The sequence below is a fragment of the Capsicum annuum genome, chromosome 12, assembly GCF_002878395.1.
Source record: "Capsicum annuum cultivar UCD-10X-F1 chromosome 12, UCD10Xv1.1, whole genome shotgun sequence".
In the NCBI taxonomy this organism is placed as follows: domain Eukaryota; kingdom Viridiplantae; phylum Streptophyta; class Magnoliopsida; order Solanales; family Solanaceae; genus Capsicum; species Capsicum annuum.
In genome coordinates, this window is record NC_061122.1 from 216,209,031 (window position 1) to 216,281,119 (window position 72,089).

General features: G+C 34.8%; 4 protein-coding genes across 5 annotated transcripts; 2 read left to right on the plus strand and 2 right to left on the minus strand.

The window, feature by feature from the left end:
• Positions 1-11,423: 11,423 nt before the first annotated feature.
• On the plus strand, positions 11,424-24,761 carry LOC107850959 (WD40 repeat-containing protein HOS15). The gene is made up of 15 exons (XM_016695820.2): positions 11,424-11,571; positions 11,684-11,766; positions 16,241-16,386; positions 16,480-16,945; positions 17,100-17,194; positions 17,317-17,363; positions 18,557-18,707; positions 18,856-18,919; positions 20,000-20,158; positions 20,276-20,397; positions 20,879-20,953; positions 21,685-21,738; positions 21,870-21,943; positions 23,697-23,771; positions 24,068-24,761. Exons 2-15 carry the CDS (start codon positions 11,703-11,705, stop codon positions 24,285-24,287), a joined length of 1,812 nt encoding a protein of 603 aa, XP_016551306.1. The 5' UTR covers positions 11,424-11,571; positions 11,684-11,702; the 3' UTR covers positions 24,288-24,761.
• Positions 24,762-25,980: 1,219 nt separating this feature from the next.
• LOC107849572 (G2/mitotic-specific cyclin C13-1) lies at positions 25,981-30,976 on the minus strand. Its single transcript, XM_016694129.2, has 7 exons — positions 30,372-30,976; positions 27,275-27,507; positions 27,021-27,173; positions 26,888-26,921; positions 26,645-26,794; positions 26,430-26,564; positions 25,981-26,331 (listed from the first exon to the last, which is right to left on the minus strand). The coding sequence occupies exons 1-7, from the start codon at positions 30,666-30,668 to the stop codon at positions 26,263-26,265; spliced, it is 1,071 nt and encodes a 356-aa protein (XP_016549615.1). The 5' UTR covers positions 30,669-30,976; the 3' UTR covers positions 25,981-26,262.
• Positions 30,977-32,017: 1,041 nt separating this feature from the next.
• Positions 32,018-37,837, plus strand: LOC107850738 (leucine-rich repeat protein 1-like). The gene is given in 10 exon segments (XM_047401126.1): positions 32,018-32,781; positions 32,856-32,918; positions 33,207-33,623; positions 33,850-34,020; positions 34,416-34,462; positions 34,465-34,486; positions 34,751-34,894; positions 34,992-35,063; positions 35,152-35,223; positions 35,917-37,837. Coding segments are annotated over 7 exon segments (417 nt in total). The 5' UTR covers positions 32,018-32,781; positions 32,856-32,918; positions 33,207-33,623; positions 33,850-33,988; the 3' UTR covers positions 35,945-37,837.
• Positions 37,838-50,974: 13,137 nt separating this feature from the next.
• Positions 50,975-54,039, minus strand: LOC107849687 (putative cyclin-A3-1). 2 transcript variants are annotated; one of them, XM_047401127.1, is made up of 6 exons: positions 53,552-54,039; positions 52,400-52,632; positions 52,114-52,300; positions 51,867-52,016; positions 51,651-51,785; positions 50,975-51,346 (listed from the first exon to the last, which is right to left on the minus strand). In XM_047401127.1, the coding sequence occupies exons 1-6, from the start codon at positions 53,849-53,851 to the stop codon at positions 51,278-51,280; spliced, it is 1,074 nt and encodes a 357-aa protein (XP_047257083.1). In that variant the 5' UTR covers positions 53,852-54,039; the 3' UTR covers positions 50,975-51,277. The 2 variants fall into 2 exon arrangements, with proteins under 2 accessions (XP_047257083.1, XP_016549730.1); XM_016694244.2 differs by lacking the exon at positions 50,975-51,346 and adding an exon at positions 51,437-51,557 and having other exon boundaries at positions 53,552-54,030.
• Between the last annotated feature and the right edge of the window lie 18,050 nt (positions 54,040-72,089).

A 72,089-nucleotide genomic window follows, 5' to 3' on the forward strand; every position in this document is an offset into this window, starting at 1 on the left:
CTTTGAACCATAGAAATTTAATGTACACTTAGACAACACATGTCACACAACCGCCGTTTACCATTTATGGTTCTCACGATTTTGTTCGTTTCATCCATGAACATGTCTCGGTCTCATGAGAGCTTAGAGAATAAGCTTTTACTAATATTCTCCTTAAAGCGGCTTCGACTTCACCCTCACATAGGTGATTTCTAAACATTCAATCCTATAGATTAAACTATTTGTTCAAATCTGTCAAATTTAGATAATCATTAAAAAACTTCACATCATAAATCTTATCCTTGTTTACTAAATATTATCTACATCATGAGAATGGATTGGGTATATTAATAATGTTGAACCTGTCAAACACAACTTTGTTTGATATCCTTGAACCTAGCTCTTGGGATCTCCAGCCTGCTACGTAAAGTTACAGCTATGCTGACTTGTCCTAGACCGTAAATCCATTCTCTTGGATATCCTCTCAACTCCTTCTCTAGACAGGCCTTTTGTAAGTGGATTCGACACATTATCCTTTGTATTTACATAGTCAACAGTGATAATTCCACTAGAGAGAAGTTCACAAACGGTATTATGTCTCCGTCTTATGTGACGATATTTACCGCTGTACATCAAGATCCCCGCCCTACCTATTGCCGTTTGGCTATCACAGTGTATACATACTGGTGCCACTGGTTTGGGCCAATAAGGAATATCTTCTAAGAAATTTCGAAGCCATTCTGCTCCTTCATCGTTTTTATCTAATGCGATAAATTTTGATTCCATTATAGAGCGAGCAATACATGTCTGTTTGAATGATTTTAAAGAGACCTCTCCTCCACTGATAGCAAATACATATCCGCTTGTGTATTTTACTTCGTTCGATCTGATGATCCAATTTGCATCACTATATCCTTCAAGTACCGTGGGATATTTATTATAATGCAAAGCATAGTCTTGAGTGTATTTAAGATACTCAAAACTCTTTTCATTGCCATCCAATGAGTTTTATTAGGATTACTAGTGTACCTACTCAACTTACCAATAGCACATGCTATGTCTGGTCGTGTATAATTCATGATATATATTAACCATCCCAACACTCTTGCGTACTCCAACTGTGAGTCACTTTCACCTTCATTATTTTGAAGTGGAAAGCTCACGTCCAATGGAGTCTTGGCAATACCAAATTCCAAATACTTGAATTTGTCAAGTTCCCTTTCAATGTAATGAGACTGTGACAACGCCAACCCTTGGGGAGTTCTATGGATTCTTATTCCTAATATCACATCCGTAACTCTAAGGTCTTTCATATCAAACTTGCTCTCGAGCAGTCGTTTCGTAATATTTATGTCAGAAATATCTCTACTGATGATCAATATGTCATCAACATACAAACAAACAATGACTTAGTGATTTGGAGTGTCTTTAATATAAACATATTTATCACATTCATTTATCTTAAATTCGTTTGCCAACATGGTTTGGTCAAACTTCGCATGCTATTATTTAGATGCTTGTTTTAGTTCATAAAGTGACTTAACAAGTTTACACACCTTATTTTTTTTTCTAGAACCACAAAACCCTCAGGTTGTTCCATGTAAATTTTTTTCTCCAATTCTCCATTTAGGAATGTTGTTTTCACATCCATTTGATGGATTTCAAGATCATATACCTCCGCCAAGGCAATTAACATCCGAATTGACGTTATCCTCGTTACAGGCGAGTATGTATCAAAGTAATCAAGGCCTTCCTTTTGTATAAAGTCTTTTACAACAAATCTTGCCTTGTATTTGTCAATAGTACCATCAGCTTTTATTTTTATTTTGAAGATCCATTTAGAACCTAAAGGTTTATTTCCTGGAGGAAGATAAAAAAACTTCCACGTATGGTTGTTTAAGATTGAATCAATCTCACTATTGACTGCCTCTTTCCAAAAGGATGAGTCTGACGACGACATCGCTTTCTTAAACATTTGAGGCTCATTTTCTAAGAGAAATATTACAAAATCCGATCCAAATGAAGTTGACCTCCTTTGATGTGTACTACGTCTTGGATTCTCATCATTATGTACATCCTTACTTGGTTCATCTCGAGGTCGTTTAGACCCCCCACTAGACTTTTTATGTCTAGTTTTATATGGATAAATGTGTTCAAAGAATTCAACATTATCTGATTCAATTATCGTATTTTTATTGATATCCGGATGTTCGTATTTATAAACCAAAAATCGACATGCTTTACTACTTTTAGCATATCCTATGAACATGTAGTCCACCGTCTTAGGTTCTATCCTTACTCTTTTAGTCATAGGAACTTGGACCTTCGCTAGACACCCCCACACTTTGAAATATTTCAAGTTGGGTTTCTTTCCTTTTCATTTTTCATATATATGGAATTGATTTTGTCTTACTATGGGGAATTCTATTGAGTATTCGGTTAGCTGTAAGGATAGCTTCTCCCCACAAGTTTTGTGCTAAACCTGAACTTATTAGCAAGGCATTCATTATTTCCTTCAAGGTTCGATTTCTTTCCACAATACTAATAGACTGAGGTGAATACGGGGACGTATTTTGATGGACAATTTCATTCTCTACACATATTTGCGCAAAGGGAGATTCATATTCTCCGCCCCATCACTTTTTATCGTTTTGATCTTTTTCTCTAACTGATTTTTAAGTTCTATTTGATATTGTCTAAATGCATCTATTGCTTCATCCTTATCATTTAGAAAATAGACATAACAGTATCTAGTGCAATCGTCAATAAAAATTATAAAATACTTTTTCTCACCACGAGATGTTGTTGACTTCATATCACAAATGTCTGTATGGATTAAGTCTAAGGAATTTGAATTCCTTTCAACGAACTTATACGGATGCTTAGCATACTTTGATTCCACACACATTTGACATTTTGATTTATTGCACTTAAAGTTTGGCAAAACTTTTAAGTTAATCAGTTTTTGCAAGGTTTTGTAGTTGAAATATCCTAAACGATTATTCCACAAATCATTTGACTCTAGCAAGTAAGAAGAAGCCTCAACTTTCTTCATTTCAACAACCATTATATAAATTTTGAAAAGTCCCTCATGAGGGCCTTTCTTACATATATTTCATTCTTGCTTATTACAACTTTCTCTAAAATAAATACACACTAAAACCTATTTTTAATGAGAAGTATTGTCGACACTAAGTTTTTCCTAATAGTAAGAACATGGAGAACATTGTTGAGAGTCAACACCTTGTCAGAAGTCACTTTTGGGAACATCTTTCCACTTTCTTCAACCTTGGTTGTTGTATTATTTCCCATGAAGATCACTTCTTTGGGACCAACGGAATCATAAGTAGAAAAGGCTTCTTTGTCCGCTCAAACATATCTAGTGGCTCCTAAATTAAACCACTATTCATTTGGATATCCAACTAGATTGAGTTCAGTGATCATATCACATAGATTTTCAATCTTTCTAGTTATTTCCTACATGTTTATCTATTGTCGTTTCTTATTCAGAAGACTTCTTCATCTTCTTATTATTTGGAGCGTCATCCTTAACATGATTTGCAATCATCATTGATGATTTTTTCATTCAACTCATTATCCTTGTCTATCTTGGAATGACTCATAAGATCTTTCAAATCAGACAATTGATTTTCAACCATTATTATTATTATTATTATTATTATTATTATTATTATTATTATTATTATTAAGAATATAATAATCTATACTTGTGAACATTTGCATTGCAAGTTTGACCAGTCAAAATGACATCATTTGTTGCCATTCTTTGAAGTTCACACCAAAATATTTTTCTATTTCTCTGTCATTTTCATTGCTAGAGCAATACCTGAACGACTTAATGACGCAACATTAGTAGTCATTGGGACAACACCATTCACAACCAAATTAATTTATTGTTCAGTTTCATTCATCATTTTCTTGTCAATCTTTGACATTTCATTCATCATTTTCTTGTCAATCTTTGACATACTCTTTAGTATTTCAGAATACTAACAATAAAGAATTTAATCTTTAGCCAACTTATTTCTAGTCAGTGATGAACTTTTATTATCTTTAAATCACCAATCTAATGAACTATGAAACATGGTGAAGTTTTTATGATTTCAAATCATAATCAAATTCAAATAGAGTGAAATCCCACAGATTTTAAACTCCAGAAACCAATACAAAGATCTTAATGAATCGGTGAAGTTTTTATATTCTTCGAACCAAATTCTCATACTAATTTCTCAATGAAGTTTTTATATTCTTCTAATCGAGGGAGTAGAAATCAAAAGATTTTAGTCTCCACAAAATTAAACCCAATACATATTAACCAAATACTTGATTTATAAATGGCGATGATTTTTATCTTCACCAAACAAGCACAAAAATAAATATTTTTATACTTTTCTTAATGTTGTTGTTTTTCTCAATATTGATAAAATCTGTATTTTTCAATAATAACTTCAAACACATGTTCAAATTAACATATGAACAATCAAATGAAGTTTTAACTCTGTATTTACAACTTTAAACTCTTAACAATAAGTTCAACCCAACTTATGAACATCAACAAAATGAAGTTCAAACTATTTTTTGGAAAATAGCAAATCCAAATGTTAAGAACTTCAACACAAGTTCAACCAACTTATGAACTATTAAAATGATGTTTCAAGAACTTCAAACACAAGTTCAAAAAGTTGAAGAACTATCAATATAAAGTTCAACTATTTACTGGAAAAACAGTAAATGAAATAGCACAGATTAGTAAGTTATTTCCTTAAGATTGTTGTTTTCAATGTTTTTGGGTACACAAAATCTGTATTTTCACAACAATACTTCAACACAAGATGAAGAACACTTATGAAGATGTCCAACACCTTCAACACAAGATCAAAATAATCTTTCAAAGAAGTGTGTTTTCAGTTTCTTAAAGAAAAATAAATGAAGCAGAAAAAAGCCAAGTCCTCCGAATTAACGGAGTGTCCTTAAGGAAATAATTCCCCTCAAGTACCCGAGGTTACAGAATTTTTCTTCCGGGATAAAATGGCTTCATAATCAGAATGTAGCAGTACCTCAAACTTTCTGATTTTCTTCGAACTCACTCAACGGGAGAATCACACAGAGTTTTTAGAAGCAAGAGAATGTTTTTCTTATGCAGAAATTTTTCATACTAAACCTGTGGAAAAAATGCAAGTTTATATAGCCATAAAGTGCCCCTTCCGAAAGGTGGCAATAGTTCATCCAAAAAAGTGTATCCTTTGGAAAAATCATGTCTGTTCATTCGAAATATTGTGTCTTTTTTCTAAACAGACATAATTATCCGAACAATCACTCCTTTTCCAAAAACAATGTGTCTTTTCCTCAAAGGTTGTGTCCCTTTATTTTTCATTCACACCAATTGAACCCAACATACAGTTCTTAACGTTTGTTGGAGTCGAAATCTTAGGAACTAAGGTTACATGAGTACAATTTATGGCCCTATCCATCTCAGTAGTATTGAAGAAGTGGAGTGCAACATTCACCAGATCAAAATTTAACCCACAAAAGAATAACATTGAGGAAGTCGGGATCAAATTCAAAATCCACCAACTAATTTACAAGATAAATGGCTTATTACGGTATGTATAAGGTCTAGAGTGCATGATTAGATCCCTATTCAATAGGTTTGCAAATTTGAATACAGAATAACCATCATCGTGGTATAAAACTTGAGGTTTTGAGACTCTCCATTGATTTGAGGTATGGAGTATCACGCAATACACAACTAATTAAAGCAGTACTCCGATAATCTCCTTGCTCTTGGATATCCTTCTCCTCAATTTGCATCACAAAAGTATCTTTTTTCAAGGACACTGGGACATAAGTGTGGGGCTTATCCACCTGCAAAGTTCGAGCCCTGGTGGAAGTCTGTTCCTCCTCTTGGGCTTCCTTCTTGACATGCATTTTAGAAACAGGAGTAGGATCAGCTGTAGAGGCTCGAGAAGAAGTCCCAGCCTCAGATAATTGAAGTTCCTCAATCCGCCAAGAAATTCATTTCCTATTTGGATCAGGTTGTATTTCCCGATCTTCCACGAACTCAGAAACACCCACGGTATGGTGGAGAGCTCGAAGTCCGTCATGGATCCATTTCATAGTAAAGGAGTATGGTAGCATGAATAATTTAAAATTTGAAATAATAATCTCAAATTACATATGTAAAGGCTGATTTTAAAATGTACTCTGAGTCACATGTTGCTTACTTGGTTAGAATGTTTAATCAAATAAGCCTAAGAAGCCACACATATATTTTTGTCTTTTCCCATTTCAATTTCCTCAAAATGTGATTCTTATATGTTAAATTGTACCTGAATCTGAATCCAGATTATCGGAATAAGGCATTTTTCTTGGTCAAATAATGTGAGCACAAACAGTACATGAATGAGTGTTATTTTTTAGAAGAATTTATTTAGGAAGTCTAGCAAATATAACCCCCACCCCCACCTACACCCCTTTCTATTTCTTATCATTGTTTAATGAGTTTAATTAGAATTCTACTGGAGTTTCATCATTTGACTTGTAAAGTTATTGCTATGTGATCAAGAAGTTACATATATAAGTCGTGAAAATAGTCTCTTACAATAATGTAGGATAAACCTATGTACAATAGCCTCTTATGATCAAATATTTATCAGAACTGCACGACTACCTTTAATTTTAGTGCAATTTTAGTGCAATGAACTCTCTTTTTAATTAAAAGTATTTGATGTTTATCACTAATTTAATGATGAACACATTCTTAATAGTTACACTAAACTAATATAAAAAAACCCGTGACCTTGATATTTATGCTAAAGTAATCTAAAGAACCCGTGACATATGTCTTCACTCTTCATTGACTATTCTATCACTAAAGTATAATCAATTATATGATTTAGAGTAATTTATGGCTGTTATAAAATAATAAAAAACAAGAAGAAGGGTAGAGAGAATAGAGAGAGTGATTTTAATCTCTTTTCTTGAGGGATAATTTACAATGAAGAAAACCCTTCTATTTATAGGGGAAATTTGTCCCTAATTTCACGACAAATACATTAAATCCTAATAGATATCAACTAGATCTTATTAGATCTTGATAGACATTCACTATAATATAAATACATTTATAACACTCCCCTTGAATATCTAGATAAATAATGTGTCTCGTTAAAATCTTACTAGGAAAAATTCAATAGGAAAAAAAATCTAGTGAAGGAAAAAGAGTACACATTTCTAACAATACGCATATCGACTGCCTCATTAAAAACCTTACAAGGAAAACCCAGTGGGATAAAACCTCGTAAGAGAAAAAAAGTACAACGCGTATTAACTCCCCCTAATGAGAACATCCTAGAACCTTTGCATCCCGAACTTGTGCACCATCTTCTTGAAAGTTGCAATTGGAGGAGACTTGGTGAAAAAATCAGCCACATTTTCACTTGAACGAATATGTTGCACGTTGATAACACCATTCTTTTGTAGCTCATGTATGTAGAAAAACTTTGATGAAGTGTGCTTCGTTCTATCTCCTTTTATGAATCTTCCATTAAGATATGCTATGCATTATGCATTTTCTTCATAAAAATCATAGGAACTTTATCACATTTCAAACCATATTTTTCAGGAATGAGATGTATCGTGGACCTCAACCACACATACTGTCAGTTTGATTCATGAATAGCTATAATCTCGCATGGTTTGATGAGATATCTATGATAGACTACTTTGTATATCTTCAAGATATGGCAGTATCACCATATGTGAACACATTGCATGTTTGAGACCGAGATTTATGTGGGTTAGATGAGTACCCAACATCAGCATAACCAATAAGATCAGGACTGCAATCTTTAGAATAAAATAAGCTCATGTATCTTATCCCATTTCGATCTCTCCTAGTAGGAGTAGAAATATACCTTGCTAACATATTAGTCGAAAAGGCTATAGGCCTTGTAGTATTTGCAAGGTACATGAGTGCATCAATTGCACTAAGATATGGTACTTCATAACCAAGGAGTTCCTCATTCTTTTCTAGAGGTCGGAATGGATCCTTATTCAATTTTTCCATGTTTCTCATTTAAGCAAATATTTTATTGCTTTTGAAATCTCTCCAAGAGTTTCAATGATACTCAAATCATCAAATTATATCTTATGAGGATAATAAAAAGCTTCCCAGAAACTTTATATGTTTCACACATTTTGAATCCTTTAGGGATTTTCATATGGATGTTTGTCAAGTAACAATATCCAACATGTCAAGTGTGACATCTTCAAGTGTCTGGACTGCAAATCAAACAAGTTTTACGCTTACCAAAATGTATTTTTTCAGGCCACTTGATAAATGTTTCTACGTCAGCATGCTTAAATTAACATAGAATTCAGATCCTCATAATCTTTTACAATATTGCGTCAATATTGTATCAAAGATATCGTCGACGATTTCTTATTTTGTATCGGTTCACAATGCAACATAATATTGTTAGATCTCATCACTTCATTATTTTTAGGTACCTAAACCTCTCATAATGTTTCATGAAGTGTCTCTCATAAGGTTTCATGAAGTGTTATATCGTAGGCTCTTCAAGAGCACATTGCATTCTTATCATGATTATTTGCTCCTTATCCTTTTCAAGGATTATTTCATTTGGAACCGATTGGTCTATCATGCGTCACGCATGCATAGACTTTATACTTTAAGGACACAAAATAGGAGCACTTGCAGCTAAATATGGTATGCTTTTGGCATTTGACTTGAATTATCTTTTGAATGAGGATCTGACAATAATTCCTAACATATTTCATAGCTGCTTATAATCTCCCCCTTATGTTAGGAAAACTAACATACATCCTCCATCTTCTTTGAGGAATCCATCTTTGTGCATCATGGTATATTTATTAATCATATACCGCACATCAAAACTATTAGATGGAATAGTTGATTTCTGACCTTGAACCAATTGAGAGGGAAGAAATAATCATAATATATTGATCTAATGCATACAAGTGCTATTGTATGAAATATATCATATTTCATACCAATACATGAAACTTTGTTCTCATTAGTAATGGTTCAGCTATTTATGGAAGGCATTCAATGCTAAGCCATCATCATCAAGATGAATTATCTTGATCACACAATCTGAAAATTATGCTCAATTTATATTCAACAAATAACTTTATGAATGTCAAACGTAGGTTGACCATGAATGTATATGTGATCATCTTATTGATGCATCTTTTCAACATATCACATGATAGGTGAACGGGCTCATATTCACTTTTTATTCTTTTCAGATTTTGAGGGATCCAATCCCAAAATTAGTTGGTCCAACCAACTGATCATGAGAACAAGCAACATTAAAGTTCATGAAGAATTTTCTAATTCTTCAATATATGTTCAATATTCAGTATGCACATCTTTGGTATATCACAATCGTTCATGTCAACTTATGAACTTTTAATCTAGTAAACTCCAAGTTTACCATGATATGCGTTTTTACTTTAGTAAATTATATGAATAAATTTCAGATTTACTACTTCAGAAGTAGATTTCAAAAATCTCAGCTATTCTGCCTCTTTCGAAGGTGAGTTGTCATACCATCACAATCAAGTACACGTTTATATTAATAAACTTCATTAAATATTATCACATTCACCCAGGGAATGGATTTGTGCTTATAATAATCAAAATTTTCATTCGCCAAGAATGAAATATAATTGTGCCTTAAGCCTATCAAATTATGATAGCTTATATATCTTATAACCTCTTTCATCATATTGCTACTTCAAGAGCAAATTGAGGCATACATATGATGTAGAGAATTTTTCTCTAGCATATCTTATAATCATAATAAGCGTGTAAGAATATTATTACTTTGATGATTATTATCATATTGTCTCTCCACACTTATATTCGTGCATCAATCACTTGTCTTCTTTCAACAATAAAACAAGTTGTCAACTTTCAGATTTATGCTACCATATTCACTTCATGGAATAGAGCATATTAATGGAATATGTTTCATGACCTTTTATTAAACACTCATTATTTTGCCTTACCCATCATAATATCATCAATATGGTGTATTGAGATTCAAACTCAACATCTTATCCATACAAAGACGTCTTAGGCATGAATCGATAGGACTTGAACCCAACATATTATCATCTTTTTTTATAATATTATTCTTGAGGAATAAATTTAAAATATAAATGGTTCCAAATCAGTTATTTTTCCTCAAATCCAAGAATAATTATATTAGTAGTAGCAAAAGAAAGATAGCATAAAGAATTACTAACCTTGAAATCCCTCAAATTTATAATCTCATCTTGTTTGGCAAACCTTGAAATGCCTCAAATTTATAATCTCATCTTGTTTGGCAGAGTGTCGTGCTGATAACGTGTTATAAAATAAGCAGAGTGTCGTGCTGATAACGTGTTATAAAACAAGAAAAAATAAAGAAGAAGAGTAGATAGAATAGAGAGAGTGATTCTTATTTCTCTTGAGGAATAATTTACAATGAAGGAAACCCTTCTATTTATAGGAAAATTTGCCCCTAGTTTCACACTAAAAACAAATACATCAAATCCTAATAGATATCAGCTAAATCTTATTAGATAGACATTCACTACAATGTAAATACATTTATAACAATGACTTTATTATCTTAAATTAATACTATTTAATGTAAATATCTTATGCAGATAATTTTTTACAATTTGCTTTGTTTATGAATTTTGAAATCAATAATTTGGCTCGATCCATCTACTAAACAATATAAATAATAGATTCTGTAACAAGTAAATTGAATATTTTTAATAAACTACCAAATTTAAACATATCATTTGAATTCTGGATCTGTTTGTACATTCTGGATAAGATTAAATAAATTTTAATCCTAATACATGGTCAATTTCTTAACCTTTTTAGGATATGTCATTAAGAAATTCAAACTAATCTTATTTTCAATTGAAAACCTCATCTTTTAATAAAGTATTTCAATTAAATACATTCAATTCAAATTTGGAAAAAACTTTTGCATATGTTTTATTTGCCTATTACATAATTAAGTTAACCACATAAGATATGTATCTCTTTGAATTATATACACATCAAACTCAAGTATCACATGTCAGGAAGTTTTACGACTTAGCGAATGCATATATCTAAAGAAAATAACATAATTTATGTAATTAACCTATCTAACTAATAAACAAATAAAAATACTATGTGATTCTCACATTTATTCTAATCTTGGTGGACAAAGTTATCTTATATCTGATGATGTTGGACAAAGTTACCTTGTATATATTGTCGGTGAAAGGTGACAGATACCCTCTGAAATTAGTTGAGCTACACGAAAGCTACAAAGTTACCTTATATTGTTGCTAGTGAAAGATGACAAATTTTCCATGAAATTAGTTGAACAGCAAGAAAGCTGCTCAGACATCATAATTATCTCAAAATAAAATATGCATAATATAAATGGAGGGCAGTTTAGCAATTCAACAGTGAACACTTGATTCAAAAATTCCTTTTGGAACCAAAACATTTGTAATTCTAACATCCCAGTGAGTATCTAAATTCACTCGATCCAATTTCTCCCCTCTCTCTCTAATCTCTCTCTCTCTATATATATATATATCAATCAAAGAGAGTAGCATAATATGTCTATTTACGCAGCCAGCGAATCACAAGAACAATGGTGGCACCTTTATCCTCCGATGAACTCAATTACATGGTTTTCCGATACCTTCATGAATCAGGTTCTTCTATTTTTCTCACTTCCTTTTTTGATAATCGTGGTTTTTGGACAAGCTTTCGCACACCTTTCATGGATACCTGCCATTTTCCACCGACAATTAGTGTTTATATTCGAGCCAGCTTTTGCATAACTCAACTGAATTCACGAAACATCTATCACCTTCCACAACTCACGTTTTTTATCTCTTCTTTTTTGTTTTGATAATCATGGTATTCGGGCCAATTTTTGAACACCTAAACTAAATTTACGGGATACGTGACACCTACCATCAACAACATGGTTTTTTCTTTCTTCCTTTTTTGATAATAGTGGTGTTCGGCCAGCTTCCCCGCACCTGACTAAATACCTGCTACCTCCACCAACAATATTTTTTCTCTCGCTTTTTCTTGATAACTGTGTCAGAGTGAGCTTTTGTACATTTTGACTAAATTAGACTAAATTCACGGAATAAGTGACATTCTCGCCAGCCACATTTTTCCTCTCTCTCTCTTTTCCATGATAAGTGTGTCAGAGCGAATTTTTGTGCACCCCGATTAAATTCACAGAATACGTGACATTCCCACCAGCAACATTTTTTTCTCTCTTTTTAGGGTTCAAATAGCTATAGCTAATCATAATAAATGTTGTTTATAGTTGTTCAACTTGTTTTAATTAAAAGAGTTTTATGTGGTGAATTTATCAGGTCCAGTGGTTTTTTTAAAAAAATCAGTTTCGTTTGAATCGTTTTTGAATGAGTTTAATTGCTTTGATATAATTTACTTGAGTCTAGGGCGTGTAGGGGTAGTATACACTATCCTATAGACCCCCTTGGGTGTGGTGTTGTTGTTATTAGACGAGTTTAATTGCTTTGATATGCTTAGCTGAGTCGAGGGTGTGTTTAGAAAGTAAGGGGTAAGATTTGCGTACATATCACCCTCTATAGAATCCTCTGGGTAGGGTGTTGTTGTTATTATACAAGTTTTATTGTTTTGATATGCGTTACTTGAGCCGAGAGTATGTAGGGGTAAGGTCTGAGTATACACTGCCCTCTACAGACCCCACTGGGTATGTTATTGTTGTTATTAGACGAGTTTTATTGCTTTGATATGCTTTACCTGACAGTGGCGGACCCAGAATTTAAGCATAGTGGGTGCTTAAAAAATTAAAAAGCTAAGAAAAAATAAAAATGACCTCAATGAGGTTCGAACCTGAGTCAACACTTCAAGTTTTCAGTGCACCCAACCAACTTTTTGTTAGAGTGGGGGCTTTTATATGTTTTATACCTATTTTCATATATTTTCTATGTAATTATACCTATTCTGCGTCTAGTTTAGTGGGTGCCGGAGCACCCCAAATTATAACGTAGGTCCGCCCCTATTACTTGAGCCGAGGGTGTGTTTGGAACGTAGGGGAAAGATTTGCGTACACATCACCCTCTCTAGAACCTTTTGGGTATGTGTTATTGTTATTAGACGAGTTTAATTGTTTTGATGTGCTTCAGTTGAGCTGGGGGTGTGTTTAGAACGTAGGGGTAAGATTTGTGTACACATCACCCTCTCTAGAACCTTCTGGGTATGGTGTTGTTGTTATTAGACAAGTTTAATTGTTTGGATATGCTTCACTTGAGCCGAGGGTGTGTTTAGAACGTAGGGATAAGATTTGTGTTTTGATATGCTTTACTTGAGCCGAACGCATGTTTAGAACGTTGGGATAAGATTTGCGTACACATCACCCTCTCTTGAACCTTCTGGGTATGGTGTTGTTGTTGTTAGACAAGTCTAATTATTTTGATATGCTTTACTTGAGCTGAGGGTGTGTTAAGACGTAGGGGTAAGATTTGCATACACATCACCCTCTCTAGAACCTTTTGGGTATGGTGTTGTTGTTATTAGACGAGTTTAGTTGTTTTGATATGCTTTACTTGAGCCGAGGGTGTGTAGGGGTAATTTTTGGCTGAGCACTACCCCCTACTTATGTTGCTCGGACTTGTCAAAAATGTCAACGGGTGGGTGTTGGGTTCGCCAAAAGTAGTGTATTTTTGAAGAATCCGACACGGGTGCGGCATTGAAAGCGAGAGTCTGCGACTTAGCCCTCTACTGATCCCACTGGGCATGTTGTTGTTGTTGTTAGATGAGTTTAATTGCTTTGATATGTTTTACTTAAGTTGAGGGTGTGTAAGGTAAGGTTTGAGTACACACTACCCTCTACAGTACTCGCTGTGTATGTTGTTTTTTTTGTTATTAGACATTTTTAATTGCTTTGATGTGTTTTACTTCAGCTGAGGGTATGTAGAGGTGAGGTTTGGGTATACACTACCCTCTACGGAGCCAACTGGGTATGTTGTTACATGAGTTCAATTGTGTGAAGTAAACATTTTTCTGTAACCATTCTAGTGCATAAAATGTTCTTTGGAGCGAATGGTCTATTGGAAACAACCTTTATACCTCAAAGGTAGGGTTAAGGTCTGCGTGCATACCACCCTCTCTAGACCCCATTGGATGTGTTGTTGTTGTTTGTTAGACGAGTTGAATTCTGGAAAGTAAACATTTTTCTTTATCCATTCTAGTGTATAAGCGTTCTTTCTGAACCGAAGGTCTATTGGAAACAACTTATCTACCTCAAAGGAAGGGGTAAGGTATGTGTGCATACCACCCTCCCTAGACCTCATTGGATATGTTGTTGTTTGTTAGACGAGTTAAATTCTGTAAAGTAAACACTTGTCTATGACCATTCTAGTGCACAAACATTCTTGATGAGACAAGGGTCTATCGGAAAAACCTCTCTAGTCTCTACCTGCACAAGGTAGGGTAAGTTTTGCATACACACAACCCTCCATAGATGCCATTGGATATGTTGTTGCTGTTGTTTGTTAGACGAGTTAAATTTTGCAAAGGAAACATTTTTCTGTAACAATGCTAGTGCGTAATTGTTCTTTCTGAGCCGAGGGTCTATCAGAAACACCCTTTGTAGTCTCCACCTGCACAAGGTAGGGGTAAGGTTAGCATACACGCATGCCCTACTGGGTTTATTCTTGTTGTTATTAGACGAATAAATTCTGTGAAGGAAACATTTTTCTGTAACCATTCTAGTGCATAAAATGTTCTTTCTAAGCCGAGTGTTTACTAGAAACAATCTGTCTACATCAAAAGTGGGAGTAAAGTCTGCGTACAATACCCTTACACTGGATATGTTGTTGTTGTTGTATTCTAGTGCATAAACATTGTCGAGAATAAAATTGACTTCATCCGGTAGTGGTTACTGACTAGGACTGGTTGGGCAATTTGCATCATCAGAAACTGTCCTTTCTTTGCCTCTTTGACAAGGAAGATAGGGCTTTCCTGTATTTTCTTAGTTTTTCTGTTGAAGAAAAGAAATAAAATTGAGAATGAATATTATTCAGATCTACAGCCTTGGCCAAACTGCCACTTAGGTTCAAAAGAACTTCTACAAAAAGTACTTTTGGAGAAACAAATTGTGTTTTGTGTTGTTGCTGCTCAAAAGTACCTTCTTTTTTTTGGCCAAACACCTCAAATGTAAAAGGTGGTCCTTGTTTGTGCTTTTAGTCTCCAAGAAGCCTGGCCAAATAGGCTACTACAAACGTACGGACTCTTATTGTTTCAAAATTTCCAATATTTCGTAAAAATTTCACTGATTACCCCTAGCAGGAATATAACAATCTGAAGGGAACATATTTCAGTGATTAAAAAAGAATGTCTAGTAACAGAGAAATTGCCTAGTTTGGTTGTTTGAATAAGGAATCTAATTGTTAATCATTTATGAATGTGACAGTAAAGGATAAAAAGGACTATTAGTTCCTACAACAACATACCCAGTGTAGTTCCACTAGTGGAGTTCGGAGAGGGTAAGATGGTGTTTACCGGGGGACAAAACTTATGTTGCTAATTTGACTTATATGATTAAAGTGGTGATAGTGGAAGAAAGTATTAATTTTAAATAGCTAGAATGGGCATATCTTGTTACGTTGAAGACACGAATGCTATAGGGCTGTCAGGTGTCCATGTCATGTGCTTTCTGCTTCATTTTCGATTGAACTGCATATTGATTTTCTTTTTTCTGGATGAAATATAATCATCTTTCAGTTTCATGGGCTTCCTAATCTGTAAAAGGATGTTTAGAAGCTCCCATTTTCGTGTTCATTTCAATTATTGGTTTAGTTTTTGCATGCTGTATGGGGCATTAGAACAGTCGTTCCTGATTATTCAGAGAATAAAAAGGAAAGTTATAATAAAAAGATTGAGACAATTATGAAATCCATTCAGCCTCTTTACTTGATTGAACGGCCAAAATTTCAGTTACTTTTAGTGATCTTCCAAGGTGGTCAAGGCACTCTAGTTTATGGTTGGTCCTTTATGATACCAGCTGTTGCTTCAGTTGAATATGTTTGCTAATAGGCTGGTGGCACCCGACATTGATCATGATGGACTAGTACGGTAGTATCTAATCAGTCTACTGGTTTTGCTGATATTTCTTTTCAGGATTTTCACATGCAGCATTTACTTTTGGCTACGAGGCAGAGGTCAATAAGAGCACGATAGATGGAAATCTAGTTCCTCCTGGCGCTCTTGTTAAATTTGTGCAAAAGGGTATTCAGTATCTTGAACTAGAAACAAATTTGAGTAATGTAATGCAAACATTTTGATATTCTGATTTTTTGTGCCTGAAGTTTAGCTGTTTTGATAACTCTGAACTAACCAAAAATAACTAAGGAATGCAGGATGATACCAATATGGATGAAGACTTCCAGTTTCTACAACCTTTTGATCTAATTACGAAGAATGTAGATGAGCTGCAAAAAATAATAAAAGACAAAAAAGAAAAGCTTCAGAAAGATAAACCTACGCAGAATGATAAGGCGAATGCTGACCATGAAAGGGACCACGAACGAGAACCTGCAAGAGAAAGGGAGAAGGAGAAACAACAGAAGGAAAAAGAGCGAGAACCTGCAAGAGAAAGGGAGAAGGAGAAACAACATAAGGAAAAAGAGCGAGAACCTGCAAGAGAAAGGGAGAAAGAGAAACAACAGAAGGGAAAAGAGCTAGAACGGAACAGAGAAAGGAGTGAAAAGAACAAGGAGATAGAAAAGCGCAAAGAAAAAGAAAAGCCACGCGAGGATATTATGGATTCAGAGCCGAGTGGAGGAAAAGAGGCTGCCGAACGTGAGGAAAATAGAAAAGCTGGAGGTAATACATTCCCACTGCGGCTTATTTGCAGCTTATTTGCTACTCGTATGAGCTTTATAGATGCAGGATATTTTGAGCATGCAGCTGATACTTCTACACTTCTCTTTGTTAGTCTTGTGACACTAAGTTTTGCTTTTGTTGATTTGCAAAATAGATTTGGAGCCAATGGATATCTGCACAGTCTCAACCTCTTTGCCGTATGAAATTCCTAGCTGTGATGTAATGGTTTTGGAAGGACATACATCTGAGGTTCGACTACACGTCTATAAAGTTCTAGTCTGCCATGATTTCTCAATAGGTCCTATGACCTATATGTATCGTCTCTTTTTTCTGTCTTCTATAATTTTCTCTTGTTCCTTAACTCATGCCAGGTTTTTGCTTGTGCTTGGAGTCCAGAAGGGTCACTTCTTGCAACTGGGTAAGCATTAGTACCATTTCCTTCTTTTGTTGCTCTCGTATGTGAATCAGCTCATGTTTATATTCATACTTCTGGTTCTAATTCTCCTATAAGTTTACGACTTTGGAAATAATCATCATAAGCACTGGGACTTTGAAATAATCATGGCTTTTGTTTCCATATTTTTGCTTCTTATTCTCTTGCAACATCAATCTGTTCAAGGATAGTTACTTCATTTTAAAAATTCTGTGCAGAACCACTGTTTTCCTCTTTGAAATGCTTTAGACATAGTAATATTTATGCACAGATGTTCCTATGTACTCCATTCTCTTCTTTCTTATGGAATTGTGATATACGAAGGAGATTCTCACTCTAGGAAAGCAGATTAACCTAGGAGAAATATGTTTTTTTGCGATAAAGCAAACATCACACCGCCGAAAAGCAAAATGAACGGAAATGAAAAGTCAACAAGAACTATTCTGTTGAAGTATGGAGACCCATCACCGACAATTTATCAGTTCTTTAATATGGAAAGGATAACTATAACTACTTCTACCAGTCTTGTGGGGGCTACAAAGTCTTAGTTTTTGAAAATATATTATTAAGTATTTCGTGCAAAGATGAAATTGTCATCTTCTTTACAGATTACTGGACTGTGCTATACCAAGCTGGTTATAAATATTTGCCTTGGCTCCTCAATTAGCATATATCTGGTCATATGACTTCCGATCATGTAGAGTACTAGAATTGTATTCCAAATTAGTTCTCCGAAATGAATTGGAAAATTTTGACAATGATGTGTACCCTCCCCAGACCTCACTTGTGGCATTACACTGATTTGTTGTTGTTGTTGATATGTCCTTATCAACTGCAGTAATTTGCTCTGTTAGGATCAGTTTTATCTACCTTGCCACTGTAATGTTGGTCGATGATATTGTGATAGTATCATGTGGTTAAATAGTTCTATGATAATAACATGTATGTCTAGTATGTGGTTAAATAGTTCTATGATAATGTCACTTATGTCTTTTGATTACTGGGTTTGTTTTTACTAATTGGGTCCATCTATTTGCCCTAGCCCCCTACTTTCCGATATGTTCTAAAAGGTCAAATTCTTTGAAGTGGTTTTTCCTTAGATAAAAGTTTGATAGTAGTTTTACACTCTTCTAAGGAACCATCCTTCTTATAGCTAACCATATGTAATATTAAGTTAGGTCTGGAGACTCTACTGCTAGAATTTGGACTATTGGAGATGGTCCATGTAACTCTGCTATCCAAAGTGGGCCATCAAATGTTGTGGTTTTAAAGCATTTGAAAAGTCGAGCTAATGAGGAAATCATGGATGTTACAACAATTGATTGGAATGTGAGTTTTCTGCTGCTATTTTGGGCGAACTTGTGTTGTTCTATACTTTTCTAGTAGACTTTCTGAAATTAGACTGCATTGCTTGTAGTTACCAATTTCATTTTATTGTTATTATTCGATCTTGTATTTATGACTTCTTCTTGTGCAGAGCGAGGGTACCCTGCTTGCAACAGGTTCTTATGATGGCAAAGCTAGAATCTGGAACCGAGCTGGTAAGGGCATGGAGGAAAAACTTGTTTTGAAAATTGAATGTATAAATTAGCCATTGGAAAAATATGGTTCCGGAAATGTGTTTGCTAGTTTGTTTTTTGGATTATTTTCATAATAATGCCACCACTGTTCATGTCTTGTTTATCTGATTGAAACTAATAGGCACCAAGAAACAATCCATATTCTTATCTATTGGGAACTAAAGGTACCCAAAAATAATCCATATTCTTGTAACTGATATGATTTTTGCTATGGCGAATCAGTTGACCCATTAGATAACTGTACTCAAAAGCATTTAACCGATGTTTTCAGTTACCTTTCTTTAGCTTCCTTTTGTAGAGAAAAGTTTTCCCAGAGTTTTCATATGCAGCTATGAGGCAGGCTGGGAAATAAGTTTATTTTTTAGGACAATATTTAAAGGTTTGGAAAGTCCATAAATCATGTTAGGATACCCCTGGTTCATAATTGAGTTTTATTCCAGTAACCTCTCTGAGCTTTTTCAGAAAACTTGAATGTATAATTGTAAATAAGTTCCAGGTAGGTAGCCACTCGAGCTGTGGCAGTCACTAGGGTGTACTGTTGGCATGTTAGTTCTCAACCTTGAGAAAGCTCATCACTTTATTAACAACAAAAAAAACTTGAGAAAGCTTTCTTTCTCTTAATGGATCTTTTCTATCTTAATTTTCACTACATGAAGAATTCGCATGGCTATTGAAATAAGCATCTGTAAATTCAAAAACTTATGAGACAGTTTATACTTGGTGCTCAAACTTGATATGTCATCCTCTCCAAATTTTGTATTTTACCGTCTAAACAATTCAAGAATGTCGAGTCCTTCCCATTGTTTTCCTTAGAATTTCTTTGCTTTAGCCTTTTCACTAATTGGCAAGTTATTCAGTCTTGCAGTTGTTCTAATACTCGTGTTGTAGTCGTGTCATCAAACTGGATTGTTTTTTCAGTCATGTAAGTTCTGTTTAGGTTTCTTGGAATTTACTGTTCATGGCACCTTTATCATCTTATAATGTCCTGTCTGGTGTCTTACTGATATCCATGACCAATCCTATAACTAAATTTTTATCCAGGGGAATTGGTTAGTACTCTTAATAAACATAAAGGGCCAATCTTTTGTTTGAAGTGGAACAAGAAAGGTGATTATCTCCTTAGCGGTAGTTTTGATAAAACTGTCGTTGTTTGGGATGTGAATGATGGCGAATGGAAGCAGCAATATGAATTTCATTCAGGTGTTTTCTTGCCCTTGTTCTGTCTTATTTCTGCTTTATATTTTACATCATATCTTGGCAAGGATATTTTGTTTTGTTTTGCATATTTTCTCACTGTTGTTATACAACCCCATTCAGGTCCGACGCTTGATGTTGATTGGCGAAACAACACTTATTTCGCAACCAGCTCCACTGATAAGATGATTCACGTTTGTAAAGTTGGGGAGCATCGACCAATCAAAACATTCTCAGGACATCAGGTGTGGTCCAGTTGCTTTTTGTTGGAAAATCTCATTCAATAAGTATTTGGTTGCCATTGGAGGGTTGAAGCTTGTCAAGAACATTAAATTGGATCGGTGTACATTTTTGCTTTATCTCTTTGATGTATGTGCAATGATTACTACAGAATACCGATTAACGAGATGTGCTAAATAATTCGTTTTCTTGGTCACAAAACAATTGGTTTTATGTTATCAAAACTGTTATTTCATCAAATAAAACAAGGTACTGATTTACAACACACGAGAGCCACTCAAATAATCATGCTTTTACTTTCTCATGTGGTTTTTATCATAACAATTCCAGTTCAAAATCTTTTGTGCTCATTTCCTTATGAAACTGTTTGTGCTAAGTGCAAACTTAAGTACCAGTCGAACACTGAACCTTAGCATGCTATACTTAATTGGAACATTGATGTATCCTTCGTGAATATCTCAAGTATTGTTGACTTCGCCATTGCAGAATGAAGTCAATACTATCAAGTGGACCCCCACGGGTTCCCTGCTGGCCTCATGCTCTGATGATCACACAGCTAAGGTAATTCCTATCTTGTCCTTCTAAAGCAGGTGAAGCATTCGGGGGGAGGGGAGGAGAGAAGCCGCAGCTAAAGTAGACCCTTGCCTCCACATGTTTCAGAAAATTCCTTTCTACAGTGTTCTAAGCACCCGTGAATATTTATTTAGGTTCTGAACTCATGTATTAGTTATGTTCATGCATCTTATTGTCTTTTTCTTCTGGTCATTCCTTGCCATTTGATTTTTATCTTATCAGAAAGTCCCCTATTTATGTCTTTATTATGAAATATTGGAACTTGCAGTTGTTGCTCCAAAAGCAAGATCAGCTTAATTAAGTCCGGCAGAGAGAGTTAATTTGATTATTGATACTATATAAACTCTTAGTTTCACCTTTTGTCTCGTGGTAAGAGTGCAAATCGTGATGTGTGGGTTAGGCTCATGTGACGTTTCGAACCATACTGCAGACATATGCTTGGTATTTTTAAGTGGAGAAGGGTAGAACGGCGGTGCAGTGCGCCACTGGCCCTCGTGGATTTCTTGGTTATCAGAAGAGAAATCTGCATTTCCTATATTCCTAAACCTTGAATGAATAGGGACAACGGAGTCAACAAATTACAGAAGTCCAGATTAGAGAAAGTTGAATTTTAGCTTCACCTTTTCCTATGCTGGGACTTTGAACATGTTGTTTCCAATAATTCTGTTTATTATGTTGTATATAATAAAATTGGTCAGCAATTCGTTCGTTCTGTGCAGATATGGAGCATGAAACAGGATTCTTGCTTGCATGATTTCAAAGGACATCGCAAAGTATGACATATAACAGAATGATTTCATCTGAAAGTCTTCTATTTTGCTATTCTTTCTTTTTTTTTTGTGGTCTTCGTTTATTCATTTAAGCAAATCAGAAATCAGCCGTTGACTATAATGTTTTTTGTAAGGCAATATATACCATCGAATGGAGTCCGACTGGCGCTGGTTCAAGCAATCCGAATAAACAGCTGTTGCTGGCTAGGTATTCTATCTATTGCTACCAGTCATGTTCACAGTGTTTTTTCTACCATAACTTTTTTTCACATGTGGTGGTAACACAAGGTTCTCGGTTATATATTAGATATCAGTGTCAATTATGTTTGGTTCCATTGTTCATAGCTAAGCACTGAAGGTTATAAGAATGATATATCATGTTGAAAACCACCACCATATATCTAAGCTTAAGTCTGGTATGTTATATACATTAAACTTACGTGTCAAAAGTAATGTTTCTTTAAGCTTCATTTTCATTCAAACACCAGGATATAAAACAAAGCATATACAGCAACAGTTTTGAACTTTATCCTCAAGTGATCGGTGGAGTTAGATGTAATCTGAAGAGTTATTCAAGACCATGGCTCTGATTGTACTTTAGGCTTCTAGTTGAATCAAATTTGTATGCCATATAGCAATTTTAGGGTTTAGGGAAGGATGGTGCCTGCTAGTTAGTAGTTACATTTTTCTAGGCAAATTTGTCCGATATCCTTGATGCTCCGATTCTTTAGATAGAGGAGACTAGGAGTAATAGGATGTTTGAACCAATAAGTCCATTGCTTGATTCTGGTACCCAAAATCCCAACCAGGAAGGAATTTAAATCCTGCTAACTTCTATCCTGAACCTGAAACATTGTCCATAAGCAAATCCATAGGGTCTTCGCTGTGCAGGTAAGCCTTCTGTTCGGTTAGATAAGATTTATTTATGCCTTCTGTTCGGTTAGGTTAGATTTATTCATGTTAAATTCAAGTAATCTTGCAGGTGTAATGGATTGTTTCATCTTGGAAAGAGACTTGGTTTGGGGAATTGGGTTGGGAAATGAATCCTGGATTATGATCCCCACCTAATTAGAGTGCAATTGAAAATTTTAACCCTTAAATATAAATTAACCCCTTTCCATATTTTCTCGTTTCAATCATCATCCTCTCCCTGGATCAATGCCTCTACCTTATTCTGCCTCCCTTGACACCACCTCTTTCACTGTTTCACAGCTTCACTTCTTCTTCCTCCCCTTTATATAACAGGCCTGTTGTTCCCTTCTCCTTCTCACCGCTTCACACACACACACACACACAACCCACACACACATAAAGAACAAAAAAGGCGAAGAAAAAAAAGAAAATACCATCCATTCACCTACATTGATATCCCTTCCTTGCCTGACCGATTGCCTTCCACTGGGCTAGTTTGTTCGTAACTTACTGTTCCACTAGGTACCTGCGGTTACTCTGCCTACCAAGGTTTAGGCAGATAGGAGTAGATCATCTAAAGCTTTTTGTCCTTTCTAGGATTTGAATTCTAGTCTCCCATGATCTTCACTCACTTCATTGCTCGCTAGTTTACAGCTTTGGGTGTATTGTGGCTGACTTACCTCTCTAGTTTTTTTTTTCTTGGGGTACAGTGTTGTCAAAGTTGTGCTTAAGCACTGAAGCAAGGCTCAAAATGTGGTGAGTGCTTTGCGTCGCTTAATGTGCGTTTCAGTGACACCTGCAAGGCTCTGAGACATTCTTTTCCTTGCCAATGAGTTTTACTTTAGAGCCCCAAGAGTTGAGTTTCAAATGTGGTATGATTGCAATCTGGCCCGTAATCCCCTTGTGAGTAAAAGTGATACAGTTTCACTTTAAACGTCCAGCAAATGGATGCTTGGTGTGGGCAAACTCCAAAAAGAGATCTAATGTATCACAGCTAACCTTTTAGTTCTTCGAGCTTACTGGTTTTGTTTTATTGTCTGTCTGTGTAGTGCTTCATTTGACTCTACCGTGAAGCTATGGGATGTTGAACTAGGGCGTCTTCTTCAAAACTTAGACGGTCACAGGTAATGGATGTGAACTCATTATGTCTATTTGGAACAGATACAGGATATATTAAGGCACTCTAAATAAAATTATATCATAAAAGAAATATTTCCTGCTTGAATTGAAAGTGGCAACGTACCACTTTCTGATTTTCAACTGACAGGCTCGAGTATTATGGGGTTTGTTTACTCGTACTCAGAACTATCGGTACCTATAAATGTGTATCGTTCTTTTTGATCATCTAATCTTTGTATCGTTCTTTTTGTTGGATGTTTTTGTTTTGTACTAAGTAGGTTCTCTTCCAATTTGTACCCAGGCAACCTGTTTACTCTATTGCATTTAGTCCGAATGCTGAGTACTTGGCAAGTGGATCATTGGATAAATGCTTGAATATATGGTCAGTGAAGGAAGCTAAGATTGTAAGAACTTACAAAGGCGGTGGCGGTATTTTTGAAGTGTGTTGGAACAAGGACGGAAACAAGGTTGCAGTTTCTTATGCAGACAATGCGGTTTGTGTGTTTGATATTCGACTGTAGAGGCTGAGGAATAGCTTTGAAGGACTTGGGAACACCAGCAGGAATTTCACAATTCAAGAAACTCTGCGTTGTAGAAATGCAGAACTATTGGGGTGTCTAGTTACCTGCATTGGGGCCGACTAAATTACTACGGCACATGATTTAAACTTAGGGTTGTTGTTGTAAAAATGCAGAACTATTGAAGCTCAAACTAGCATATGTGAAGTCTCATTGTAAATAAGTTCTTTTGTGGTTTCTTGCTAGGTGTCTGGTTACCTGCATTGAGGCTCGACTAAACTATTACGGCACATGATCTAAACTTAGGGTTGCTGTTGTTGCTCGTGAAAAATTGTCATGGCTGTGATTATTCTGATTAGATGTAATATTAGTCACATTGTCAATTCCTTGTTCAAAATTGTGCCCAAAAACCTGAGGGATCGTTTGGTTCTCAAAGAAGTTATATTGGCGGGAATTATAATATAGGGATTTAAAATATATTACTTTAGTTTCTTTTTGATTTTAAATGAGGTGTGTGCATGCTTGGACAACCCTTTCCTCCCCATCTTTTATATCTTACATTTGTAACTTTTGCTTTGGTATATGCATGAATCTACCTCACCCAGGCAGTGGAAGGCCTGCCTACACGCTACTTTCCCAGACTTCACTTGTGGAGTTTTACTGGGTACGTTATTGTTGCCACGTACATGTAAATAATCATCTTTTGAAAAGTAGAAAGATTTCAGATCACATATCAAACACATGGGATGATATCAAACATTAGAGCACAAAAACACGTACTCTTTTCTTTCGTTGCTTTATCAATTATCTAGAGGTTTTTTTATTGGCTTAACACAACTAGCTTTTTAAACTTATCAAAGTATTTCATTTTAGACACTTGAACTGAACCTTGCTTCAATTGAACACTTCAACTCCTAATAAAGTGTTACAAAACCTTTTTGCTAGTGTTTTCATTCATCTATCAAATAGGTTAGCCACATAAAATAGGTCATTCCTTTCATTAGTCGAAGGGTTTGTACAACTTCCCCCTTACTTGTCGGTGCTCATAGGGCTTTCATTTTAAACACTCGAACTGAACCTTGCTTCAATTGAACACTTCAACACTGAATAAAGTGTTTCAAAACCTTTTTGCTAGTGTTTTCACTCATCTATCAAATAGGTTAGCCACATAAAATAGGTCATTCCTTTCATTAGTAGAAGGGTGAGTACAACTTCCCCCTTACTTGTCAGTGTTCATAGGGATTTCATTCTATTTGTCTCAATGGATTGTAAACTTCTAAAGGGATTTCATTATATTTGTCTCAATAGATAGTAAAATTCCAAGCATTTTTTACTTGAGGTTGATGTGTTAGAAACTTATTGATTTCTGTCATGTTTCATCCTACCTTATTAAGTTTGTATTAGGTTAAATTTTTTAATTAATGTTAATTGTCTAACATGGAAAAAAAAATTACTTTTATAAGTTCCAAAACCAACGAAGTTTAATTTTATACATACTAAAACCATTTTAAGCTAGGTAACCAAACAACAACATACTGAATGTATTCCGACAAAGTGGTGTCTAGGGAGGTAGAGTGTAAGCAGTCCATATCACTATCTCAGAGGTGAGGTAGAGGTTGTTTTCGATAGACCCTCGACTCAAGACAAAAGAAGCTAGGCAACCAAAGAGAACTGCAATAGGAGTACAGTACTGCAAATGAAGGTAATAAATACTGTATACATTCACAAATTTTCATATAGTATTCTGAAGTTGTTTCCAGCTTATTACAAGATGTGACATAGTACAAAAATGCAAAGACATTTCAAAATTATTTTATTTAGCTATGTGTATAAGTTTCATACATCATGAGGATTATACCAAATCTACTACAATGATGTCCTCAAAGCAGCATGAGCCAGCACCAAGAAGGCAGTTCACCTCTTCCAAGTATCATCATAATGTGCCATACCGATTTCCAAGCATATACCCGAGATACAATTATGTAGTATCTTCAAAGAAAGAATCCGGTATTTCTTGAGGAGAAAACAACGTTGAAACACATTTGAACTGTTACAGGAAAATCATACAGAGTTCACATCAGATGACAAAACTATGCAGGCACTTACAACAAAAAAAGCCAATTATCAACATACGTGGATTGATACCTTATGCAGCTTGTATTTGTCCCTCACAGCTACCAAAGTAGCTCCTCTTCTGCTTAATTGCAGATCATGTATGATAAGAACACATTCCTTTAGATCTGCTGCTTTATATCCAGAGCAATGTCGAAGGGCCAGACTCTATAGAAATGGATAGAGTTAATTCAGCACTTCAATATATAAAGTAACTAAACTTAAGAGAACTTTGAATAAATCCGCACCCAAGGATGTGACTTTGGTTGTAATGTGAACCTTGAAAGGAATATCACAGCAGCAGCAACCAAAGAAGGCAAGAATCTCACACAGTTGTAATCCAATAAACTTAACTCAGCTAGGTAGTAGCCTAGAAACTCTAACTGCAAATCGGGGTTCTGTAAAAGGCGGAAAGAATATAAAATAAGCAACCACTTAACAGAAACACAGTTGAATGGAAAATGATAATTATGTTATATTTGTGTACTTACTTTACTATCTTCTTGAGCAACTCTAGCTAATCGTCTGCATACCGAGGAAAAAAGAACAAACATATCAGTCAAGGAACCTTAATTGTTCTTTAACAAGTGCTCCTCTACTTATTCATTAAACAATGAGACCTACCGGAGAAATGTTTTGGTTGTGGGAGTACCCATTTCAAATTTGAGTGATTGTAGCACACTAGCTTCCATCTTCACGACATCTTTCTTCATATATGTATTGGCTGTAATGTAACAAAAATCCTTGACATGTGGAGGCTTGATTTCCTCATACTTCCTGATCATAATCAATAGATGATATTAGATTCATAAGCAAACTTACACACAATATGGTGTCAATACCAGGGAATAAAACCAATGCTTGCATTTGATACTTACGCAGCGATAAGCATACAAGAAACACCCAAAAGCTGAAGTCTTTGCCTAGGGATGAGATTCAGTGATAAGAATCTGTCAATGTGAGAAACGGTAAGATATAATGTGTCCGGAAGAAGCTTGTATTCCTCTGCAACTTCCACCAGCCAGTCAACCAACACCCCTCTCATATTTGCATTCACATCCTTCTGAACCTTCTCAAGGTAATCAGGCAATGGTCTTCTCTTTTTCTCAATCTGATTTGTAAAATGCAGAGTTAGTCAAGAACTCAAAAAGCCCAGATATCAATAACTTGTTAAAGTACTGCACAAGCCCAAACAACTTTCACATGGCTAGAAATCAAGATCTGATAATTCAATGATATTAACCTTGCCTATGGAGTACCTAAGCAAGGAGATTGAATGCTCTAAATGAAGTGAAGCGATTTAAGTATCATCCAAAATGCTCCAGACTAGGTGCTACACACTTATCTTTTGTTGACGACCTACTCCAGTTCTCCAAAAGAGACTTATTGTTTGTTTTAAGGATTTTTCAGCAGCTTCCGGGTTAATGGCTAACAGCAGAAGAGCTCTATATATTTCGGGTGTCACTCAAACTACTCAAGATAAAATTTTGCAGCACCTAGGTTTCCCAAAAGGAAAGCTCCCCTTTGAGCACCTAGGAATACCCCTATCAACTAAAAAACTGCCCCTCACCCAAGGGCAACCATTGAATACCGAGATGGTTGCAAGGATCTCATCTTGAACTGCAAAAAGATTTCCTATATGGTGGAAGGGCTCAACTAGCACAACACAACAACAACAAACCCAGTGTATTCCCACCTAGTGGGGTCTGGGGGGGGTAAGATGTACGCAGTCCATACCTCTACCTCTGATGAAGTAGAAAGGCTGTTTCCGAAAGACCCCCGGCTCAAGGCACGAGATACCACACAAACACATAGTAAAGCACAGAAGCAGATTACATAACATAAATACGGCACCCATAAGTATTATAAAACAGAGGAAAGCAGAGGAAAGCACACAGATTCGTAATAAAATATGGAACACGGAATCATAATAGGAATAAAACCCCCACCAAGTAATTCCCTACACTAGCGACCCAAACTGGCCCTAATCCTCTGCCATAATTCGCGTCTTCCAGATTTTCCTATCTAGGGTCATGTCCTCGGTGAGCTGTAACTGTTCCATGTCCCGCCTAATCACCTCACCCCAGTACTTCTTCGGCCTACCCCTACCCCGCCTAAAACCATCCAACGCTAGCCTCTCACACCTACGGACCGGGGCATCCATGTCCCTCCTCTTCACGTGTCCGAACCATCTCAATCGTGCTTCCCGCATCTTGCACTTCACTGAAGTCACACCAACCTTCTCCCGGATAGTCTCATTCCGAACTCTATCTCCTCTAGTCAGTCCACACATCCAGCGCAACATCCGCATTTCTGCCACCTTCATTTTTTGGATGTGAGAGTTCTTAACTGGCCAACACTCCGCTCCATACAGCAAGGCCGGACGGACTACCACCCTGTAGAATTTGCCTTTAGTGCAAGGGGTCTGATCAATATAAAACTATGGGACAAAGCAGCTATCGATAAAGCTTGGTGGGATATTGAACATAAGACTCACAAAATGTGGATTAGATGGATCCTCAGCTACTACATCAAGAAACAACAACCATGCTAAGAACCCTCAACAGGTGTCTTGGATGGTCAGACAATTCTTCGAGGCAAGAGAATCATTGTTACAGGGGCAATCAAGAACATCAATGGCAGATCAAAGATTTTCATTAAAGGGTTCAATAAAAATAGAAATATAGTACTTTGGATTTGAACTTGAAACCTCAAAGTGAATTTTGATCCACCTAAACCACTGAGCCAACCTCTTGTAGTTTTTTGATGAAGAGGTTCAGGTGAACCCCCTCACCCTCCTCTAGATCCACCCCAATCAAGATCTGGCTCTGATTACAGAACCAAGCAATTTTACGTACGCATATTCGGTGAGCATACCATGATTCCCCCGAAATGCCTTATGTATGCTAATGATGCTAGACCAAAAGCAGTGAGGGAAATTGCATACATATGCATCGTACGAGCTTCCACTAGAATACAAGCTACATTTCAAACTTTTCTTTTTGTAATTCTAAAGCTTAGCCCTATGTTGTGTAAGTCCATCACTTCAAGATAGCTTGCAGTAATAAGATGAGCTATGGATCCTTTTGTTTTGATACTTCAGTGATTAATAAAATCATTAGTTAACCAAAAAATATGATATTAACCACCACAAAAATGCCAAAATGTAATCTTTAATATGCCAATTTGAAAAAATCAACCATAAGTAACCAAATCAAGCTCTTCTAGTTAAGACCTAATTAAACATTTGACTTCTTAATTCTTTTACTATGGATGGAAATCAAGATTTGATAATTCGGTTGTCATGGAGTGGTAAGTACTCCATTATTCTTAACTTGAAGGATCAGGTTCAAACCCTTGGTATGGAATCACCTTTGATAGGAAGCACTTTACCGGCATAACAAAACTTTCCGGCACAAATCAAGATTAGCAAGCAACAGATACGAAACTCTATACCAAGACTAGGATAAATAATTCAATGATATTAACCACAACTCAATTGTCAAAAGTCATTCTTTGATGTGCCCATTTGCAAAAATCATCCATAAGAAAACAATCAAACTCTATTAAGTAAGACCCAATTAAACATTTATCTTATTAATTCTTTTACTATGGATGGAAATAAGATTTGATAATTCAATGATATAATCCACAACCCAATTGCCAAAATCCAATCTTTAATGTGCCCATTTGCAAAAAAAAACATCCCAAATATTAACTCTTAATTCTTTTAATCATCAAGATCAAAATGATTAAGATTCAGATATTCCTTAAGCGCAAACAAACAAGGCCTAAAACAATACACAAAATTCAATCTTTAATGTGCCCATTTGCAAAAGTCATCCAAAAGAAACTAAATCAAGCTCAATTAAGTAATACCCAATTAAACACTTAACTTCTTAATTCTTTAACTCCGGTAACATTAAGTGCAAACAAATAAGGCGTAAGATTATCAAAAAGACTAAAAACACTAACCTCCATTTGACTAAGATAGTCAAAAATATCATGAGCATAAGCGCTACACATCTGTGGGTCATCATCCAATTTACCATCATCAACATCAACTTCCTTTCCTTTTTCAACGACACATCTTTTCACTTTCCTCTTAGTAGTAATCCGTTTACTTTGATTGACACCCACATTGGATAAATCTTGAAGTTCACCCAATACAACTCTCTTCTTGTTGGGTTGTTGTAAGTGTTGCACCATTGCTTCTGCTGCCCTTTTCTTGGCCAGCCTTGTTACTCTTACACTGTTTTCTTGATCTGCCATTGCTTCTTACTCTCTTGGATGTGGGTGGGGGGTAAGAGTGGGGTGGGGTGGGGTGGGTGAGGAATGGAAAGGGAGATTGTTGTGTGTATATATACATGGATGCCATTTTCATTTTTTTGAGGGAAATTTTTGAGTTTGGCGCTATGTTGGGTGGCAATATGGTTCTTTTTGAGATTTTTAAGAATTGGGAATTGTTGTTTAAGGTGGAGTTGTGTTGTTGGGGGAAATATTTGGTTAATTGAATTTTTTAGGAAGTTGAGTTTTGGGTTTCCCTCCATATTCAGCCGCTTAGGGAAATAGCACTCACGATGTCATAATGCAATGTTTGAATAGTACTTCCTCCTTTCCATTTTCACTTGTTTACTGTTGATTTAACATATGAAAGAGAGTCTAGGAGTATTAAAAGGTCATATTTTTAAGTCTTTAAAATAAGTATTTGATAAAAATATAAGATAAAATTGTATACAATATATCCTTATGATGAGGTTTTTTCTGAATTTTGTGCATAATGAGAGCTTTAATGTGGTTAATACTTACACGCATTCAATGTATATATTAAACTAATACATGCATGACATGTGTTTGAATTTAAAATTTATGTTACTTAATCATAATTAATTAACAAGTATTTTACTTAATTTAATCACTTAATCATAATAAAGAACATTAGTTTGATGTATATACCAGATACGTGTAAGTTTTTACCCTTTAATATACCGCGGTGATCGTTTATTATTTTAACATACATTTTAAGAAATAATAATTAATTGAGATAACTTTATTATATCACCCTTTGAATATAATAAATTTAATATTTAAAAAAATATATTGAATAAAGTATACTATTTATTAGCAAGCGTAAAATGGATACAATATATATTAATCTTTTAAATTAGATAAGTAGTATCCCATATTTATTTTTGGTATATTGAACAAATAGAAAAGGTCAAAAGGATATTTGATTAATCGCACAAGTATAAAAGTTGGCTTCTGGAGAACTGATAATTTACTACTTCTTCCGTCGCATTTTATGTGTTATCATTTGATCGAATACGAAGTTTTGAAAAAAAAAAAAAAACTTGGTAAAGTTTATCAAATTATTCTTTATCAAAAAATATGTCAATATTTTTTTTTTAATTAAGTGAAACCAATAAGGGTAAAAAGGATAATTGTGTCTTTAAAAAGTTGCTTAATAAGGAAAGACGATATTTATTTTGAAACGGATTAAAAAAATAAATAATGACACATAATTTGAGACGGAGAACGACCAATGGCAATACCGTAAATATACTCATTTTCAAGGGTAAAACGATAATATTATATTTTTAACCAAACCACAAGCTTTCCCTTTCCTTCCAGATCTTTCCCGTTGTATCTCTCTCTCCCCCTTCTTCCCCAAGCTCTCCAATTATGGATCCAAACAACAAGAAGAGCACTAAATTCTCATCTCAAGTGTGTTGCTTGTTTACTTCTTCTCTAGCCTAATTCAGTGATGTATTTTGTTATTAGTATTTTCGTGAATCTGTTGTACTATTATTTTGATTAGGTTTAAGTGATTGCTCAAATAATTGATTTTAATCGAGTAGTTATTATTTATTAGAGATTTCAAAAATTCATATACTATAGTTTTCTATTCAATCTCTTGATTTTATTCTTAGCTTATTTGGTGTTATTATCTATCGATAATCAGCCACAGAATTTCATGAGTTCTTTGCCAGAGAAAGAAGTTCTACCATCTGTGGATAATGAAATTGAATCACCAAAAGATGAGTCTCTGGATGAGTGACCTACAAAGGTGTATTTGGAAGGCAAATTGCAAGTAGAAACTCTTCGGAGTGATTCCTTGATGGTTTAACTTCAGGAATCAGAGAAAACAATCAAAATCCTGGAAAAAAAAAATAGAGAATCTCAGACAGTCAAAGGGGATGATGGAGGATCAAATTGAGAAAGAAAAGATGATGAAAGAAGACCTTGAGATGCAATTCAAAGCAGCTAAACTGGAACTGAATGAAGCTTGTCAAAAGGCTTGCTCTTTAGAGAACGAACTCGACCAAAATAAGTCCAATAAGAAGCTCGATTCTACATGCAATTTGCTTCACCTGCAGCAAGAAAGGTACATCGGATGCTTTGTAAATTTGTTATTAGTTTTCTAGGTGTCTTTTTTAACCTGAAACATGTAATTTGCAGCACAAAAAAATGGAGTTACTGAAGAATGCTGGGGTGGACCCTGAAGAAAAGCTTCTTCAAAGTGTAAGTTCCCATTAGCTTCAGTTAAATTACCTTTGGCATTACAGATCAAATTTCTGGATGCATGTTTCTTCATTATTAGCAGAACAATCCAAACTTCTAAAAAGGGTCATATTTAATTGATATAACTCATACCAGATGAAAATCAATCGAACTTTGAAAAACCAAAAATATACTCATTACCTATTTCAAAAAGTTGTCGAGTTTTATTTATTAACAAGTCAACTTCCGTAACTGTCTATCGAATGCGTACTAACATCATTGACATACACATTTTGTTCAATTTCTTAGGATTGGGAGATCACTGCAGCTTCAGAAAAGTTGGCCGAGTGTCAACAGACTATTCTGAACCTAGCAAAAGCAATTGAAGGCATTGGCCTCGCCGGCGGATCCAGCTATCTACAACTTTAGATACAACTACTGCTCCCATGACAACCCCAAAGAAAAGTTTTGGACGTCGTTCATCTCTTCTTGACAAGATGTTGGATGAGGACTATGAAATGGGGTCTCATATGACCAAGTAAGTCATTCTGGATGCCAAGAGAAATACTTCTTCCAGTATTGAGGGGTCAGTGAAACAACCAGAAAAGTCTCCATTGACAAATGAGAGTACAAATTCAAGAAATGAAGTGGTTACTGGCTCCCAGCCTATCGTACCTAGCAAGAAAAAAAATGTTCTTGGATTGTGGAGGAAGTTGTTGCGAAAAGGTAAGAAAAATAGTAGCATGACGAAACTTAAGGTATGACTTGCATGGAATTCTGAAAAGATCTTGTTTTCCTCTATTGAAGAAGTGGTCTTGAAACTGTTCAGGGTGTGTGTATATATAAATTGATTGTATCGAAAGCTATTATGGTGTTCTTTATGCCCGTAAAGTCTAAAGTCATCATGTTATTGGTTTGAGATTATTTAATGCAGATTTTGTTTTACTTTTAGGTTGAAGTGAAGACAAGAGATTGAAGAGCTGTGAATATCCATATATTTTGCAGCCGCAGGCCAGGCCTCTTACTCTCAACAGTGAGGGCTCTCGATAACGTTGGCCTGGACATCCAACAAGTTGTTATCAGCTACTTCAATGGGTTTGCCTTTGAAATCTTCAGAGCTGAGGTACTTGCTTTTCTGTTTAGTGTACAATTCTAGACCCGAGCAGAAGTTTGTATATAGGAAATAGTAGACCATCAGTTCCTGCACAACACATCCTTCTGGAGCTTGCTGAACCTAAACTATATTAAGCTTTAAACATGGGAATGTCGAAGATAAAGGCTAATAGGTTGTACTGATTCCTGTTGGCATCTCTTATGATACATAAAAAATTTAATTACCAACTCATAACCGAGAATAATACCCTTTTAAAAAGCTGGTAGTCCAAATTACTAGCTTCATGTTATTCGCCTGTAAAATGCTCTATCAGTTTCTTGATTTTGTTTCTTTTTCCTTTGATTATGTTGTTATTGTTGTAATTGGCAATTCTTATGATTTTTTTTTTTTTTTCAAATTTACAGGGATTTGGGCAATACTAATATTTCTGGAAGTTTACGACCAGCGCTTGGTGAATCAAGAATCTATAGTACTTGTATTTTTCTTTGTTTATCTCTTTTCTTGTTCTTTTGTTTCTTGTCTCAAATTAGTGTAGCTCCTGTTAGATGTACTGAAACCGTGGAGAAAGTAACGAAAAAGCAATATAAAAGGGGCATTTTTTTAGACAAAGATATATGTTTGGATTACTGTCACATGATTAATGTTGTTTCTCTCATTGATTTTCTGTGCTTACTTTACTTGCAAGTCTATCTATCTGTTGTCTTTTAAGGTAACAGACAAACTTTATCCTGAATTGCAGGGAACTTTATAGTAACAACATTGAAGGTAAAATTCCAAAGGAATTGGGTAATGTGGAAAATCTTGTTAGCATGGACCTATATGGCAATAAATTTGAAGGCAACATTCCAAAATCTTTTGCTAAATTAAAGTCTCTTAGATTTTTGTAAGTATTCGTATGAAATGATTCATGAGTTTTACAATTTTAAGCCGATATTTGATGTTATAAAGATCATTGAATCTTTTTCATGTTGTGACTGCAGGCGGTTAAATGACAACAAACTAATTGGTTCGATTCCAAGGGAACTTACAACCCTCCCCAACCTTAAAGTACTGTAAGTTTTTGAAATTTATATTTGTTATTATTACCTTCATATGGTGTTGATTTCTGCTTGAGTGAATCTTTTAATCGCATTGCTGCAGTGATGTTTCTCACAACGATCTTTGTGGAACAATCCCTGTTGATGGGCCCTTCGAAAGCTTTCCTATGGAAGGGTATTCACACTAGTCATTTTTTCTCCCTTATTAAAATTTCACTTACATTTTTACTGATGATCTAACTATCCCTTGATATGGTACTGGTTCACTAATGCCCGATTTATTGGCGAAAGTTTCTTTGAGCTTTATTCGGTAACTGTTTTACTCAGGGGAGGAGAATTTTATTGAATGACCGGTTGCATGATGCTTAGAATTTGCTTTAAGGTTCATAGGCTCAGGTTCTGAATGCACAGCCTTGCATTATTGAGCTTGATCCTACCTACTGCAAAAATTAAGTTCCGTCGAGTCATTAGTTAGTAATTGTTGTTGAAAAGAAAAGGTCATTAGTTAGTAGTTGGTGACTTTGGTAAAATTCTAAACTTACTGCAAGAGGTGAGTTAATATTTGTTTCTTTCTTCTTTTGTTTGGTTTATAAGAGACTAAGGATGAAATACAGCGGGGCAATAGAATCAACAGAATTGAACTGTTTACAACGTTCACCCTTTGCTTGAGTACTGAAACAAACATTTATTGTGCTCATCTGTTTTTTAGCTTTCTAGAGAAGATAAAACTGGTTGTTCTCAATCTAATATCTGTGTATTGCTTAGTTTAAAAATTTTTTGTTGTATGTTTGATTCATGGAATGCCATTCTTATCTATTTGGTGTTTTTTTTTTTTACAATAAACGTTGTCTTGATGCTACTGGTATAGGGTCTGCTGCTGGATTCAAGTTGGATAACCTCTTCAAACTAAATGGCACCCGTTCATGGAGCAATAAGATGACTCTCATGCATTATCTTTGCAAGGTAAAGATCTTCCCTCGGAAAATAGATTGACAAGATAAGAATAATGGGATTACAAATTTTTCCCGTATTTCTTGTAGTGTGCGGATGCAATGTTTACTGCTAGAATTTTCATCTTATTGATTTCGCTTTTTTCTCTAATACTTGATCTTAGCAAGCACAATAATCCTCCTTGACAATTAAGGTTTCTTTAAGGTGGCCATGCAACGTGATAATTTAAGATCTTATCTTACCTATCATCGAAAAGCAAAAGGATGAAAAAACTAATGGTTTTATCATGGCAAAGTGCATTTTGAATTAACTTTTCCTTGTGCTAGTGACAATCATTTTTCACACAATGCTTTATGAAATTATTATTATTCGACAGATACTTGCTGACAAGTCGCATGAACTACTCGACTTTTCTAAAGATCTTTCCAGCTTGGAACCTGCATTAAATATTCCTCCATATTCCCAAGTTATAATCTGGTAGCTCTGTTCTCCAAAGTTAAATCATTTGATACAAATCATAACTCACCTAACCATTTGATACAAATTGTACCTTCTTGAACTCTAAATAAGGCTGCATCTTGCAAGAAGGGAAAATTATATAAGCTGCTTCTTGCTCTAAGTGTTTCCCTCTTCACCTCCATTTGCATGTATGGACTTCCTTTTCTTGCTAAATGCAAGCCTTGTGATTTATCCCTATCTGAGTCTTGTCCTGGCAATGGAGAGAGAGGAAACTTCAAATAATGCAACTGCCCAAATGGTTGCTACAATGAGTTGGACACTCTTATTCTTACAACAAAGGAGGACGCGATCAGAAACATTTTCTCCCTAAACACTGCCACTGAATTCCAAGACACATCACTTCTTATCTTCTTTTTGTTGTATTGCATCTTGGGAGTCATTACTGTGGGGATTGTTGTGCCATCTGGTCTCTTCATCCAAATAATCCTCATGGGTTCAGGTTATGGTCGCTTGCTTGGCATTGCTATGAGACCTTACACAAAAATTGATCAGGGGTTGTATGTTGTTCTTGGAGCAGCTTCCCTTATGGCTGGTTCAACGAGAATGACAGTTACTGTTTGTATCATATTTCTTGAGCTGACAAACAATCTTCTTCTGTCGATAACATGTTTGTCCTTCTAATTGCTAAAAGTGTGGCAGCCTGCTTCAACCAGAGTATCTATAAAATAATGTCGGAATTAAAAGGCCTACCTTTCTTGGAAGCACATCCTGAGCCATGGATGAGGAATATCACAGTTGGTGAGCTTGCTGGTGTAAGGACACCAGTGGTTACACTTCACGAAATTGAGAAGGTGAGACGAATTGTAGAGGTTCTAAAATATACCACACACAATGGATTTCCTTTTGTAGATATAGTGATACCCGAATTGCATGGACTTATCATAAGAACTCACCTTCTTTTGGTGCTAAAAAAGAAGTGGTTCTTAAACGAAAGGATAACAAAAGATTGTGAAGTATGGGGAGAAATTCACATGGATTGGAATCTAAAATACTTCTCTTGTAGGCATTTCCAGTGGTTGGAATCTTGACCAGACAAGACCTAAAGGCCTGCAATATTTTGAATGTTTTCCCCCATCTGGCAAAGTGTTAACAGTAACAAAAAGGGGCACTGAACTTTTCAATGGAGAAAATAATGCATTTACCAATGTAAATAGGCAACAATCACTATGATTTGAATTTCATGCGAGCATCCTGGAGTATGATATTCCTGTGATTGTATAAAACATACATTTGGGATCTTATGATATGTTCATGATGATGATATTGTAAAATATTCAAATGTATTTATATATGCAACAGTTAGTTTATATTGATCTTTATATACAAGTTGATTATTAAGATTCATACCAAAATTAGGCATTGGGCCCGTGCAAGGCACAGGCATACCTATCTAGTTTTATTATATAACACTCCTAATTACTATAAGTCATATTACTCAATGGGGGAAGGAAAAATATCATTTTATGAGGATAAAATAAATATACTACAACGTATATAATGTAATTTAACAAAATAAAATTTAAGGAGAATAGAGAGTACACAATTTTTATCCGTCTTAGAAGGTAAAGGGGTTGTTTCTATAGATCTTTAGCTCAAGCAAAAAAATAGTTTAAAGCAGTACAAATGAAGAAATAACCAAGGGAAGAAGCCATAACAAAATATTATGCACAACATGACAAATTATCCTAAACAATAATCACAATAAGATAATACAATGACAAATTATCCTAAACAATAATCACAATAAGATAATACAATAATTAAAGCACAAAAATAATAGATAATAACAAATTCAAAAAATAATAAACTATATATGTGAGTACAACTGACTTAATAGTACAGAAGAAGATAATTAACTATCTAACTAACCTTCGACTACAATTTGTATCCTCTGTTTTGCCCTTTTTTGATTTCGAAGGGTTGAAAAATATTGATTTCGACTTTTTAAACTATTTCAAAACTTTAAAGAAAATTTTAAAATAATTTAAGAAATTATAGAGTCACCACTTAATTTATTTGAAAAGAAAATAAGAAAACTTTTAAGGAAAATCCTAAGTCGTAAAACAGAAAAAAGACTTAGGTTTTTAAGAAAATCTCGGGAACTATTTGAAAATCACCTTTGACTAACTTAGAAAAAGAGAAGTTGATTTTTGGAAAGAAAGTGGCTGCTCTAGGAAAAAGACTTGTATAAAATAAATTTTGGCGACTTAGTAGGGAATTTAACTAAATCTAAGCAAATTAATAATAATTAGCACGTAAAAGGGGAAGGGGGAAACTAGAAGACTTAGGCCATTAGGCTGTAATGCCCCGAGTCTGTACCCCGGACACTACACGATGCTCACAATCCCGAAGGACCATAAGCTAACCCATGACTGGTACCTACTGCAATAACTGATTAGTAATACTGCAATTATGCGGAAATTAGGCAGAAAACATGCCAAAAGGTTCAATACTGTAATAAAATTGAATACGGTATAACAATAGAAACTGAAAACATCTGACTGAAAATACTCTAGTCTGAAAAGTCTCTAAACTGTCTGAAATATGGAGTTGATGGGACAAGTCCCCAACTAACTCTAGCTACAAAAAAAAAACTAAAACGTTGAAATAATAATCATGTCCTAGAACTATGAGGACTCACCACTAACTCTGACTGCTGAAGTTTTGAACTGCTAAGGATGCTCGGGAGCCCGTGCGTCTGAACCTATGATATACAACATCATAGCGCTACAGAAAAGTATGTTTCAGTACTTTGAATGTAATGGTATGCTAAGTGAGGTAGACTGAAATGCATAGGTTCATAGGCATAAAAAATACTGACTGAATGAGAGTACATGCATAGATACGTAAACTGTAACTGAGATTGTGATAACACTGAATACTGAGTCTAAATACTGATTAACTGATATCTGAGTATACTGATACCGAATTATTGATAACTGAATGACTGTATTTGAAAATCTTAATTCTGTCGGACTATACTGAGTTCCGCACTGAACTGAGCGACTGTATTTGAAAGTCCTGAATCTGTAAAACTGAACTGAGTTCTATTCTGAGACTGGAACTAAAACTGAGACTGTGGGAAGTAATCATTTAAGCGATATGACCCTCTCTGAACTGATTGGGGTCCAACCTGTAATCCCAGCTGGAAGGATGTCAGTATCATGCCACGGGTAAAGACAAGATGAGTCACCCTCATCTGGCAGGGTGCTCTCAACGAGAATAGTGGTACCCTCAACTGGCAGGTAGATCACCTCATCAACCCTCAACTGGCAGGTTGATGTCTCAACCTACGCTGGCTACGTAGTTCTGGAATACAAGGACTGCTTCTAAGGATCACACCCTCTACTGGCAGGTGAGTCCCCATCCTTGGGTTCACTCGGTGCTGAATCCTACTCCCAACTGAATAGACCCTTGACTAATTTCTAAATTGTTCTAAGCTGGACTGAACTGTTACTGATCATACTATTTAATTGAATTGAACTGAGTTCACTGAGTTTCGTAGACTGACAGAATACTACTAAATTCTGTTAACTGACTGAGTACTACTGAGTTACCCTGAGTTCTGTAACTAGCTGAATTCTACTGATCGTGACATGGCTGAATACTATTCTGTAACTGACACTAGTCTAGGCATACAGCTAAATTGTTGGGTATTAAATACCCCCAGGACTCAATAGCATGAAAAGCAAATCACTGCATGATTTTAGTGGCAGAATGGTAGTAGCTTACTAACAATACATTCACTTAGGCATTTTTGTCAAACACTTGATATACATTGGGCATGTGCAAGATTAAATTCACATAATAGCATGTTATGCTTGGGCTACTCAATTCACATAGGCATTTTGACACACACTTAAGAAGCATGGGTATTTCACCTATCAATACACATGTAGTACTATCATGAATTATACATTTTACTTGCAACTCAAGAGTTTAACATGAAGTTCACAAAGTTTAACTCACAGTTAACTAGTTTGCATGAAACTTGGGACAAATCATAGAGTTAGATCACCATTAACATCATAATCATGAATACATTCAAGATCCAACAAGAATCCATGAAATCAATTAACTTAAATTTTAAAAGAGTTTCTTGGACTCCAAGGGTGAAAGGATACCCTTGGATGAACACTTCACATTCCTTAGTGCCTGAATTCTAAAAGATTGGTGGTGGTTTCTTGAGTTCTTGATTTGAAATTGATCCCCCTAGGATTTCTGTTCTTGAGAAATTTGAGAATAATGAATGAATTTAGCCTTTAAAGGGGCTTAATCTCGTGTTTTAGGGACTGAAGGACGTGGAAAAAAACCCAAATACCCCTAAGGACACGGCTTTTTAATGGCTGAATTTAGCCTTTAAAGGGGCTTAATCTCGTGTTTTAGGGACTGAAGGACGTGGAAAAAAACCCAAATACCCCTAAGGACACGGCTTTTTAATGGCTGAAAACCGAACTGTCGACATACAGACCAACGCGCCGCGTCATTGGCATCGATGCGATGGCCAATGCGCCGCATCGAGTCCACATCGTTTCACTGGAAATTGCCACGGAGCCAAGAAAAAATATTGATCGACGCGATGGTCGCCGCGCCGCACCGAGATCGCGTCGATGCACTATTTTGGATTTCCAAACGTGGTTCAAATGAGATTCGAAAAATACGAAACTCGTTCGGGAATACTTACTGACATTATTGATAATGAATTAACCTAAAGATTGACATTTTAAGGTCATAGATGCCGTGAACTAGAGTTGCCAATTACGAAGGCCAAAATGACACTAAGTTTGAATACTTAGATGGAATTTTCTAAGTCTGGGACACCTTAGCAAACTTAAAAGACTGAGTTGAGCTTAGAATTTGTGGGGTCTTACATAGACCCAAATCAATAAACTTGTCCTAAGCTAATTTGGGCTTTTGGCCCGTCATCACCTATCCTAATCTAAATATTGGGCCGTGGGCCCGTAAGCTGTCCTAAACTATATTTTTTATTCCTTTTGGCCCAAAATCTGCTTCACCTGTATTAGTTTACAACTTTGGCTACGAGGCCCCAAATAAATGACTAAATAACTAAATAAAAATAAGACAATAATAAAAATCGAGACTTTTCAAGTCTCTTAGCGACATCATTAATGGATTTTGACCCGTTTTCCTTCTTCTTTCATCTTCTGGCACCTGCACACCATATAATTGACTTTAATCTTAAACTTTAGACTTGATTTGAAAAGGTGGGCCTCTTAGCCCATTACGAAATGCAAGAGGAGAGGAGTCTATTTGGACTTGAGATATTTTTTGCATGCAAAGAAAAGATAAAGAAATTAATATACGTTCAAGACATAAAAGTGACATATTTCAAAGCAAAAGAAAATGTCAAGAACCAATATTTGAATGACAATGATAAACACACTTACACACGTATAACAAGAATGAGATTCAACAGATAAAATGCAAAGCAAAGATACCCACTTACATGGCTCATGATTTATGTTCATATTAAGAATGAACAAAGAAGAAGGTCATATTCAATGAATTAATATGAGAACAGACAACGTGAGCTTGCGAAAGTAAAGGGATGAGACAATAAGAAAAATATTCATGACTTCTAAAATTGAAAAAACATAGACACTAATCCATATAACAAAAGAAAATAAAGGCTAACTTTTCAAGAAAGGGAATCTTTAAATTTTAATTAAGGCGACATTAACGAAGATTCATACATCTAAATTACAACCAACATTTTAGGGGAAAACGTGTAACGACCTGTGGTTTATCTTTCTAAGACATCATTGATTTTCTTTTAATATTACGAATCAAAGAGAGATGTTAAATATTCCAACACATATGGATGAAGTAGAAGCAGCCGATAGCAGACTATGGTTACTGTTTCATTGCTTAAGTTTGTTGTATTGTCCAATAGTGTAGTAGTTAGTTAGTTGCAAGGAGAAGTTAGTTAGTTATAACAACTTGTCATCTAGGAACTACAAGTTGAGAAGCTTCTAGATGCTTCTAGATACTTTGTACAAACTCTATAAATAGACACTAAGTCAACTAAGAAAGAACTGTAACTTCCAATTCTCACTATCACATCAATAAACACTTTGATCTTCTTCTTTTTCTTCCTCTTGTGAGTTATTCCAGCGATGAAGTAGTGTGAGTATACACGTCATGTAGCAGATTTTATCATGGTATCAGAGCTCAGGTTATTGTAGCTACAATGTTGATTGAGATACAACTTCAACAGAGTTTAGATCTATGAGTTCCTAGCTGCAGAGCAAGTCAGAGCTGAGGAAAGCTTTATTGGTTAGACATCTCTGTTTAATTACAGTTCCTTTTGAGTTGCTTTGAGTTATTTTTCAATTACCCAGATCAATTGTGTCAATCATTAATAGTGAGCTATAGATTAGTATGAAATTCAGCAAATTTGTTAGTTGAAATGGCACCTAAAATAGATTCTAGTGATCCACTGTATATTAGGCCTTCAGAAGTGTCTGGTGCTAATTTAATCCCAGTCAAGTTAACTGGTTTAGAGAATTATGGTGTTTGGAGTTGTTCAATAAGAATAACATTGTTAGGAAAACAAAAATTTGATTTTGTAACTGGAGCTTGTAGCAAGAACAATTATAAAGAAGAATTGCATGAGCAGTGGGAAACCTACAATGCAATTGTACTTTCATGGCTGATGAGCTCTGTTAGTGCAGAGTTATTAACTGAAATTGTATATGCAACCAGTGCATTTGAGGTATGGGAGGATTTGAAGAAGAGGTTTGACAAGGTCAATCGAATGAGATTGTATCAGCTACATAGAGTGATCAGTACTTTATCCCAAGAAACAGATTCTGTGGCAACTTACTTCATAAAGCTAAAAAATTCATGGAATGAGTATGATACTATGATTTCTACTTCATCATGTACTTGCCCAAAATTAAAGGAATATGCAGATCATGTGTATGAGTTAAGGTTGATTTAATTTTTAAGTGGACTGAATGACTCATATGACTCAGCCAGAAGACAGATCCTACTAAAGGGAATTAAACCTACACTAAATCAGGCATATGCCATGATAATGGAGGATGAGATGCAATATTTGAGTAATGTGGTTGCAATCACTGAGAAATCAGATCCTATTTCTATATAGGTGAATAGAGAACCAGATCCAAGCTATGCATATCAAGGATATAAAGAAAAGAAGTGTGAATATTGCCAGTTTGGTGGACACACCAAAGAGAACTGTTATAAGCTGATAAGTTATCCAAATGATTGGAAGCAAAGAAAAAAGAATAATTATAACAATGGAGGATCAAGAGGGTATAATCATTAAGGATATGGGAGAAACAGTGGACATGGAAACCAGTATGCAGAAAACCAGTATGCAAGACCATACAATTCTCAATCTAACCTTACTGATGCAGGGCAAAGTTCAACAATCCATAAAGGAAACAAAGAGGTACATAATACAGTGTTGAGAAAGGGACAAGGCTTCACAGATAATAAGTATAAACAGATCATGGAGCTCTTAAACAAAGATCCTCAAAATATGAAGCAGGCAAACATGTCAAGTATGACTGCATGCTTATTGTCTCATACTAATACTTAAGAATGGACAATAGATTCTGGTGCTACTCACCACATAACTGTAGATAAGACTGTATTATCTACAAGTACAATAGTTAGGCCAGGAGTGTGCAAGGTGAATCTCTCAAATGGTACTAAAGATGATGTCTCACACACTGGTAAAGCTACAATATTTCAGAATGCAGTGTTGGATAATGTACTATTTGTATCTGATTTCAAAATCAATTTGTTATCAGTATCCAAGGTCACTAGATAGTTGTCTTGTTTTATATTCTTCTACCCTGACTTTTGTGTCTTCCAAGATCTTCACAATGGCAGGGTGAGGTGGATTGGTAGAGAAAAAAGAGGTCTGTACATGATCAGAAGTAAACATGAAGACAACAATTCCTCAAATATGCAGAGAAAACATGAAAACTTAGTTGCAGAAGTCAATGTAAAGGACAACAGTATATGGCACAGCAGACTTGGCCATCCACCTAATCAGGTATTTTATATTTTTGATCTTTTAGATCACAATAAGAATATTGAGATGTCACATAAATGTCATGTATGTCCACTGGCTAAACAAACTAGGCTGGCTTTTCCTGTTAGTGATACTAAGTCTAAAACATGCTTTGATATGGTGCACATGGACCTTTGGGGACTTTTGGGGACCTTATAAAACTCCAACTTTTGATAAAAAGTTTTATTTCTTAACTATTGTTGATGACTACAACAGATATACTTGGATCCACTTATTACAGTTAAAGTCTGAAACCATCATGGCTCTTAAGAATTTTATGTGTCAAGGTCATAAGGTCAGACAATAAGAGAGTTCTTTAATTCACAATGCTCAGATTTGTTTAACTCTTTAGGGATCTTGCATCAAAGTAGTTGTCCTCATACACCTGAACAAAGTGGTGTGGTATAGAGGAAACATAGACAAATATTGAACATTGCTAGAGCTATTAGATTCTAATCCAGCATACCTGTCAAGTTATGAGAAGTTTTGGTTCAAACTGCAGTATATCTAATGAACAGGATGATTGGTAACAAAAGCCCTTATGAGTTGTTATTTTCAGGAACCCCTTCATTGGTGCATTTAAGAGTAGTAGGTTGTTTGTGCAATGCTTCAGTATTACCTAAAGGTGATAAGTTTGCAGAAAGAGCCAAACCTGCAATGATGATGGGATACTCTACTTTACAGAAAAGATATTTGCTGCTGGATTTAGATACCAACAAAATATTTGTTAGCAGAGATGCTACACTTCAAGAGCATGTGTTTTCATTTACCAACAGGCAAGATAAAGATGATGTATCTAGCTCTCTACAACTGAATGACTACCACGGTGAGATAGAGTCTGATGTGATTGAAGATCATATAATCAGTCTTTCTCCAGACACAGATGGATCACCACAAGATGGTTTAGAACCCGAACACTTGGCAGAAGTTCTACCACATGAGGAGTCAACAATAATGTACTAGTCACTACAGAGATAAAAGACATACAACCTCCATCTAGAAGAACTCTAAGAGTAACTAAAGAGCCTATTTGGTTGAAGGATTATAGTACAACAAGAAAAAAAGAAGGACATCAGATACCCCGTTGCTCATTATCTATCTTATGATAATACTTCACTTGCATATCAATGCTATGTTGATAGTTTTTCTGCTCTGGTGGAACCACAAAACGTTAGTGATGCAGCTGGAGATGAAAGGTGGAATCAAGTCATAAAGTTGGAAATACAAGCTCTTAAAGATAATAATATATGGGAAGTGGTGGACTTACTATCAGGTAAGAATGTTATAGGTTCAAAATGGGTATATAAAATCAAGTACAAGGAAATGGAGATGTTGAAAGGTTCAAGGCTAGACTAGTAGACAAATGCTATAGCCAGCAGGAGAGGTTGGACTACCATGATACTTTTTCACTTGTTGCCAAAATGGTAACTGTCAGGTGTGTTGTTGGTCTAGCAGTGCCAAATTTTATTTAATTTTAACCAAATTGAAAATCAGTTGACCGATGGCATTGCGATTATGATCAATTTGATTTCAATTATGGTCAAATCTAATAGATTGACTAAATTAAATTAAAATTCAATATGAATTAATACTTCCTTTGATCCTGGGATTCTTGATTTAATAAAATCAAATAAATATTTCTCCAAATAAATTAATTTTGAGAAGAAATTTTATTTAAATTAAGACTTTATCCGTTTTGGTTAATTTTTAAGTTTAATCAGTAAAAGTTCAATTTTGATAAAAATATTTATTTAAATAATAAACTTTATACAATTTCACATATGTAAATACGAAAACGTATAATCGTCAATTAAATTACAAAATTAACAAAAATAAATATTTTAGAGCGCATTTATTCGGATGAAATTAATATTTCAACTTTATTAAAAACTAAAGAAATTCAGGATTAAATTTAGTCGTGAAAGACAAAAATTAGATGTCAACATACTCCACAACCTCACATTTAATGTTGTGTCCGTAGTAAGTTGAAGCTACATCATATTTTACCTAGTCATTATAAGACTTTTTTTTCAACAACAAATTATGTGTATAAACAATCTATAACATAAATTCCATCAATTAATCAGGATTGTGGAATTGCATAATTTTCATATCAATTTAAAACTACTAATTCAGTCAAGAAAATATACTCGAACCAGGATTACGATACTTTCTCGACTTGAGAGCGTAAGTCGTCTTCTTCTTCTTTGAAAACTCTTTTCTCTCTCTTTTCATTTATCAGTTTCCTTTCAGAATAGTGTAGATAAAATACACGACTATACACTATTCTCGTTCTAAAGATCGAGAAAGAGGATCCATAATTGTATTGGGAAGTTACAATTCCTTTTACTCAATCTTCATTACATAAGAAACAGAGGAGTTATAAGGCATATTAACTTCTCAATAATATGCAATTTAATTTAGCTATTTAATAGTACTTTTTAAACCAATATTAGTCACGTGGGCCACAATTTACATTCTCACTTAATGTTTCAATAAATATTTTGATCAATGTACGCATTTAATGTTAAACTTTATTTCATTGTGATTGAATAAATCAACTAATGTAATATTCCCTCCGTCCCAAATTTTCTAATTTACTTGTCTTTTTATACTTATCAGGACAAGATAATTTTTTTTTTTATTATACCCTTAGTGTAATTGATTACTCCTTGTTATTAACATTCTTGAAAATGTTGCAAAGAGGAGTACCATTAAGATTACACCATTAAGAATATAAATGGTGCTTTGGTATTAGTCATCCATCAATATTGGAACTAACAATAAGACACAATTAGAAGGGGCAAAATGGTAAAGTTACATTACCAATCATTGTTTTCTTGATAGCCGTATCATCCCAATTTGGGACGAATAAAATGAAACGGAGGGACTATGAGTCATGACGGTTATTCATCAACTTATTTGACATAATCTCTTCCATGTACCATGACATGTTGGTCTATTATCCAACACGTACGATTATATAAGGTCCAACAATTATACTTAGAATATTTTTTATCTTATTGAAATCTGTTATCGTCATTCTCAACATATTGTATAAAAGAGAAATATGTAACAATATCAACATACATAATTGAGCTCAAAATGTCACTTGCATAAACATAATAAAGTTTTTACATAAAATCATTAATTGTCATTAATAATGCCATTCTTTCAATATGTTCAACAGATGTTTTAGACGGTAATTCTCTCATCAAAGGATTAATAATTGTAAGCTTGGTACTAATATGCTCAATTTCACTTTATTAGTCAAAAAGTATTTTAATTTCATATGCTGGCCGCAAACCTCTCTAGAGCATAATATAGTGTTGAAACAAGTGAAAAAATCTCTGAGAGCTTACTTCAATTCATAAAGAGCTTTGTGAAGTTGGCAGACATATCTTGAATGAGCGGTATCCAGAAATCTAGGAGGTTGAAACATATAGACCTCCTCCTCAAGAGTTTCGTGTAAAAAAGCATTACAGACCTCCAGTTGCTTAAAAATCCAATTATATGTGCAACTGAGAGAAAGAACAATACTAAGAATTGTTGATTTGATAACAAGACGTGAAACGGTGAAAGTATCAGAAAAATTAATATCTGCCTGTTGATGGAATGGAAGCCTTACTCCTTCGAATGCTTATTGTTTTTAGAGAAAAATTATTGCAGTATTATCACAATAAACTTTCAGTGACTTGAAAATATTATTTACTAATTCAAGTTTTAAATAAAGCTCCGCAACCAATTAATTTGAATTGTGACCTCAAAGCAAACAATTAGATGTTTGTTAATTGAATTGATTATACGGTACTTTTACTTTCATTTTTAATAACGATTTTGTTAAAATACTTTGAATATTCCGAAATTGTTAATCTACTTGATTTGATTTAAAATAAGTACCAAGTTTGTGGTATAATATAACCAATCTAGTTAATACTTGCTCCAAAATTACAATCTGCCCTACATAGTTATGCTGGAATTATGATTTTGATATTAAATGATTTTCGAATGAAGCAGTATTTATGATTTAGAAATTACTCTTCCCCCGTTTTAAAATGATTGACCCTTTTTCTAAATAAATTTGTTTCAATTCAGTTGTTCTATTTATGAAATTTAGAGAATTTTATTACGTTCTTACAATGCTACCCCTATCATTAAATGACTATACAAAGTGCATATAATCAAATTTATATTTCAAAGTATAATTAATATAGGGGTGTGCAAAATTGATTCAATCGATAAAATATTATTGGTTTATCAAGATTGAGTTCATGATTTTTGTAAATTATTTTATTGGGTTGTCAGTGCGGTTTCCAATTTTAGTTAATGGTTAAATCAATAATCTAATAAGATTATATTAAAATTATATTTTTATTCATGATTATATAATAGTTAGCTTTAAATTTAAATACATATCTTATTGGTTTTTGCATTTTATAGTTGTTATCTTAGTGGCTATAAATTATGTAGACTTTATACATGAATATAGTGTAGAACAAATGAAAATAAGAGAAAGTAGAAAAAATTAGGGGAGTATTTTCTTATTGGTTAAACCAAAAATCGAACTGGTAAGGATCAAAAATCGATTAACCGAAACCCAATAGCGAATATCTTATTGGTTTGGTTATCGATTTAGCGTGTTTACAAATTGAAAATCGATAAATCAAACCAATAATACAGAAAATCAAACCGATAAATGCACATCCCTAAATTAATAAGTCTAATTTGATAAAATAAGTCACTAATAAATATTTTCTTAAAAGGAATAACAAGTCAACAAAGACCAATTATTTTGAAACGGAGGGAGTAGAGCCCATTTAGCCTAATTGATTTAAAATAGCTAATAACCGTAGGTGCTGAAACATTTAGGGGTCGTTTGGTAGAGTGTATTGACAAAAATAATGCATGTATTAAGAAATGTGTATTAAGAATACCTTGTTTGATACAATTTTTAGTCAATATTTAACTAATGCAATCATTAATTATATACTCTATTTTGTATTAAGGTGTGTATTACTAATACCACCCATTTTCTATATATTAGTAATGCAAAGTCTTTAATACATGCATTAACTTATTAAATGGCCTTAATACCCCTCAATTTCCCTCTCAAAATATTTCACCATTTTTTTCTCGTCATTTTAATTTGCAATAGTGATTCTTTTCAAAACATTTCACCTTTTTTTTCTCACTATTTTAATCTACAACAATGAATAATTGATTTAAATAATTGTAACATATTTTTTCTTTGCTTTGAGGACTTTTAAAAAGATTAAAAAAAATTGAGACTATTTCTTAATTTTACGTCTTATATTTTATTTTTGTTTCGAATATGTTAATTTGTTGGCGTAATATTTTATGCGCAAAGACAAAGGTTTTGCAATTAATCCGAAACCTTTAGATACTAGTTCAACAATACTAATTATATTTGAGATGACAAAAAAAAAATTTGTTGCAAAAAAGTGTACAAAATCAAAGAAGGTATTTTTGTAAACAAACATTTCTTTTATAGAAATTATGTAAGATGTATTATTTCTTATACATCAAACCAAACAATGTATAAAAAATAATACATGCATAACTAATACAACTATACAAGCATAATTAATGCAAACATTATTAATACAAACATTATTAATACACTATACAACAACAACAACAACAAACCCAGTGTATTCCCACCTAGTGGGGTCTGGGGGGTAAGATGTACGCAGTTCATACCTCTACCTCTGATGAAGTAGAAAGGCTGTTTCCGATAGACCTCCGGCTCAAGGCACGAGATACCACACAAACACATAGTAAAGCACAGAAGCAGATTACATAACATAAATACGGCACCCATAAGTAATATAAAACAAAGGAAAGCAGAGGAAAGCACACAGATTCGTAATAAAACATGGAACATGGAACACGGAATCATAACAGGAATAAAACCTCCACCAAGAAATTCCATACACTAGCGACCCAAACTGGCCCTAATCCTCTACCGTAATTCGCGCCCTCCAGACCTTCCTATCTAGGGTCATGTCCTCGGTAAGCTGTAACTGTTCCATGTCCCGCCTAATCACCTCACCCTAGTACTTCTTCGGCCTACCCCTACCCCGCCTAAAACCATCCAACGCTAGCCTCTCACACCTACGGACCGGGGCATCCATGTCCCTCCTCTTCACGTGTCCAAACCATCTCAATCGTGCTTCCCGCATCTTGCACTCCACTTAATACACTATATTTTGCATTAATCTTATACACTCTACCAAACGACCCCTTATGCGTTTAACAAAATGAACTCACCTAGGCTTACTAAGGAGTAAAACATCCTTAACAAAAGGTTCTCTTTTGAAGTTTAGTGTTGCAGATGAGGGAGATACTCTTAACACATTCATAACTTTTTATCAGTTTTAGTATTCTATAGTTGTTTTCAGCTTGTTACAAGAATAATGTATTTGTATTAAATTCTTAATATAACTTAATACAATCATGTAGACAAATCAATGTTTATGCTATTCATCGCTCTTAAACTATACTACAAAATTTCGAGATGATCTTACTAGCTACATGCTATGAATTTCAATAAGTCTTAGTGACCAGCTTCGCGCTTTAAGGAAGCCGAAAGGCAGTTCACCTTTTCCAGATATCATATCATCGTAGTGTCTCAATTCCAGTCTCCAAGCATATACCCAAGAAATCATTAGCTTGTATCTTCAAAGAAAGAATCCGGTATTTCCATAGGAGAAGACAATGTTGACACACATTTGAACTGTCACACAAAAATCATACATTGTTCACATCAGGTTACGGAACTATGCAGGTGTTTACCACAAAATCACCAATTATCAACGCAGATGGATACCTTATGTAGCTTCTCAATTCCAGTCTCCAAGCATATACCCAAGAAATCATTAGCTTGTATCTTCAAAGAAAGAATCCGGTATTTCCATAGGAGAAGACAATGTTGACACACATTTGAACTGTCACACAAAAATCATACATTGTTCACATCAGGTTACGGAACTATGCAGGTGTTTACCACAAAATCACCAATTATCAACGCAGATGGATACCTTATGTAGCTTGTATTTGTCCCTCACAGCTACCAAAGTACTTCCTCTTCTACTTAATTGCAATTCATGTATGATAAGAACACAATCCTTTAGATCTGCTGCTTTATATCCAGAGGAACGTTGAAGGGCCAGACTCTACAAAATGGATCAAGTCAATTCAGCGCTTCCATATATCAAGATACTAAATATAAGTGAACATTGGATCAAAATCCTCACCCAAGGATGTGACTTTGGGTGTAATGTGAACCTTGACAGGAATATCACAGCAGCAGCTACCACAGAAGGCAAGAATTTCACACAGTTGTAATCTAATAAACTTAACTCCGCTAGGTAGTAGCCTAGAAACTTCAACTGTGTATCAGCATTCTATAAAAAGCAAAGGAAGAAAATAATATAAGCAAACAAATAAACGGAAACAAAATTGACTTGAAAATCGTAATGTTCATGTCATATTTGCCCTTACTTTGTAATCTTCTTGGGCAACCCTAGTAAATCTTCTGAGAAATGTTTTGGTTGTGGGATTACCCATTTCAAATTTGAGGGAGTGTAGCACATCAGCCTCCATTTTCACCACATCTTTCTTTGTAAATGTATTGTCTGTAATGTAACAAAAGTCCTCAACATTTGGAGGCTTAATTTCCTCGTACTTCCTGATCATAATCAACAGATTATATAAGTTTCACAAGCAAAATTACACAAAAAGCACATTGTCAGAGGGAATAAAACCAATTTTTGGCTCCAGTACTTACGCAGCGATGAGCATAGAAGAAACACCCAAAAGCTGAAATCTTTGTCTATGAATGAGATTCACTGATAAGAATCTGTCGATGTAGGAAACAGTAAGATACAATGTGTCCGAAAGAAGCTTGTATTCCTCTGCAACTTCCACCAGCCAGTCAACCAAAACCCCTCTCATATTTGCATTCACATCCTTCTGAGTTTTCTCAAGGTAATCAGGCAATGGCCTCCTCTTTTTCTCAATCTAATTCAAAAAACGACAGAGTCCGTCAAAAACTCAAAACCCCAAATATCAATAACTTATTAAAGTACTACACACAAACCAAACAACTTCAGATGGCAGGAAAGCAAGATTTGAAAATTCAGTGATATTAAACATAACAAGTGGCGGAGCCATCATTTTCACTAAGGGTTCAAAATCTAAATAAGTAAACACATGAGCTAGTTAAAATACATTTAAAAAAAAAAGTAATTTTAACCATATTAAATAGTATAATTTTCAGTGGCTCCATCCCTATAACAAACCAACAACAATAACAAAACCTAGTGTAATACTACAAGTGGAATCAAGAGAGATAGAAAGGTTGTTTCCAATAGCCCTCAAGTCATTTTAAAGAGAACCGAGTATGTAGAGCAAGTACAATAAATACAGTAGAGGAGTCTAAAGAAGAGAACAATAACAACAACAACTAATACAATGGTAAAGCAAAGGAAACAACATGTGATATTAACCAGAATCTAGTTGTAAAATTCAATCTTTAGTGTACCCATTTGCAAAAATCATCCATTAAAAAACAAATAAAGCTCTATTAGGTAAGATCCAATTAAATCAACCGACTTGCTAACACAATTAAACATACTTAGATAAAATTCACATTTTAAAACATACATGAAAAACAAACACACATAACTCATTGAGATCTAAAGTACTTCATATGTTTTAAAAAGAACACCTTTCTCTTTTTAACAATTATTTAACTCCAACTTTATAGATGTCATATTTAAGACCACATGATTAAATAACAACTTAGTACATTTGACATATATTCTTTATTTTCTTAAACTTCATATCAACAAAGTCAAAACATGTCAAACAATTTGAAATGGACGGAATATCAAGATAAGACAACACACAAAATTTATTAAAGTGTAAAAAGACAAACCTCCATTTTACTCAGATAGTCATAGATATCATGAGCATAAGCAGGGCACATCTGTGGGTCATCATCATCCAATTTAGATCTTTTCACCTTCCTCTTAGTAGTCTGTTTACATTTGGGTTTCAATGGCTCAGAATCAAATACCTTCTCATCAAGCTGATTAATACCAACATTTGACAAATCTTGAATTTCAGCCAGTACAACTCTCTTCTTGTTGGGTTGTTGTAAGTGTTGTACCATTGCTTCTGCTGCTCTTTTCTTGGCCAGCCTTGTTACCCTTACACTATTTTCTTGGTCTGCCATTGCTTCCTTTTTCTATGTGTGTATATGTGGGTGGGGTAGGAGAGGGGTGAGTTGAGGAAGGGAAAGAATAAAAGGGTGTATGTATGTATATATGTGTGTGTGTGTGTGTGGCGCCATATTTAGCAAAGTGTTTTTGAGGGAAATTTGAGTTTGGGCGCCTATGTGGGGTGGCAATATGGTTTTTGAGATTTTTAAGATTTAAAGATTTGTTTTTTTAAGGTTGTAGGGGTGGGAGATGTTGGGACAAATATTTGGTCAATTGTTTTTCTGTTTCAGGTTGAATTTTTAAAAAGTTAAGTTTTGGGTTTCCCTCCACACTCACCCGGAGGAATCTAGAGTAGTAGTATTATTTTTTTTATCTGATGGAAAATAATTTATCCTTGTTTTAATTTGTTTTCCTCATTTTGACTCGGTATATTATTTTAAGAAGTATGAAAAATTTTGAATTTTGTGCTCCTAAATTAAAGATACGCAGTAGTTTCATTTAATCATATGATCTTAAATATGTTATTTGAAAAGTTTAAACTAAAAAGTTGTTGAATATCATTTCGATGAGATTCACCCACTTATACTAAAAAAATGTAGAACACATTCAGATAAGCAAGAATAATATTTGAGAGAATTTTGATTGATTATCGAAGTGCAGCCTGATACAAAGGGTCAAATTGAAGAACCTGTTTCATAGTCATACGATTTACCGTCTTTCTAGTCTAGATACTATGCGTTAGGAAGTTTGATCAAGTTGTAGTTTATTGCGTTCCGACACTGTGTTTGATGAGACTTCAGGTTGGGGATAATTTGAAGTGAGACGATCTGATTGGTTGTTGTAGTTTAGAAATTAGAGTTAGTTTCCAGAATTGTAAGATGAATTTCTATTGAGGCTCATTGATTTAGTGAGGTTGAGAAATTTTTTGTAAAGGTGTATGTCATGGTTTTTTAGCCTTTTTAGCCGGACTTTTTTTATATAAAAATACTATGTCTTCACTCTTTATTTGTAATAGTAGGTGTTTGGCCATGAATTCTTTTTTACTTTTTTCGTGAAAATTATTTACTTTAGTGAAAAAATAACAATAGTGGTGTTTGGCCATAATACACCATTAAAATTATTTTACTTTCGTGAAAATTATTTTTAGAAAAGTGAAAACAAGTTTTAACTTACTTGTTTTCACTTTTCCCACTTTTTATCGCTCAAATAATGCATAAAATGAACCCTTAGGACCCCAATATCGAAGACAAACCACCTAACGTTGGTTTGAATGGATTGGGGAATCTTTAGTCTTTGAAAAGACCTTCTCGTTGCAAAATGGGCACTCCACAGCAGCCCTACCCCGTGAATATCCCCGTGATAGGCTACTGCCTCGGGTTCGCATTGGGGTCCACGCCACGAACCTCCAGGTTCTCCCCAGGGGTCGCACCGCGAACCTCCTGGTTCGCAATGGGGTTGCGCTGCGAACCCCTTCCTCTTGCGTTGAAATTGTTCCATTTTTTGCATATTTTAGGGGCGTAGGTAAACCAGTTAACGGGGCCGGGCTGGGCCCATTCCGAGCCCAACAGTAAATTTTCAAGAAACAAACCGGGACCGACCCATTAACCCTAACCCGGTCCAACTTGCCTAAATCCGGTCAAAATCGGTCCAAAATTCGGTCAAAATAAAAAAAAAAATCTCCAATATACACTATATATACCCACTTATATACATTTTAAATACGTTAAACAATATACATACACTATATATATAGCATATACTACATTAGAATTTAACAAACATATACACCTATACACAATTACACATGTAATTGTGTATACGACTATACGTTAGTTAACATTTTAAATACGTTAAACAATATATTACACTATATATATATATAGTATATACTACATTAGAATTTAAAAAACATATACACCTATACACAATTACACATGTAATTGTGTATACGACTATACATTAGTTAAATATATATACTACTTTAAATAAAACATATACTACAAGATATATACTACAATATATATACTAATTTAAAACATATACACATGTATGTTAAATATATACTACTTTAGGGTATATAGAATATATACACATAAATACGTACCATTCAATATATATGTACTACTTTAAATAAAACATATACTACAATATACACACACACACACACACACTATATATATATTGTTATATACTAATTTATAAAACATATACACATGTATACGTTAAATATATACTACTTTAGAGTCTATAGAAAATATATACACATATATATGTATCATTCAATATATGTACTACTTTAAAAAATATATAGACAACATATAAACACTATATATATACTAATTTATAAAACATATACATATGTATACGTTAAATATATACTCCCTCCGTTTCAAAAAGAATGATCTAGTTTGACTTGACACGAAATTTAAGAAAATAAAGAAGAATTTTGAATCTTGTGGATATGTCAAATGTATCAAAATGCCCTTCAATCTTGTGGTCTTAAATATGTCACGTGGAAAGTTAGAATTAAAAAGTTGCTAAAAAAGGGAAGGGGTCATTTTTTTTTGAAACGGACTAAAATAGAAAGTAGGTCATTCTTTTTGAAACGGAGGGAGTACTATTTTAGAGTTTATAGAAAATATATACACATATATACGTACCATTCAATATATATGTACTACTTTAAATAAAACATATACTACAATATATATACTACAATACACACACACACACTATATATATAGTTATATACTAATTTATAAAACATATACACATGTATACGTTAAATATATACTACTTTAGAGTCTATAGAAAATATATAAACATATATACGTACCATTCAGTATATGTACTACTTTAAAAAATATACATATACTACAAGATATATACTACAATATATACCTTAAGGTATGTAGAACTATCCTAACTCTCATGGGCGTAAGTATGATGATTTTTAATAACCTCTATATCATATATGTATGAATTGAGACTTTGAAATTGATTGAAAAGGCATGGTTTACGAAAACACTTTCAATGATGGATTATGCATTTACTAGGAGGTTTTGATGAAAGTAAGATTCGATTTGGGTATATACTATGGGGTTTGAAGTGTTTGAGGCAATTGAACTATGAACTCCATTTTTATGGTAATGATTATGTAATTTACAAATGTTGTGGGTTCCCAAATGAATATGGAAGAATTGATTTCTCTAATGCTCTTTTATCAATTTATGGACTAATTTCTTATATGATTTTCAGAGAACATCAAATGTATGTCAAAAATACTTTTGGTTTCTCATAACATTTGTATGAACTAAGAAAGAGATGACCACCTAAGATTTATGTCTTGAAAGGAAGTTGTTTTACCTGTACTTGTATGTCCTTTTCGAAAGAGAACTATTCCGTGATATTCTAAATCATCTTGGTAGTCAATAATAAGTTTTGAATAATAAGGTTCTATGAATACAATATGATATGATATGATATGGTATGGTATGATATGATACGATATGATACGACTTGCAAGTCTAGGTATGATGATATATTGATATGAAATGCCCTTAACAGAATAAGCGATGAAATTTTATAAGTATGAACATATTATTTTAAGAGACTAAAATTGGGTTTAAAGAGAGTTAGATGGTTATCCGACGAAGACACGATTTGAAAGACTCATTGCTGGAAATAGTGTTTTACCGATGCGGGTTATTATGTCTTGAAATATGGATTATACGCTTGTTATATGATTTTAGCGTATTAGAGATTAGAGACCCCAAATTCCTACGACAAACTCAAATTGGGGGTTTGGCCATAAAGTTAATGGCAGATTCCACATATTCCGTGGGATTGTAGAGATGTAGGGTGTACCATCTAGCTCAGAATTAAATCAAAGAGTTGAGTCTATGTTTTACAAGGTTGATCAAAGCTTTCTAAGTATGCCCATGTATTTTGATATCTATTATGTTAAACTTTCTTTTAAGATGCTCTCAATTATGTTTTATGAAATATCTGTTGTTTTTGGATTGTTCTGCATACCAATACATTCCAAGTATTGACCGTCCACGTAGCGGCTACATTGTCTCATAATGTAGGTTCTGAGGCACAATCTCGTGATCCAGCTCAGTAGTAGACTATGTTCAGTAATTCAGAGTTGGTGAGCCTCCATTACTTTGGAATATGTTTTATCCATATGTTGGTTTCATTTAGTTTCATGGTCCGATCGGGGTCTTTGTCCCGATTTAAATAGACTAGTATTTCAGTAGAGGCTTCGTAGACTGGTTTAACCTATATTTGGGTTTATATTTTGATGACATGATGTATTTAAATTTGATTATGAGACCTCCCCATGTGATACCAAACGATATCTAAGAAGTCTGAAAATAATCCACAATCACACAAAAATAGTCCACATGGACAAGACACCAAATGACAACAACAAACACAAACTAACTTACGAGATAATGGATAAATAACTCGACATAAAGAGAACATGTAAGATAAGAACTAAAGAGTTTATTAAACTCAAAACCCCCTACAAACATATAAACTAACACCAAGTTCTTACGTTAAACCCAAGAGGATCTCGGTTCACTCAAGAACTCACGTTTCTAGCCAACACATAAGTGATATCCCCACTTGTGACCAAGTTTTAGTTTGCCTCAAGTAGAGAGAGTTCGGTGTTTCAAGATCTTACAACAGTAATCAACTAAGCAAAAATAAGACTAAAGGGCCTACTTATAATCTATTACAACATAAAGTTTCCAAAATTCCCTTAATGAGGGTGGGGCGGCCATGGAGTGTATTTTTAGCATGTGAAATCCCTCAAACATCCCTTAGTAAGAAAAGACACCTTTCATTGAGTCCTACACTCCAAGATCATGGTCCTTCAAGCTTCACAACTTCTGCAAGCCAAACCACCTTCCACACATGGCTTTGCCTCATGGAATGTCCAAAATGGTCTCCCCATGCATGCTCACTCTCCTCAATGTGACCACAATTGAGTTCTCTATGAGTTGGCCTTGCATGATATCATCAAAGGATATAATAACCATTTGGCTCATATCATCCCCTCCTTCTTGAAAAGGATTCGACCTCGAATCCATACCTTGCAAAATCAAAGAGAAGACAAACAAGCGCAACATCCTCATGGCATGAGGGTTAGGGTTAGTAAAACAAATAATATATTCATGCCAAGGTGGAACAAACTTGAAGTATAGCCAAGGATCCTTCGTGTTAATCATTAGCACTTTATGGAAAAAGGTACAAAGGATCCAGATATGAAAATCATCATCTCTACACACATATAGAAAAATGGTATCACACAAATGGAGTTTATCCAAAGTAGTTTCAAGAGAAGACTCTCTTCTTGACCTACAAGTGATAAAACCTTGGTCAAGAATGTAAACACACAATGGTTAACTCTCTTGAAGTTGTTCATGGCTCCCCTTCTTTAAAGACTCTTCATCTTGGTTGGAGTTCTTTCCCTTGCATAATGTTGGTTCCTCAAGTGGATTATGACACCCCAAGAAAAATGTTCCATTATAGGAAAGGATGCCAACACCCTCATTCACACATTGCTTGTTGTTTTGACCAAGAATCAAGTCGGACATATAACAATCTCTACATCCCAAAAGGTTACGAGGTCAAATGGGTGAAATAGCCAAGGACATAGGTTTCGGCTATTCCCATTTGTCCCTATGTCCCTATGGTGCCATCCCAAAACTTAGGCATACCCTCTTTATCTCCAATGGAATTATAATGAGCAAAAAGAGGGTTAAGAAAGGTGATCCATAAGTTAACTTCAAATTTAGGGTTCTCATATATGCACTTACTATTAGTTTCAAGATCTCCACTAGGAGTATGCCCAATATAAGAAACACATAAGGAAGAAATAGATGGAATTTCTAGACATGCACCACTTTCTCTTTCAAGAGAGTAATATCTACCTAGATATAAATCACCATAGGCAGCAAAGGGATCACACATAAAAATACTATCACAAGAACAATCACAACTAGGGTTCCCAAGCAATTCAAGGTCACCTTCACTCGATTGTTCCCTTTCTCAGCTTCCTTGATCAAGACTATTAATAAGGCCTTTATCATCCAACATGGTCAAAGAATCATATCCAACCCCATGATAAACTCGATTAACACCAAGAGTATTACTACAGGAGGGCTCATGCAACTCCTTAGGCAAACCACCCACCACACCCACTTGGCTACTACTAGCCACATCACGATATTATAAGTTCATAGGAGTGTAGGGGAGAACATTTTTACCTTGTAGCTCACATGAGCTATATTTTTCATCTTGAAGTGGGTCCAGGCAGCCCATTTTCTCTCTTAGAAGTCCTATATGATCTAACATTTCATTTATCACTTTCCATTGACGGTCCATGGCTTCAAGTTTAGCCAAAATAACACTTGTGGCATTATTCCCCAAGGTTTGAGAGGTTGACGCCATGGGTTCCATTGCAATTGTACCTAAATAAAAACAAACTTCCAAAAAAAAGAAAAAGAAAACAATTAGTTCACAAAATCCTCACCACACTCCCACACATTTTGATTGCCTCACACTTGGTCCTTCAAGTGTTGTAAACTGGCTAGCAACTCGTGAGAGCTTGGGAGTGAGTCAACTCTTTGGGTCGAAATGGATTTTTGTTTTGAAGACTTAAAATTTTTTTGTACGTACTTGAACCAAGAACGACTACGAATTATAAATGAATAAAGCACCACAAGTAAAGCTAACACGAAAGAAGTACTCAAAAACTTGTTCACGACTTAGTAGATACTTACTAGTCGCCAACTAGTATAGGAGTCAACAAAATGAAACTAATGGAGACAAAGAAAGAAACTAGGAATTCCAATAACTTGAGTCTTGTTGATGACGGGTCCAATACTATTGGACGTTGGACACGTTGTTGAAGTTGAAGAAATTTTGATTCGAAAGCTTTAGTTGTTCAATCCCACCCTTGGGGGAGAAGATTTGGCTATGATGTAGGTGGACAAGGCTTTTAGACTCTCTTTCCATGGGTCAAAAGTCTTCTATAAACTTTTCACCAACTTGCAATATTTTGGCAAAACAACTTTCTGGGGGAGCCTTGTCTCTTTCCTCTTTTGTCTAGCCTTGAAAAGCGTTTTACTCCCTTTTGGTAACTATGCCATTTGATTGTTTCTTTTTCTTTTGCCACTTTGGTGTAACACAAACACAAAGTCCCATTCTCCTTTTTTCCTTTCAAGATCAAACACCACTTTTTCTTTGAACACCACTTCAAGAACAATAAGAACAACAACAACTTCTAGTCGGCCACAACCTTCAACAACAACTTGTCAAGAACTCAAACCTTGAACTTCGACTCAAGAAGTGTTAGTGGAAAAGAAGCTAACACAAGGAACTACTAATACAAACAAAAACGAGCCTAGTTCTAAACACTATTCTCGGCCAAACACAACAACAAAATAACAAAGACGCTTCGGCCACGAACAAGAATACTTCAACTTTTTTTATTTTTTGACTAAGAAAGCCCAAGATTGGTAGTGTAGGAACATAACCATACTTTCTATGATACCAAATGATACCAAACAATATCTAAGAAGGCTCAAAACAGTCCATAATCACACAAAAACAGTCCACATGGACAAGAAACCTAACGATAATAACAAACACAAACTAACTTAAGAGATAATGGATAAATAACTTGACATAGAGATAAAATGTAAGATAATAACTAGAGAGTATATTAAACTTAAAAATCTCTACAAACATGTAAACTAAAACCAAGTTCTTACGTTAAACCCAAGATGAACTAGGTTCACTCAAGAACTCACGTTTCTAGCCAACACACATGTGATATCCCCACTTGTGACCAAGTTTCAGTTTGCCTCAAGTAGAGAGAGGACTTTGGTGTTTCAATAACTTACAACAATAATCAACTAAGTAAAAATAAGACTATAGGGCCTATTTATAATCTATTACAACATAAAGTGTCCAAAATGCCCTTAATGAGGGTGAACAGCCATGGATTGTATTTTTAGCATGTGAAATCCCCCAAACACCCCTTAGTGAGAAAATGAACCTTTTACTAAGTCCTACACTCCAAGACCATGGTCCTTCAAGCTTCACAACTTCTATAAGCCAAGCCACCTTCCACAAACGGCTTTGCCTCATGGAATATCCAAAATGGTCTCCCCATGCATGCTCTCTTCTCCCCATTGTTATCACAATTTGGTTCTCCATGATTTGGCCTCTCATGATATCATCAAAGGCTATGATGGTCATTTGGCTCGTATTACCATATTTCAGTTTATTTTCTGCTTTACATGTATAAATTATGCCTATGATAGTATGCTAAGGGGTCTCTCGAGCTTTCATGGATCGAGATGCCCGCCGTGGCTAGGGTCTCAACTTGGGTCATGACAAGCTTGGTATTAGAGCACGGTTCAGGATCCCAGGATATCTATGAAGCCGTGTCAGGTAGAGTCCTTTTTATGGGTGTGTAATGCGCTACACTTATAAGGGGGAAACTACAAAGCATTTAGAAATATTACCCCTTTATTCATGTTCTAGTTCGTTCAGTATGGTTTGGATGTTTTCTAAATTATGACTTTCCACGTTTCATATTATGTCTCCCCGTAGATCCAACAGTCAGAACACCTCAACTGGGAACTTTGTTCCTATTTGGACAAATACTGAAAATGACTACTTTACCAATGGGATGCGGACCCATTATAGAGCCCATACTCTAGATTTCACTGCTCTTTCAGGGGTTCCACCAGTCCCAACTAGCCCTTCTTGAGCCCCTCCAGTCGGTGATGTCGCCCAAAACTAACCTCTAAAGAAGTATGCTGTAGTCGATGCCAAATATAGTAACCCAAACCAGGTTGGGGTCGAACCCACATGGAAAAACATTGAACAGTATCTCAAACTTGACAAAATCCATGAGCAATGCAGAAAAGTGGGGAGGGGGGGTAGAGGGGGAATTTAAAGTCAGAAGTAACAAGTAACGGAACTTGAATGCTTGAGTGTGTAAATAATAAAAGCCGAATACTAGGATTGTGTTCCCTCTAGATTCACAACTACGTAAGATTCTCGTACTCAATCCTCCTGTTGACACCTAATTTTTGTCCTTCACAATTAAATTTAATCTCGGGCTTCTTTGGTTTCAATAAAATTACAACATTTATTTTATCTGGATAAAAACTTTCCAAAGTATTTATCTAGGTAATTTTATTATTTTAAATAGCGATTATATATTCTCGTGTTCGTGTTTATGAGGTCATATAAATTCATCACTTAAATAATTATTTTTATGAAAAATAAATTTTAATCAAGTATTATCTCAAAAATTAATCCTAATAGTCAGAATCATGATTTAAATATAATTTATTCTCAAATAATAATTTATTTGAAAAATATTTATTTATTTTATTGGACCAAGAAACCCGAGATTAAATGATTATTTCCTATCAGATTATGATTTAATTTGACCAAAATTATTAAATATGCCTGCAATCGAAAATCAAATTGGCCATTATTGCAATGCAATTGACCAAATTGATTTTCAATTTGGCAAAAAATTGAATAGATTTGGCTAAAATCTAAATCATAATCTAATAGGCTATTTTATAAATGACCTGAAGTTCATTCCTAGCACCCATCAGCAGCCCACCAACATAATAGTTTCTATCATCCCAATACCCAACCGACCCAACACAATACTGAGCCCAAACCTTTTCCCTCTTTTCTCCTTTAATTGGTTAACAATAACATTCAGGTTCCATTTATTTTTTTAAGATTCAGACGTCTGAATGATTAAGATGTTGTCTCAAGATCTGAAAACTGAATGATTAAGACTGTTTGTTTTTCAACATCTGAACGTGTAAAATTTTTTTATTTGTATACATAATAAAAATTAATTATATATTAAAAAAGTATGTAATTTAATACAACAAAATTATTAGTATCTGATTGAGAAAAAAACTTTATGTTTGTTAGTGATAGTGGAGATGATTTATAATTGTGGTTGCGGTGATGATGATGGATGTTAGTGATTAATAATGTTGGTGGTGATAATAGTGATAGTTGGTATTATAGTGACTGTTATGATGGTGACGATTGATGGTGGTGGTTGTTGTTGTGATGCGATGTTGCTTGATGTTAGTAGTTTAAGGTGTTGATTGTGTTGGCTAAAACATGAATGCATGATGATTGATGATGTGTTGGTGCTAGTTGGAGATGTTATTTGTTGTGATGGTGGAGATGGTTGTTAGTAGAGATAAATTGTAGCGATGGTACTGGTTGAAGTGGTGGTAGAGGTGGCGCTACTAGTGACAATAGTGGTGGCGACCAAAGGATGTGTAGAAGTTGTGATGTATTAGTGGTAATAAGTGGTGGTGCTAGTTGTGATAGATGAGTTATTTGGTAGTAGGGATTGACCGATAATGGTTGCTGATTGTGGAGTTGTTGACGGTAGTGGTGGCAGTGAATATAATTAGAATAAAAGTAGTAGTAGGTGTGGTAGCGGTTGACAATTATGGTTGGTAGCGGTATTTTTAATCGATGGTGGAGGTGGTTGGTGGTGGTGGGTGGTGGTTAACAATGGTGACGGTGACAGAGGTGGTTAGTGGTGGTGACTGCTGAATATGAATAATGTGGTGAATATTATCCAACACCAAATATCTCTTCAGACCTATTAAGACTTGGTTCTAGATCTGAATGATTAACACCTATTCAGACCTATTAAGAGTTAAAACCTTAATAAAAGATAAATGCACTTAATGGTCTAAAGTTTGAAACATTCAGATTCAGACCTCCATTAAGTGCAAACAAATGAGGCCTCAATATAATGAAAACCACCAAACCAGTGTACAAAACAACAACAACAACTAACGATGATAATATCCAACGCCGCCAATCGACGTTCGGACCATCGGACATTGAGAAATCCAGTTTTTTCGCCTCTCCTTTTGTTTTCCTCAATCCTTTTCCCTTCCTCACTTTTTTATAAGAAATACAGACCCCAAAGGGACTATTTTTCTCTATTGTAGGCTTCTGAAAAGAGAAGTATATGGAAACACAATGGTTTTTTTGTACTTTTGTGTCTTTGGTTCAACAAACAAATGGTGGTTCCCCTCGAAGAACTCAAATAATCAAATCCAAAATCTCAATCTTTCAAATCCTTTCTGAAAAGGTGATCTTCTTTTCCCCAATGCTCAAAACCATCACTCAATTTGAATTTTGAAAAGACTCAAAGAGAAGTGGGCAACCTAATTTTTGCCTATAAAAGAGGTCTTTTTCACTCTTTCTAAAATAAGGTTAAGTGGTAGAGAAATTAGAAAATTATTGAGTCTCTTCACACTCTCTTATTCACTGCTTTCTCTATTATCTTTGTTATACTTACTGTTGTTCCGATTTTCTCTCACCTCTCTCGTTGTATTCTTCATCAACCAATTTTGTAGTCGATGATAGTGGCGGAATTGCTATTCGACTTGTCATCCTAGTTCACTGCTTCGGGGAAGGAACTCTTCCTTACGAGTCCTCCGGAACCCCCATTTCTCGTGTTTGGTTAGGCTAAACTTAACTTCTATAGAGTCAAGACCCATATCAAGTCCAAAAGGGACTAATATGCAAGAAACAAGGCTGGTATACAACTGTATACTTTGATATACAATAAGGGTGCATTTGTTTTTTCTAATATTCAGACGTCTGAATCTGGATGTACATCTAAATAATTAAGATGTTGTCTCTAGATCTAAAAATTGAATGATTAAGATTGTTTGTCTTTCAACATTTGAATGTGCAAAAAAAATTTATTTGCATATATAATAAAATAAAAATACAATTCAAGTATAAACTAACTATATAGCAAAAAAGTATGTAATTTAATACTACAAAAAAAATATTATTTGATTGAAAAAAATTTATGTTTGTTAGTAATAGTGCAGATGCTTTATAATGGTGGTTGCGGTGACAATAATTGATGTTAGTGATTAGTAATATTAGTGATGATAGTTATGATGGTTGATATTGTAGTGACTGTTATGATGGTGGTGGTTGGTAGTGGTGGTGGTGGTTGTGATGTGACATTGCTTGATGTTAGCAGTTAGCGGTGTTGATTGTGATGGCTGAAAAATAGATGCATGATGGTTGACGATGTGTTGATGCTAGTTGGAGATGTTGTTTGTTGTGATGGTTGAGATGGTTGTTAGTAGAGATAAATTGTAGCGGTGATAGTGATTGAAGTAATGGTAGAGGTGGCATTACTAGTGACAATAGTGGTGGTCGCTGAAGAATGTGTGGAGGTTGTGATGTATTAGTGGTAGTTAGCGGTGGTGCTAGTTGTAATAGATGAGTTGGTCGATAGTAGGGATTGACTGGTAGTGGTTGATGATGATGGTGTTGTTGACGGCAGTGGTGGCGGTAAATATAATTAGAGTAATAGAGGTAGTAAGTGTGGTAGCGGTTGACAATAGTGGTTGGTGGCGATACTTGTTGTCGATGGTGGAGGTGGTTGGTGGTGGTAGATGGTGGTTGACAATGATGGCAGTGGCAGCGGTAGTAACTGATAATTATGAATAAGTGGTGGTGAATATTATTCAACACTAGAATACTTTTTCAGATCTATTAAGATTTTGTTCTAGGTCTGAATGATTAAGACCTATTCAGACCTATTAAGAGCCAAAATCTTAATGAAAAACAAATGCACTTAATGGTCTTAAGTCTGAATCATTCAGATTCACACCTCCATTAAGTGCAAACAAATGAAGCCTAAATATACATCGAAGGTAGCAGTTGCACCCTATTCCATAGATTTATGATAAAAAATGAAGCAAAATATGCGACTTACCGCATTAATATACACTGTACACGTAGCGGAATAAATAGTAACCTAGGAAATAAGTTGTTGATATATAGTGGGCGAAAAATGAGCTAAAGTCCATGGAATTGGTCCAAACTTGGACAAATTTTTAATGGGCCAAAAGGGGTCCAATTTTCACTCTTCTCTGTAATCATCCACTCTAATTTATTTATTTGTATTTGCTTGAACACTTTAATAAATTCCTCATGGTTTTGCCATCTTTGTTTTATCTTTATTTTTTTTACTTATTTAGATTTTTTTCTTTTAAAAAAAATTTATTATAATCTTGTTTAAATAAAAGAATAAAACTCAATTTTATGTCAATCCTTTCGAAAACAAGTCTTTCACATTAAAAAGTTTTTTTGTTTTGTTCAAGTAATAATTAATTTCATTTAGGTTAAAAAGAGTTTTCTCAAGCATGAAAAAAAATAGGTTTTCTTTAATTGAAAAGTTTAAACTCTCCCATAATCAATTAAATGTTCCTCACTTATTATTATTATTATTTATTTATTTAAAATCTATCGTTGTTAAAATCAAGATTTTAAATTGAGATTGACCATAAAAATAGATTTTCCTTAGAAAAACAATAATTTTCCTTAAAATGATGATAAATTATTATTAAAATTATATTATTAAAAAGTAGACTTTTGTTTAAAATTTTCTTTAAAACTTGATGAAATAAAATGATTTTCAAAATCGCTCGATTCAAGTTTGATAAAAATTAATACTTTCGTAGTTAACCATTTTATGTTAGTCAAAATAATTTGGTCAATCATTTTAAAACGGACTTTTCTAAGTGCCTTAAAACCCTTCTTAGGACGTTAATTGAACTCTTACCCATTTTCTCAAATTTTAAAGGTTTATTTCTATTTTTGAACCTTTGGGATCCTTTAAGTTTTTCTTAATTTTTCTATAAAAATTAAGTGTTGGATTTGTGATTTTTCTTGCGTTATTTTTAAAAGTTTTCTAAGTTTTAAAATAATTTGAGAAGTCATAAACCATTTTCTTATAAATAATTTATCTTCTCATTTGACAAATCTGAAAAGGAATAAAACACCACCTACCCTCCTGCTCTGCATGCAAAGCTGACAAGCTATGTACTATCAATCATTTTGTGAACATATTGATAGTTTTCATCCTTTACCTTGTGAATCTCAGGGTGTTGCCTTGTTGTCCTTTATCTTTAACCTCAGTACAACTCTCACCTTTTGAGTCTCGAGTTGATTAGACGAGAGTTGCTAGCCTCGAATCACTATTATAATCTCTTTTTCCCAATCTCGAACTCCCTAGTGAGGATGTTCTTGAATACAGGCAATCCCCAAGACTCTGCAGCAACTTGGGTTCAATAAATATGAAGGAGATTGCAATACATGCAATGATAGTCGAATAGATAAATCTCCGAATTCCTTTGCGTAGCTAATACGCTAGGGTTCCCACAACCCTAGTCAAGAAAATTAGCCACTCGTGTTCATGCAATAATCCATGATAATCAATAAAGAATACATGTAATTATTTCATAATAATGAAAGAGAGAAAATCTAAAGTCTCCAGTTGAATAAAAATCCAAAATATCAAGAACAAAATCTCAATGAGCAAAGTATGCTAAAGTCATCAAAAGTAATGTAGAAGTGCGTAACCTAATAAAGGAATAATCCTAAGGTATTTATAGTATCTCAAAATAGTAAAGAAGTCCTGATAAAAACGGAATAGGAAAAGTAAGTCGGCACTCGTTACGACTCGCGTGGTCTACTCGTAAGGTCTCCTTACGAGTCATATGATGATAGTCGTAGGCATTCCAGTGGCTGATCTTTTGGAATTCATGATTTTTATATCCCTATGATTCATCATCACGAGTCGTAGTTGGTCCTTACGACTCGTGGTTTTCACTCGTTATCACTTGACCCTTAGACTTTCAGGGATTTGAACACTGGTTTTTTATGACTTATCATTATGAGTCGTAATTAGATCTTACGACTCGTGGTCTTCTATGACTTTACCTATGAACGTTAGCCTTGGCTTCTTCTCTCTTTAACGACTGCTCCTCATGACTCGTAGTCACTCCTTACGAGTTGTGGTTATTCTTTACTTAACTTCTTCAGCTTGTCTTTTGGTACTGTCTTGGTTAAAAGTAAGGCTATGAGTTGTATAATGACTTGACGACTTATAGGTAAACTCGTAAGTTGATCAAACTTCAACATATTTAGAGTTTTTTCTTCCATTTTTCATTCCAAGCCACTTTCTTCCTAAATTCCCCACACTCAAGCAACAAACACATCATATCCCTCAAAATAGCCTAAGTCCAAGCATAACTTCTTTGTTTTATGCATCGACTGTGCCATGTTTCCAAGGCTTTTCAACACCCTCAACTTTGACTTTTGCATGTCCTCAGATAAACTACAATTCACACATATTAAGACACGATGCTTAACTTTGAAGAATCTGTGACATATTTGGCAGTTGGTTTATTATTCATCTCAAGAACATCTTTTTACCCACCTCCTATCTCGTTGTTCAAAAGGTTACTGTGTGTAATAATTTACTGCAACAATGTGACATACAGGAATCTAATGATGGCATTACATTAGTAATGAACAACTAGGCCTAAGTAATATACTCCACCCAGATAGATAAGTGGATTGACATCTTAACCTATGCATCCTCACATTCAAAGAAGTCCCTATCACTCATATTGATTCATTATATTATTTCAGGGACTATCTAGATACACTCACACTCACAAAGAAATCCCAATTGGTGTACAGATAAAGCCATAGGCTTGCCTTTATGCTCTTTACCTAAATTTTCAGACGGTGACTAGGATTACTAAAGGACTTTGTTAGGATTGTAATGTAGGCTTGAGACTGGTTACAATATATTAGGGATTTTTTATTCAACTTAACCTCCTTGGCACTACGTTTTCTTCGGTGTCCACTTTTTCTATCATCATTTTATTAAATTCACTTTAGGGTGACTCTCAACTGGTGAAGAATGACAAGTCTTAAGGATGCTCATCATCTCCACTTCAGGGATGCATATACGAAAAACCCCATCCTTATAGATTCAGAATAAGTAAGGTTCGTTCTAGAATAACTTTCTTACCTCATGCATAAATCTCTTTCTTTGCTGGAAGGACAAATCTTCTAGAACTAGATCATTTGCTAGATAATTTGCATAGTCAGCAAACCATGAAATTAGATCTTGAGAAACAGCCAACACTTGTTCATATGGAAAAGTATTATCAATTTCGAGCCTATCTTTAACTTTTTGCATCGCTTCCTCCTCAAGTCTAGACAAGTGATCTACAACTTAATTTTCAGTGCCTTTTCTGTCCTTGACCTCAAAATTAAAATCTTGCAGTAAAAGAACCCACCTATTCAATCTAGGTTTTGCATCTTTTTTTGACATCAAGTACCTTAATTTTGCATGATCAGTATGCACTATTACCTTTGTCCCAATCAGATAGGACTGAAATTTCTCAAAGGCAAAACCACTGCTAATAACTTTTATTCAGTAATTGTGTAGTTCTTTTAAGCAGGGTTTAATGCCTTGCTGGCATATTAGATGGGATGAAGGATCTTTTCTCTTCCTTGTCCTAGGACAGAAACTAAGGCCACCCCACTTTCGTCGCACATAATCTCAAATGGAAAGGACCAATCAGGGGACACGATAATAAGAGCCGCCATCAACTTCTCTTTTAGACATTCAAAAGCCTTCAAGCATGCTTCATCAAAATCAAAATTCACCTCTTCTCAAGAAGCTTGCAAAGAGGGTTGGAAATCTTCGAGAAATCCTTGATGAATCGCCTGTAAAAATCTGCATGTCCTAAAAAGCTTCGAATACCCTTCATACAAATTAGTGGAGGTAATTTCTCGATCACTTTAATTTTAGCTCTGTCTACCTCTATACCCCTTTTTGAAATCTTATGCCCAAGCACAATGCCTTCTTTAACCATGAAATGACATTTTTTCCAATTAAGTACCAAGTTGTATTCCTCACACCTACTAAGAGTGTTTACCAAGTGAATCAAACAGTCATCAAAAGAATCACCAACTATCGAAAAATCATCCATGAATACTTTGATGGTATCTTCTAATATGTCAGAGAAGATTGACATCATACATCTCTAAAATGTGGTTGAGGTGTTACATAACCCAAATGGCATACGTATGAATATGATGGTCCCATAAGGACAAGTGAAGGTCGTTTTCTCTTGGTCTTTGGGAGAAATAGTGATTTGGTTATACTCCGAATACCCATCCATAAAATAATACCACCCCCTGCCTGGAAGTATGTCAAGCATTTGATCCATAAAGGGCATGGGAAAGTGGTCCTTTTGGGTCCATGTATTCAGTTTCCTATAATCCATGCACACTCTTCATCCTGTGACTAGCCTCATTGGCACTAGCTTATTCTTCTCATTAATCACAATAGTAATACCGCCCTTCTCCGAACATATTGTACCAGACTTAAACCACTTACTATCAGCAATGAAAACACTACACTAGTATCTAACCACTTGATTATTTCATTCTTTACCACCTCTGGCATTGGAGGATTAAGCTAACACTGATGTTATATACTTCGGACACAATTAGATTCAAGTTGGATCTTATGACAAAGACCCGATGAAATACCCATAATATTTGTAACGGACCAACCGATGGCCCTCTTGAATCTCTGTAGCACTAATAATAAAGCTCCACTTCTATTGGCATCAAGTCAGCTATAATAATTACCGACAAAGTGTTGTCAGCCCCCCAAAATACATATCATAAATAAGAAGGGAAAGACTTCAACTCTAAGACTGGTGGCTCCTCATTAGACGAACGAGCAGGTGGAGTGATTCTATTTTTCATATCTAGATCATGATTCTTTGGTGCAAAACTATAACAACCATTCCCATAATATGCACATGCCATCTCCTCATAGTCATCAATAACATCGCTATCGAAGTTCATAATCACTACTGCTAAGGATTCAACACCCAACCTTTCTTCAATAAGAACTGTCATAGGACTCACATCTGTATCATCAATGATGTATATCACAAAAACAACTCTCATATCATTCGATTGTTGCATTGACTGGCATACATTGAAGATTACCTATCCATTATTGAGTCTGAACCTTATCTGTCCCAATTCTATATCCACCAACGCTCTATCCATAGTAAGGAGGGGTTTGCCTAAGATGATAGGGACTTGAAAGTCCACCTCACAATCAAGTATCACAAAATCAATTGGGAAGATAAGAGATATCACCTTTACCAATACATCACATAGAATACCAGTTGACTTTTTCACCATTCGATCAGCCATTAATAATCTCATTAATGTTGGTTTGGGTGCTCCCAACCCTAATTGATTAAACATAACTAGTGGCATGAGATTAAT

Bases quoted from the DNA above. Each gene is read 5' to 3' on its own strand.
- LOC107850959 (XM_016695820.2), top strand. From the start codon at position 11,703: ATGGTGGCACCTTTATCCTCCGATGAACTCAATTACATGGTTTTCCGA. The intron at 18,708-18,855 runs GTGAGTTTTCTG...CTTCTTGTGCAG, and splicing joins TTACAACAATTGATTGGAAT to AGCGAGGGTACCCTGCTTGC. The intron at 21,944-23,696 runs GTATTCTATCTA...CTGTCTGTGTAG, and splicing joins AAACAGCTGTTGCTGGCTAG to TGCTTCATTTGACTCTACCG.
- LOC107849572 (XM_016694129.2), bottom strand. From the start codon at position 30,668: ATGGCAGATCAAGAAAACAGTGTAAGAGTAACAAGGCTGGCCAAGAAA. The intron at 27,508-30,371 runs GTTAGTGTTTTT...TTTACAAATCAG, and splicing joins ACTATCTTAGTCAAATGGAG to ATTGAGAAAAAGAGAAGACC. The intron at 27,174-27,274 runs GTAAGTATCAAA...GATTATGATCAG, and splicing joins TCTTGTATGCTTATCGCTGC to GAAGTATGAGGAAATCAAGC.
- LOC107849687 (XM_047401127.1), bottom strand. From the start codon at position 53,851: ATGGCAGACCAAGAAAATAGTGTAAGGGTAACAAGGCTGGCCAAGAAA. The intron at 52,633-53,551 runs GTTTGTCTTTTT...TTTTTGAATTAG, and splicing joins ACTATCTGAGTAAAATGGAG to ATTGAGAAAAAGAGGAGGCC. The intron at 51,347-51,650 runs GTATCCATCTGC...TTTGTGTGACAG, and splicing joins ACAAATACAAGCTACATAAG to TTCAAATGTGTGTCAACATT.